Source organism: Pseudophryne corroboree, chromosome 6 (genome assembly GCF_028390025.1).
Source record: "Pseudophryne corroboree isolate aPseCor3 chromosome 6, aPseCor3.hap2, whole genome shotgun sequence".
Lineage (NCBI taxonomy): Eukaryota > Metazoa > Chordata > Amphibia > Anura > Myobatrachidae > Pseudophryne > Pseudophryne corroboree.
In genome coordinates, this window is record NC_086449.1 from 121,070,636 (window position 1) to 121,142,724 (window position 72,089).

At 45.8% G+C, this 72,089-nt stretch overlaps 1 protein-coding gene across 2 annotated transcripts; it reads left to right on the top strand.

The window, feature by feature from the left end:
- Window positions 1-1,778: 1,778 nt before the first annotated feature.
- Window positions 1,779-51,160, top strand: BIN3 (bridging integrator 3). 2 transcript variants are annotated; one of them, XM_063931783.1, is made up of 9 exons: window positions 1,779-1,966; window positions 42,280-42,325; window positions 45,160-45,200; window positions 45,406-45,467; window positions 45,551-45,687; window positions 46,226-46,266; window positions 46,819-46,960; window positions 48,252-48,386; window positions 48,495-51,160. In XM_063931783.1, exons 4-9 carry the CDS (start codon window positions 45,440-45,442, stop codon window positions 48,639-48,641), a joined length of 630 nt encoding a protein of 209 aa, XP_063787853.1. In that variant the 5' UTR covers window positions 1,779-1,966; window positions 42,280-42,325; window positions 45,160-45,200; window positions 45,406-45,439; the 3' UTR covers window positions 48,642-51,160. The 2 variants fall into 2 exon arrangements, with proteins under 2 accessions (XP_063787853.1, XP_063787852.1); XM_063931782.1 differs by lacking the exon at window positions 1,779-1,966 and adding an exon at window positions 2,163-2,354.
- The last annotated feature ends 20,929 nt before the right edge of the window (window positions 51,161-72,089 follow it).

Consider the following 72,089-nt stretch of genomic DNA (forward strand, 5'->3'; position numbering starts at 1 on the left):
CTGTTCTGTATTAAATGCTGGGCCAAGTTCAATGAGTTGAACACCGCCCGCAATTCCAGCATGTTTATCGGGAGGAGAGACTTCTCCTTGGTCCACCGACACTGAAGGGAGTGTTGCGCCAACACCACGCCCCAACCTCTCAGACTGGCATCCGTCATCAGAAGGACCCAGTTGGAGATCCAGAAGGGACGACCCCTGCTCAACCGATGGTCCTGAAGCCACCAGCTCAGTGAGGGATGGACCTCCGGAGACAAGGAGATCATGTGAGACCTGATCCGGTGAGGCAGGCCGTCCCACTTGGCAAGAATCAATTTCTGTAGATGGCGGGAATGAAATTGAGCGTACTTCACCATGTCGAAAGCCGACACTATGAGACCTAGCACTTACATTGCCGAGTGTATCGACACTTGCGAACGAGATAGGAAGCATCGAATCCTGTCCTGAAGCTTCAGGACTTTCTCCTGAGACAAGAAAAACCGCTGGTTGTGAGTGTCCAACAACGCCCGGACCAGGGAAGATTTCTTCCAGCTGATGAGCCACCCGTGGGCTTGCAGTAACTGGATAGTCAGATCCAGATGAGAGAAAACCGACCTGTGCCCATGCCCTGGTGATCTAGTGGGGTCCCTGTACTACCACAGTGTCCACGCCAGTGCATGAGGCCCGCCTCCCACCGGCCACGTGGGATCGCGATTTACAGCGGGTCCCGCCGGGGGGACCCACTTACCTCCTCCCTGAGTGCGGTCACTTGATCCATGAGAACAGCGGTCGTGTGTGTGACTTACATGAAGAAAACCGGAGCCTCCGCTGTAGGTACCCGGCAACCAGGGTGCGGGAGTGTACAGCACCGCTGGGGGAGGTGATGGAGCTGCAGCAGGAGATGTCTGACTGAAATATAGCACTTACAGTGCCTCTGCTGCAGCCCTTGAAGTCTTCATTTTTCTTGTAAAAGCTTCTTCTCAGGGTTGCTCGCAGCCCCCCTGTTGTATGCCTGCTTACTGCATGGCACCAACTACAAAACTGAGCTCCTGTGCGCGGAGGCGGGGTTATAGAGGAGGCGGCGCTATGCATCTTGGGAAGAAGGTCAAAGCTTTGAGCCTGTTGGTACCTTGGATCAAGATCCTACTCTACACCCCGATGTTATTCCCTTTGGAGCCCAGTTACCCCGTAGCAGAAAGTAATTTACATATTACCGTAGTTCCCCCATGTTCTACAGCCAACACCAACCATGCCCTCCCTTTGTCACACAGGCCACTGGTGGGTATAATACCAGGTATGTGTATGGCTCATACATGCTGGGGCATACTTGCCTACTTTTGAAAAAGTATTTCAGGGAGATGTGAAAGTAACACCTATCAGTGTGGACGAACTGCTACATCTGGGAGGCGTGTAATAAAAATGACTTACATTCAAATGTAAATGAGCTCCAAAGTTAGAAAGATCTAATTGTTGAAGACTTATATTTTGCAGATTTTTTTGTGTATTGTGCTTTACAAAAGGTTCCATATACTGTAAGTGGCCATGAGAAACTTTTTTTAAACTGCATGTAGCCATAGGGATCATTGGGGCAGATGTATTAACCTGGAGATGGCATAAGGAAGTGATAAACCAGTGATATGTGCAAGATGATAAAGGCACCAGCCAATCAGATCCTAACTGCTAATTTACATATTGTAGCTGATTGGCTGGTGCCTTTATCACCTTGCACATATCACTGGTTTATCACTTCCTTATGCCTTCTCCAGGTTAATACATCTGCCCCATTGTGCCTTACAGCCAATGCAGGGAAATGGCACTGATGTTCCCATTTGAATGTATGTAGCTGTGATTTATCCCCCCTCCCCAGAAGAATGTAACAGCTGCATAATGGGGTTAAGGCGCAATCAGGGAGATTGCTGGACTATTCAGGGAGACAGGGAGGTTGCTTCTATTTGAGGAAGTCTCCTGCAGAATGAGGGAGCCTAGGCAAGTAAGTACTGTGGGGCAATCGCAATGAGGTGACTGCTATTAGAGGCATGAGACCGGGACATGAAGGGTAACACGTGTATGACGTCACTGCGCAGTAATCCAGGCTGTGACCCTGTCACCTGAAGTCCAACAAACTGACACCTGTCAGCATCCGCCAGCGCGCAGGCGCAGTAAATTGGTCACTATGGAGACACCGACGCCGCCTTTCTCCAGTAGCCGCATGTGTGTTGGAGCCGTGATACCACGCCCACTCGTGACGTCACTTCCGACCAGAGCGACGCTGTTTGGGATGTAAACTTCCCGGCCGCTGACACAGACCCGGAAACTGCAGGAGGGAAGCACCGGGAGGTAACGGGAGCGTCCGCCGGGCCGGGGGGGAAGATGAGCTGGTGAGTTACAGTCAGCTGTTACCGACTCCTGTAGGGCCTCGTCCTGCTGCGCTTCTTGCTGGTATAATGTAGTCAGGGCATGCTGGGACTTCTGGTTCCTCAGCAGCTGTAGATAGCACAGGTCGCCCACACCCGGGCATGTCATGGTGTGTGTGGTGATATGTGATAGTACATATGAATGTGTCTGTACAGCCAGACCACATACACCTGCAGCATCATTTCATCTTGTTTATTATGGTATTTGTGCTCCTTACACGGCCCATGCTTCCCCAGTGCTGTTTAAAGGAGAAGTACAATGTATAATACACCTTCCCTGTTCCATTGTTTCTACGTGGGATGTACTATGCATCGCATATTGGATGTGATACATCCCGCCACGTAGCGGGTACATACCACCATTAATAACATCGGTATGTACCTAGAATTGTGTTTAGAATTACAAAAGACAGCTCTCCCGATAAGAACTGACCATTGCGATGACTGGACTTCTGACCCGGGAGTCCTTATACGCTGCCTCTAAAGACACGCGTCGCAGGATATACTCTGAGGGATTCAACTCTTAAGGCCCATACACACTTGCCGATAAAAAAATGTTCCCCCTGCCTGAGCGACGTAGCTCATTTTATCGGCAAGTGTGTATGCCGCCAGCGACCACCGATGGTCGGCAACGATCGTCGCTGTCACCAGTGCATGCATGCAGGATCTGGACTGTTGTCCACGACCTGCATGCAGGGCTGGCGGAGGCATGACGTCACTGAGCGGTCATATCCGTATCACTCAGTGTAATTGTAAGGAGAAATTTACCCAAAGGTAATTTCACTCCTGGCGCTAGATGAGGGGGTTCACCACAGCTGCTATTATACACAAAGGGGTTGGTCAGACCCCGAACAGCAATTAAAACACCAAAAAAAGAAAGTATTAGCGCTTGTAGGTCACAAATGAGAAAATAGGTCACAATAAATCACAATTTAATAAAACATGTTAAAAACTGCGTGCTAAGCACATATAAATGAAAAAACAATAATACATAAAGTGAGTAGTGCTCCTCCCGATTGTAAGGTTTTTATGGAAGAAAAGCTCAGAAAACCTGTTCCGATAATTAGTCTCCTTGGATTCTGAGAGCCCATGCAAATCACAACTGTGAATAATAGTTACCACCAGCGTCTCTCAAGGTTTTTAAGTGGAACTGCGTCCACATGTGGCTTTTCCTCGATTGGGGATGAAATGGAGCTTCCACAGTGTGAAAGGAACTCTCTTTATAAAAAGTCCAAATGCTGTTACTTGGTCCAGGTGAAGGTCTTCCAGTAGACAGGGAGTGGGCACAAAGCGGCAGGACTCACCAACGGTGAAAAAAGTTGCTCAAACGCAACGAAACGCGTGCTAAGCAGTTTTTAACATGTTTTTTTTTTTATCATGTTTTATTAAATTGTGATTCATTGTGACCTATCTTCTCATTTGTGACCTACAAGCGCTAATACTTTCTTTTTTTTGGTGTTTTATATCGCTCAGTGTGTACAGTCGGCCGCCGACCTGCCGGCCCGGGAGGGGAAACATTAGACGACGTCGCTCACAGAGCGACATCTTCTAATGTGTACGGACCTTTAGAGTAGAATGCGGAAAAAAGTCCCTAGGCTCCAAATTCCGGAGCTTAGTACATAAAGGAATGCAGCCTTATTTTCATTTTAGTACATCACACCCTTAAGGGCCCCATACACTAGAACGATAATGCCCGATTTCATCCAATTTCGGGCATTCGGGACAATATATCGTGTGAATTCGGGCATTTTGGATGTGTTTCCAATCCGATACGTGTTCCCGTGAGGGTCGGATCGGCTCCCCTAGATCGTTAGTGCTGCACTCGTGATATGTCTGTTCCCGCAGGCATGGCTGGGATCGCATAAGATACATTGCATGCAAATGTACCAAATCGTATGGAACCAGTCCCAGGAAGCTCCCGGGAGAGTTCAAGGGAAATCTATTATATTTGGCTTTATTAAACTGTGTTAATAAGAATGTATATAAACACAGGAGTGGCACCATCCCTTTTTGAGAAAATATGGTGCTTGTTTTTTAGCAAGCATTTATATACGTGTAACCGATGCCCTCCATGCTGAACTGTAGTCCAGTGCTGCAAATAAAGTATCATGGCAGCACTTAGTCCACAAGATTTTATATAAATATATTGACCACCGGACGGGATCCCGGCGGTCAATTTGCTGACGCCGTAATCCCGACACCATCTGCAATGGACTCCAACCGTCGGCTCATTTCACCACTTGGGTGGTGGTCCACGCCACCACCTGAGGGGGAATAGGACCCTGTGGCAACCAAAGAGTGGTGAGCGCAGCGAGCCTGCTAAGGGAACATGCTATGCTCGCTGCTGAGATCCCGGCATTGGTTTCCTGACCGCCGGGGTCTCATACTGATCCCACTGGGGGGAATTTTGCGCACTAAACGACACCCGATGGAGCAATTAAAGTGTTGCTCTGGGTATACACAGCCGCTAGTGCGACATTACTGTTATATTGTTCTGTCATTGTGATGAGCTGGTACCTAGTGTGATGCTGCTGGAGTTCCTACTCTCCCTGGTTGTCTTAGATCGGTGTTCATCACCTCTCAGGGATTCCTCTGTATGTTCCTTGTTTTTCTCCTGCTGATAACCCCATATGGATTGCTGATTATCCTTATGGACTTGTTGATGTCTGTATATCCAAAGATTTACTACCTGGATATATTATACGGCTTGTCTTGAAAACGATTGTATGTTTGAATCGAAACTGAATAAGCTACATTCTATACTAATGATCCAGTTGCTTTATTTATTAACGACTTATTTACTGGCGAGGTCACCTCCATCACCATGGACTGACCTTGTATTTGCCCAACCTTTTATCATTTGTCTGATGCGAGTGCGGGACCCTTTTGAATAGTGTGTGTATGTGTGAATGGATTTTATTAGTATGAGTGAAATATATGTTTTAATGAGTAAAGAGCTTTTTCGTAGAGTGTGAGAAGCAAACATTGTTCATGAGTGGTTGTACAGGACATTCCCAGGAGATTGAGCCCAGTTTTGGGATACACCCATCAGAGGATAACTACTTTGACTTGTGGATTTTTCCATTTCGGCGAGTCTGACTATTTTTAAAGCAGCAATTTAAAAGGCAAAATCAACCTGGGTTTGCCTTTTTATTGATTGCTGCTTTAAAAGTACAGGCTGCGTCACTGGAAATGCGCCCATGCCTGCATCTAGAAGGTTATTAGGCCCATAGTATTCAATTAAAATGGTTATGTGACAGGTGGCAGAGCGATATTGTCTTCTAGATTACTCTGGCCCTGTTAATTGTAACTATAAATCACATCTATAACTATCTGGCTTCTGATTAATGTAGATAAATGGTAATCAGCTGTAATTATGCCTGACAGACACATTCATGGGGAACCTGTATGGATGCTTCCAGGTGTTCTGTTGGGATGCAGTACGTGTCCGGTGACATTCCGTGGTGATCTGTATGACGACCAAATGCTCAACAGGTTTCACTGCAACTCAGTTTGTTTTGTGGTTTTCAAACATGTTTTGGCTACATAAATAAAATGACATAGTAATGGAAAGTTATACATTATTCTTAGTAACTTTATTTCCCCCTCATCTTCATACAATAGATTTAGAAGTGCATATATTGCGGGATCCTGGCAGTCGAAACACTCAGAATGCCGGCGCCAGGATCCAAACATTGATCACTATTCCAGCGCCGGGATCCCGAATGAGGATTTGGCAGGACTGCGGAGAGGTAAGCTGCGGGACTAGGGGTGCTCAGGTTTAGGCCATGAGGGGATGGTTAGGGTGGGGGAAGGGGTGGGGGTAGTGGTAGACTGCAGGGGGGAGGGGGGAGGTGAGGAAGCCTTGGGTTTAAGCACCCTCAGGGTGGGTTAGGCTTCAAGGGGGGGGGGGGGGGGGGGGGCAGGGTTAGGGTAAGGCTGCGAAAAAGGAGGGTTGGTGTTAGGGGGTTTGGAGATTAGGGATGGTATACTCGCCTACTAGTTGTTGGCATCCTGAGCGTCGGAATGCCAATGTCTGTATTATGAGTGCTGGCATCGCAAACGCAGGGATCCCGATACCATCCCATGTAAATGAAAACATAATTGTACACTGGGCTTTTTATTTTTAATATCCTGCTGAAACACAAAAAACTGCTATAGCAACCAATCATGTGACCGCTTATAGAAATGTAGCCTAGTTAGCCAGATGAAAGCTGACTTCTTATTCGTTACTGTGAGCTACATCCTCTGATTGCTATTTTTCCCTTGAAGTTTGATTTAAAAAAGAAAATACTACTTTTTGGGAGGTGATAATGTCTTGTAGTAGTAGCAATTGCGGTTTATACGAATCAGTCCCTGAAAACCAGGTGCTGCTGTTGTTACCATTGAGGAAGGCCTTATGTCGGCCATACATCTGCGCTGCGATTTCCTATTCTGCAGATCGGTCATCCGCAATCTGCTATCCATCAGGGAATTGTCAAAAACAACCTGTTAAATATCCCTGGTCACCGATCATTTCTTTTTTTTTTTTTACGGAATTGGCAAATCAAGGATTTACAACGTGTAAACATGTTTCCCAAATCCTCCAACCCAGTCATCGGCAAAGTGGGAATTTGCCTCAATACATGCCAGATATATGGGCTCCTTAACCCACCCCAAATAAAATAAAATATTGTTTGCATTTTGATTATCTAGCATCATTACCATATATCACTATATTGTTACTTCCCACTTAGGGGTATATTCAATTGAAGTCGAAAACTGCCGTCTGTCGAAAAGATGGCAGTTTTCGACTTTTCAAGGTCGAATCCTGATTTGACCTATTCAATATATTTTAAAAGAAAGAATACTCTGCACTTAAAACAATGTATCTAAAAAAATATGTGCAGTCTGTCACAGGAAAAGATTGACTCAGTGAGGCTTGGATATAAGTAAAACAATTTATATGGTATCTCTTAAGAACAACATTTATAACACACAATCAACATGCAATTAATAGCAATTAGCACGTTCTCACAGAGACTATAATAAATAGGATGTTAAATAGCATGCAACATGCAGTAAAACTGATTTATATGAGCTCTTTCAGGTGGTGGTAATAAAAGTCAGAACACTGGCGTCCCAGTGTGTTAATAAATATTTGTATCTCCCGCAATTGATTTGCACAGTCTCATTTTTATATATATAACCCTAAATTTTTACAGGGGAGATCAGCGCTACAGTAGCGCTGCAGCAGGATGTCACTCAGCCGCCCGACCTCACTGCAGCTTCCACCCGCCTCCAGCACGCTTGCTGGAGCCAGGTGGGCACTGCCGTGAGGTCGGGCTGCTGGGTGACATCCTGCTGCAGCGCTACTGTAGCGCTGATCTTCCCTGTATGCCTGCCGGCTGTCCCCCGCTAGTCTCCCCGCGGCTCGCCCCCCTTCTCCTCCTCTGTGTCCCATCTCAATTCGACTTTAAAAAGTCGAATTAAGATGGCATTGAATAGGGGTTGTCGGATCCATTCCTACAAATACATGTCGGAATGGATCCGACTTTAATTGAATATACCCCTTAAAGTAAAGAACACAGTCATACAGCTTAAAGGTTACATGCACAACTCAAGAATTGGAAACTGTTACTGCACTTTCTAATTAAATATATTCTTTACACAATTTTAGACGTTTACAAGAGACAAAGATCAAAAATATCATATTTTGTAATAACAAATAAATTCTAACCAAACGGGGAAAAAAAGTCAGAGTGCACAGCTGCCAATTTTTTTTTAACCAAAATATATTTCGCATGGATGGTTCGTTTGGCTGCGTTTTTTGTTCCTATTCTTCGGCACATAGAATATGTTATCATTTTGGTATAGGCCATGTCACTTTTTTAGATGTGCGCATAGGCCCTATAGTTTTATGTTGGATCAGTGATATATTAAGAAAGTTAAACCATGATCCCCAGTTTCAGCAAGTTGAGAGTTCAAAGGACAATTGTCTTTCCTAATGAAATAAATATTTAGTAATTTTATAATGCCAGTTTCAAGCCTAATGGTGCTACAGCTCGGTGGGCATGTAATGCAATTAATGCATTGTAATGTACTTGATGGTAAGTGAAGTGGGTGCTATAAAAAGAGGGGCATGGTGGTATGTAGAGGGAGCTCTGTCTTTGTGAATACTAAGGCAATTTTTCCTACATTGGCAGGGCTATTTCAATTGTAATTTTGTCTTGTCTACAGAAATAATTGTTAATTTAACTATCCCCATTCAGGAAGATAGTCTCACTTGCCCATGCTTATAGATATGCGTGTCTTGGCGACAGAAGGGTTACACAGCTTTCATAGCACAGAGCTCTCTGCAAAGCTCATTCTTGGGTATTTCTGGCCAATATCCAGCTCCCAGAGAAAAATATCAAAAGCAGCCAAATATGCTCCGCAAACAAAATCCATGTGAAGTTCCCCCCTCCCATTCTCTTCTCCCTGACTCACCGCGTTCTGCATTCACTAGTGACAGCTCGGCTCCAGTGTCATTCAGGAGGGGACAAGTTCTCAGAGAGGTAACCAAAGTTAAATGGCTGACAAATGAGACCGTACACACGCATAATACACCCATCATCTAGGACAGAACAGCATTACCTGAATAATACATCTTTATTTGGCTGGTTGGCCTTGATTAAAACATCAGTCTTTTGAAAAGACCCAGAATTTTTCCTGCAACAACTCTCTGTGCACTCTGCTAGTGTCGTAGGACGTGCTAGGGACATATGTAGGATGAAGGCTTAATCGATGACACATTTATTAAGGAGTCCGACTGGTCATGCTATGCCTCTGACTTATGTTTTACCCAACAGGAAAATTTGAATGAAAGGTTCAAACACTGAACAACTATTTCAAGAATGAAGAAAGACGAGAGCGGAGGAGTGTCTCACACACACAATAGCCCTTGCAGTTTATATATTCTACGGTTTCAGTACAGACATTATAGAAAATATTGTTTCGGGAATGTCTTCAACCTATTTCCGCAATTGGCTCATCAGTTTTACATTTTAGCTTGGAAATTTGGCTTGTTTAAAGGTTGCAGTATGTGCCTGAAAATGTACAACCAGACGCATGCCAAGATGCATGTAGCATTTGTGCCAGGTGTAAGTCAGGAGGAGTAACACGTTTGTGATACTCACGGGCAGTGTTTTTTGCTACCAGTCCAATGTAGAAAAGGTGTCGGCACTCGCCTAAACGCTGAAGGTCCGTTGGCCAGCTTATGATCATCCTATAGCTAGAACGGAGGAGACTGGTGACACAACTTCCAAGCACGACTATTAAACTATATCGGCAATTCCAGAAGAGTTGACCATTTCCGGTCAACAAAGGTGCTGATACTCAGTGCTGTAGAGCCGCACCAAATAAAAAGCGCTGTTTGCGTGCCACAATACTGTATAGATGTGACCTGACAGTGTTCATAGTAAATGCTGAAGTTACATTACCCTATTGGTATACAATATAAAATGTAGTAAACAGTCACATACGCAAGTGCGAGTGTCTTTAAAGTGTTACTAAAAATGCACAGGACGTTTGTACTATATAATATCGTTAAATACCTTTGAAATAATGCAAATGCAATTTTACTTCTTTAAGAATCTTCTTTCAAGCAGTTATTCAAATGAAAACCCATTAAATAATGTGAATAGACAGCTCAAATTTCATATACTATAGCAGCCACACTAATGATAAGTAAGATAAGCTGGAGGGGACAATCTGCAACAAGCAAATCAGACGGCTGGCTAGTGCAGAACCCGCAAGAGATCTGCATCAGGTGTAATTGAGTCCTGTTTATGTAAATGTGCTTGGTACTACCTGCCTGTTCTCTCCCACCACTTCTCTTCTACATTCTCCTGCAGTCAGTGTAAGATGCGACATCATCTGCATGTCAAACGTAGGTGCATGTATATGCGGTAGTAGGAATGCATATATCACACTAATAAAACAGACATACGGGAGCCCCAGGATGTAAGAGCTAAATGTAGGACATTGGTGCTAGAGAACTTCCTACCAATCTCCTGTAGAGGTTCAGATTCTGGATGTTGGGTGCCCAAAAACAACTGAATTCCCCCCTTTATTGGCTAAATAATGCATGGCTGCAATTGCTTACAGATTGACAAGTGGAAAATATGTCCGCTTCAGCATTCTTCTTGGGTACGTCCGTGCGCCGGACCGAGCAAACCCTGCAATGCCCATTTCTCTAACGTCCTAAGTGGATGCTGGGGACTCCGTAAGGACCATGGGGAATAGCGGCTCCGCTGGAGACTGGGCACATCTAAAGAAAGCTTTAGGACTATCTGATGTGCACTGGCTCCTCCCCCTATGACCCTCCTCCAAGCCTCAGTTAGATCTCTGTGCCCGAACGAGAAGGGTGCACACTAGGGGCTCTCCTGAGCTTCTTAGTGAAAGTTTTAGATTAGGTTTTTTATTTTCAGTGAGACCTGCTGGCAACAGGCTCACTGCATCGAGGGACTAAGGGGAGAAGAAGCGAACTCACCTGCGGGCAGAGTGGATTGGGCTTCTTAGGCTACTGGACATTAGCTCCAGAGGGACGATCACAGGCCCAGCTTGGATGGGTCCCAGAGCCGCGCCGCCGGCCCCCTTACAGAGCCAGAAGGCAGAAGAGGTCCGGAAAATCGGCGGCAGAAGACGTCCTGTCTTCAACAAGGTAGCGCACAGCACTGCAGCTGTGCGCCATTGCTCTCAGCACACTTCACACTTCGGTCACTGAGGGTGCAGGGCACTGGGTGGGGGCGCCCTGAGACGCAATAAAAACACCTTGGATGGCAAAAAAATGCATCACATATAGCTCCTGGGCTATATGGATGCATTTAACCCCTGCCAGAATCCATAAAAAAGCAGGAGAAAAGTCCGCGAAAAGGGGGCGGAGCCTATCTCCTCAGCACACTGGCGCCATTTTCCCTCACAGCTCCGTTGGAGGGAAGCTCCCTGTCTCTCCCCTGCAGTCACTACACTACAGAAAGGGTTAAAAAAAAAGAGAGGAGGGCACTAATTAGGTGCAGTATTAACTATACAGCAGCTATAAGGGGAAAAACACTTATATAAGGTTATCCCTGTATATATATAGCGCTCTGGTGTGTGCTGGCAAACTCTCCCTCTGTCTCCCCAAAGGTACTTTTGTGTCGACATGTATGAGGAGAAAAATGATGTGGAGACGGAGCAGATTGCCTGTAATAGTGATGTCACCCCCTAGGGGGTCGACACCTGAGTGGATGAACTGTTGGAAGGAATTACGTGACAGTGTCAGCTCTGTATAAAAGACAGTGGTTGACATGAGACAGCCGGCTACTCAGCTTGTGCCTGTCCAGACGTCTCATAGGCCGTCAGGGGCTCTAAAGCGCCCGTTACCTCAGATGGCAGATATAGACGCCGACACGGATACTGACTCCAGTGTCGACGGTGAAGAGACGAATGTGACTTCCAGTAGGGCCACACGTTACATGATTGAGGCAATGAAAAATGTTTTACACATTTCTGATAATACGAGTACCACCAAAAAAGGGGTATTATGTTCGGTGAGGAAAAACTACCTGTAGTTTTCCTGAATCTGAGAAATTAAATGAGGTGTGTGATGATGCGTGGGTTTCCCCCGATAACAACGGATAATTTCTAAAATGTTATTGGCATTATATCCTTTCCCGCCAGAGGTTAGGGTGCATTGGGAAACACCCCCTAGGGGGGATAAAGCGCTCACACGCTTGTAAGGGCTCTACCTTCGCCTGAGATGGCCGCCCTTAAGGATCCTGCTGATAGAAAGCAGGAGGGTATCCTAAAAGGTATTTACACACATACTGGTGTTATACTGCGACCAGCAATCGCCTCAGCCTGGATGTGCAGTGCTGGGTTGGCGTGGTCGGATTCCCTGACTGAAAATATTGATACCCTAGATAGGGACAGTATATTTTTGCCTATAGAGCATTTAAAAGATGCATTTTTATATATGCGTGATGCACAGCGGAATATTTGCCGACTGGCATCAAGTCTAAGCGCGTTGTCCATTTCTACCAGTAGAGGGTTATGGACACGTCAGTGGTCAGGTGATGCGTATTCCAAACGGCATTTGGAAGTATTGCTTTATTAAGGGAGGAGTTATTTGGGGTCGGTCTTTCAGACCTGGTGGCCACGGCAACAGCTGGGAATTCCACGTTTGTACCCCAGGTCGCCTCTCAACATGAGAAGATGCCGTATTATCAGGCGCAGTCTTTTCGTGGACAAGCGGGCAAAAGGTTCCTCATTTCTGCCCCGTGACAGAGGGAGAGGAAAAAGGCTGCAGAAATCAGCCAGTTCCCAGGAACAGAAACCCTCTGCCAAGCCCTCAGTATACGCTGGGGCTTTACAAGCAGAATCAGGCACGGTGGGGGCCCCGTCTCAATGAATTTCAGCGCGCAGTGGGCTCACTCGCAAGTAGACCCCTGGATCCTTCAGGTGATATCTCAGGGGTACAAATTAGAATTCGAGACGTCTCCCCCTCGCCGTTTCCTAAAGTCGGCTTTACCGATGTCTCCTTCTGACAGGGAGACAGTTTTGGAAGCCATTCACAAGCTGTATTCCCAGCAGGTGATAATCAAGATACCCCTCCTGCAACAGGGAACGGGGTATTATTCCACACTGTTGTGGTACCGAAGCCGGACGGCTCGGTGAGACCGATTCTAAATCTAAAATCTTTGAACACTTACGTACAGAGGTTCAAATTCAAGATTGAGTCACTCAGAGCAGTGATTGCGAACCTGGAAGAAGGGGACTACATGATGTCTCGGGACATCAAGGATGCTTACCTTCATGTCAAAATTTACCCTTCTCACCAAGGGTACCTCAGGTTTATGGTACAGAACTGTCACTATCCGTTCAGACGCTGCCGTATGGATGGTACACGGCACCCCGGGTCTTTACCAAGGTAATGGCCGAAATGATGATATTCCTTCGAAGGAAGTGAATTTTAGTTATCCCTTCCTTGGACAATTCCCTGATAAGGGTAAGATCCAGGGAACAGTTGGAGGTCGGTGTAGCACTATCTCAGGTAGTGTTGCGGCAGCACGATTGGATTCTCAATATTCCAAAATCGCACCTGGTTCCGACGACGTGTGTGTGTTGAGCAATAGATGTATAGGCGCTAACTCTAAAAGACAAATGTATGATGGGGAACTTCCCTTAATTAATTAGTATCAAGGCGATGTATAGTTCCTCCGAGGTCCTGTTTCCAAACTATCTTCTGCCAAATTCAACTCGAATAATCCCCGAGTTCATATGGAGAGGAAAGAAAAACCATATAGCATAGTACGTACAGATAATCAATGATATATATGCTCTATGTAATCTCCTCCCTGAATGACACTTATAGGTGGTGTACGGGACAGAGACACTAATCCAATTACCAGACCGGGGAGTGAGGAGGGTACACAGCTGAGTGTAGTTATTGGGGATAGTGAAGGCCCCCTATTGGATGAAGGGAATTCAAATACAGGACAAGGAGGGGACATGCTCATCACCTTGAGAAAGACCCGAGTGCGGGTTGAAACGCGTTGGTAGAGGGCGGCTACGGTGGCACGGTGTTTGTTTCTAACAACCAGGATAGGTGAGGAGTCCAGAGAGCGATCCGGAACGCGAACTGGGAGGACACCTTTCTCCACACCATCCAGAGTATACACGCCTATATACTCGTGATTTCTGGTAATTGATTCAATCCTATTGTCACCTATGTCACCTGATGAGCTTGGGATAAGGAGCAGAGGATACAGTTTTTTAATTGTTCGATTTGTACATTTCATTTGGTAATTGTGCATACTGTACATTTGGATTCCAGGAGGGAATCAGTCCAGCAGTTGTTTTAAAATTTTTAAAAATAAAAAAACGTATTATGCTATGCGTTTTTTTTTTTTTTTATATTTTTTTATATGTGAATTGATGCTGGATCCAGGTCGGTTTATGTGTCCATGAACATCACAAAGGACGTTGTTACATGCTGAACGTACATCTGAGTCTGGTAATTGAGCCAATTTTATATCAGTGGGCCACTGCGTATAGAGTCATTTGGGGAAGAAGTCTGAAATTCTGAGAAACACTGTGTTCAGGGTCTGTGGAGGCAACATTTGGTTTGATTGAAAGGGATACTGTTATACGTCTGATTGAATTTACAGATCTGGTAATTGGATTAGTGTCTCTGTCCCGTACACCACCTATAAGTGTCATTCAGGGAGGAGATTGCATAGAGCATATATATCATTGATTATCTGTACGTACTATGCTATATGGTTTTTCTTTCCTCTCCATATGAACTCGGGGATTAATCGAGTTGAATTTGGCAGAAGATAGTTTGGAAACAGGACCTCGGAGGAACTATACATCGCCTTGATACTAATTAATTAAGGGAAGTTCCCCATCATACATTTGTCTTTTAGAGTTGGCGCCTATACATCTATTGCTCAACACACACACAAATCTAGAACCAGGGGTTTTGGAGGGATTCCCCTATTTGCTAATAGAGACGGGCTGCCAACAATAAGCGCACATTAGGACAACCCAACATTTCTTAACATATACTAAAATGGTTCCGACGACGTGTCTTCTGTTCCTAGGGATGATCCTGGACACAGTCCAGAAAAAGGTGTTTCTCCCGGAGGAGAAAGCCAGGGAGTTATCCGAGCTAGTCAGGAACCTCCTAAAACCGAGCCAAGTCTCAGTGCATCAATGCACAAGGGTTCTGGGTAAAATGGTGGCTTCCTACGAAGCAATCCCATTCGGCAGATTCCACGCAAGAACTTTCCAGTGGGACCTGCTGGACAAATGGTCCGGATCGCATCTTCCGATGCATCAGCGGATAACCCTGTCACCAAGGACAAGGGTGTCCCTCCTGTGGTGGTTGCAGAGTGCTCATCTTCTAGAGGGCCGCAGATTAGGCATTCAGGACTGGGTCCTGGTGACCACGGATGCCAGCCTGCGAGGTTGGGGAGCAGTCACACAGGGAAGGAATATCCAGGGCTTATGGTCAAGCCTGGAGACCTCACTTCACATAAATATCCTGAAGCTAAGGGACATTTACAATGCTCTAAGCTTAGCAAGACCTCTGCTTCAAGGTCAGCCGGTGTTGATCCAGTCGGACAACATCACGGCAGTCACCAACGTAAACAGACAGGGTGGCACAAGAAGCAGGAGGGCAATGGCAGAAGCTGCAAGGATTCTTCGCTGGGCGGAAAATCATGTGATAGCACTGTCAGCAGTATTCATTCCGGGAGTGGACAACTGGGAAGCAGACTTCCTCAGCACGACCTCCACCCGGGAGAGTGGGGACTTCACCCAGAAGTCTTCCACATGATTAAAAACTCGACAGGTATTGCGCCAGGTCCAGGGACCCTCAGGCAATAAGCTGTAGACGCTCTGGTAACACCGTGGGTGTACCAGTCAGGGTATGTGTTCCCTCCTCTGCCTCTCATACCCAAGGTACTGAGATTGATAAGATGGAGAGGAGTAAGCACTATATTCGTGGTTCCGGATTGGCCAAGAAGGACTTGGTAACCGGAACTTCAGGAGATGCTCACGGAGGATCCGTGGCCTCTACCTCTAAGAAGGGACCTGCTCCAGCAAGGACCCTGTCTGTTCCAAGACTTACCGCGGCTGCGTTTCACGGCATGGCGGTTGAACGCCGGATCCTGAAGGAAAAAAGGCATTCCAGATGAAGTCATCCCTATCCTGATCAAAGCCAGGAAGGATGTAACCGCAAAAACATTATCACCGCAATTGGCGAAAATATGTTGCGTGGTGCGAGGCCAGTAAGGCCCGACGGAGGAAATTCAACTGGGTCGATTCCTACATTTCCTGCAAACAGGAGTGTCTATGGGCCTGAAATTGGGGTCCATTAAGGTTCAAATTTCGGCCCTGTCAATTTTCTTCCAAAAAGAACTAGCTTCAGTCCCTGAAGTTCAGACGTTTGTAAAAGGGGTATTGCATATACAGCCTCCTTTTGTGCCTCCAGTGGCACTTTGGGATCTCAATGTAGTTTTGGGTTCCAAAAGTCACATTGGTTTGAACCACTTAAATCTGTGAAGTTAAAATATCTCACATGGAAAGTGGTCATGCTGTTGGCCCTGGCCTGGGCCAGGCGCGTGTCAGAATTGGCGGCTTTATCCTGAAAAAGCCCTTATCTGATTTTCCATTCGGTCAGGGCGGAATTGAGGACTCGTCCTCAGTTTCTCCCCAAGGTGGTTTCAGCGTCTCACCTGAACCAACCTATTGGTGGTGCCTGCGGCTACTAGGGACTTGGAGGCCTCCAAGTTGCTAGACGTTGTCAGTGCCCTGAAAATATGTTTCCAGGACGGCTGGAGTCAGGAAATCTGACTCGCTGTTTATCCTGTGTGCACCCAACAAGCTGGGTGCTCCTGCTTCTAAGCAGACTATTGCTCGTTGGATTTGTAGTACAATTCAGCTTGCACATTCTGTGGCAGGCCTGCCACAGCCAAAAATCTGTAAATGCCCACTCCACAAGGAAGGTGGGCTCATCTTGGGCGGCTGCCCGAGGGGTATCGGCTTTACAACTTTGCCGAGCAGCTACTTGGTCAGGAGCAAATACGTTTGTAAAATTCTACAAAATTGATATCCTGGCTGAGGAGGACCTGGAGTTCTCTCATTTGGTGCTGCAGAGTCATCCGCACTCTCCCGCCCGTTTGGGAGCTTTGGTATAATCCCCATGGTCCTTACGGAGTCCCCAGCATCCACTTAGGACGTTAGAGAAAATAAGAATTTACTTACCGATAATTCTATTTCTCATAGTCCGTAGTGGATGCTGGGCGCCCATCCCAAGTGCGGATTGTCTGCAATACTTGTACATAGTTATTGTTACAAAAATCGGGTTATTATTGTTGTGAGCCATCTTTCAGAGGCTCCTCTGTTATCATGCTGTTAACTGGGTTCAGATCACAGGTTATACGGTGTGATTGGTGTGGCTGGTATGAGTCTTACCCGGGATTCAAAATCCTTCCTTATTGTGTACGCTCGTCCGGGCACAGTATCCTAACTGAGGCTTGGAGGAGGGTCATAGGGGGAGGAGCCAGTGCACACCAGATAGTCCTAAAGCTTTCTTTAGATGTGCCCAGTCTCCTGCGGAGCCGCTATTCCCCATGGTCCTTACGGAGTCCCCAGCATCCACTACGGACTATGAGAAATAGAATTATCGGTAAGTAAATTCTTATTTTTGCATATCGGAGCAATGCTCACCTGCGCGGGTGCGACTCCGAGCAGTCCCTGCGCTGGCACAGAGCCTCTCTTGTAACTCTCTCTCAAAATATGACCACTGTAGCTATGGTGCTAGAACAGAAATCTCAGCCGCATACCGAAACACGCTCACCACATTCCCATTGCACACCCATGACAGTCTTTTCCACAAATATCGGCAGTGATTTATTTCCTGGTGATGTGCGCTCACAATCTTTGTCTGTGGACATCACCAGAATTATGGTACAGCAACATCATACATCTTCTCATGCATCCCTATGGGGAACTTGGACAAATTGGTGATGTTGTTAGCGAGATGCTGCTGTGCCATTGGGACTTCATGGATAGTGCCAAGAATGTTGTTGAGTTTGCCATTAATAAGATCATGCTGACTCTATATTGGAACATGTCCGGGTCTAAATTTGTTTGAAGACGTTCTCCCATCAGTTTACCTGAGCTCTCTTGTGCGTGCCATGGCCGCAGTTCAATGAAGCGTGTGGTTCCACCTGAACCTCGTGCGATGACACTTTGCAGACTATTGCAATGAGAAACATTGTGCCCCAAAGAAGTGTGAGCAAAAATAAGCGACATTTACTTCCCGTTATTTTCTTAGAAGTGTGCAGGTTCCTGTGGGAGCGATCGGCTGATTGAATCTGCCACCTAACCTGTAATAGCTGATGTGTGAGCCTCCCAAGGAACCACTACCATGGGGTAGTTCTCTTCATACCTTTGACATTTATGGCTGTCCTCCTTATTTCTAATAAGCTTACAGCTGTATGTAACATATGTGCCTTTAAATGTCCACTAGACACTTAAAATGACCTTGTAGTAATGGTATGGTGGGTAGGGATGGTATGGATGTGAGTGGCACGGCCCTCGTGTAGAGAACGATAGTGTTGAGAAATGCTTAGGCTAATGGAGGCACTGACTGGTCCCATTGTGGGGACACTCTGAGGTGCATAATCACATGACCTAAAGTGTTTCTAAGGCAGTATGTCCCAAAGCTGGTCCTCATAGCAGACTTACAGTCCAGGCACAAAGAATATCCATGCATGAGCACAGGCGGCTTAATTTTTACCTGATTTACCTACCTGTGCTTATATCCCTAATGACTGGACTGTGAGTGGACCGTGAGGACCGGGTTTGGGAAACACTGTCCTAATGTGTAGTATATTACATAGCACATAATCCTATAAAATGTATAACTGCACACTCTAAGCATTTGAGAGGAACAGCTTAAGAAGGCCAGTGTGGATTCCATAGCACATCTGCCACTTTTTATAGATTTTATTCTTTCTCACAGTTGTCTGCAAGGCCGCCATTACTCCATGGCCCCAGTTCACTTCCTGCATCTGACTGTAAAGTGCTCCGTCCAGCCCCATGCTGCAACCTAAGAGACACATGATTGTACCTAGTCCTGGCTGAGACTGAAGACTCTCTACTTGACGCAGCGCCCAGTGGGAAGGCCAAGCTTCTCCTACTGAGTGTAATAGTGAGGGAACTTTTCCCAGTCTCCCTTCAGTCTTCATCTTGTAGTAAGTGAGACACTAACTATATTAGGTTTTTACCACCGCAGGGGGGTAAGGGTGCTTTAGGGGGTAGGGGAGAGCTGAGAATATCCCTTACTCACCCCTGTCGGAAATTTCATTCATCGGGATCCCAGTGTCTGTGTTACGACCAACATGATCCCAACTGCCGGCAAATCATACTGATGCCTGAGAGACAGGAGTGTTCCTTGTATCACATACTTGGTGAAGATTGGACATTTGGAGGGACAACCAGTATCTGTCTTCCTAAATGATCTACCTTATACACTCCTCAGTGGTGATCTACCTTATACTCACCTCAGTGGTGATCTACCTTATACTCACCTCAGTGGTGATTTACCTTATACTCACCTCAGTGGTGATTTACCTTATACTCACCTCAGTGGTGATCTTCCTTATACTCACCTCAGTGGTGATTTACCTTATACTCACCTCAGTGGTGATCTTCCTTATACTCACCTCAGTGGTGATCTTCCTTATACTCACCTCAGTGGTGATCTACGTTATACTCACCTCAGTGGTGATCTCACTTATACAAACATCAGTTATGCTTTCAGTAAGGCGCTGTCTACAGTCTGGGTGCATTATATGTGAGGATATCGAACACAGGAACTGGCAACCAATGTCCCCTGACTCCCACAACTTACTGAAGACACAAATGAGGTTCCTAGGATAAGCTTTTTAGGAGAGCTGCATTCTAGGACTTTACAGTTGGAACAGCAGGGATGGTGCAGGGTGACAGCAGGTAGTACTGTAAGGGAGTGAGTGTAAGCGAGCTGCAAGTAGAGGGGGTCATTCCGACCTGTTCGCACGCTGCCGTTTCTCTTACGTCCTAGAGGCTACTGGGGCCCATTTAGTACCATGGGGTATGGACGGGTCCACTAGGAGCCATGGGCACTTTAAGAATTTGATAGTGTGGGCTGGCTCCTCAACATATGCTCCTCCTACCAGACTCAGTTTAGAAAATGTGCCCGGAGCAGCCGGTCACGCTGAAGGAAGCTCCTGAAGAGTTTTCTGCATTTATTTTATATGTTTGTTATTTTCAGGCAGGACTGGATGGCACCAGCCTGCCTGCTTCATGGGACTTAGGGGGAAAACGGCCCAACCTCTTGAAGGCTTAATGGTCCCGTTCCCCCACTGACAGGACACTAAGCTCCTGGGGGACCTATTCGCAAGCCCATCACGGCGAGCATACAGTCCCGCAGCATGCCGCCACCCCTAACAGAGCCAGAAGAATGAAGAGTGGTGAGTACTGAGCCAGCATCCCGGCTAGCAGGGCGCCGGCCATTATGGCGGCATGAGGGTACAGAGATGCACGGCTTCTAAACGGGGCGGAATGCGTCTCCGCACACAGTACACAACTGCGTCCCCGTACACTGTACACAGTACCCATACTAGTACAACAGCCTTAAAACGGCTTTCTCCATTTTAAGCACCAGATTCCTCAGCCAGTATTAAAAAAAAAAAAAAAAAAAAAAAAAAGTGGGAAGACCGCATGCCATTGAAGGGGCGGAGCTTCACTATGAGAGGATCCAGCAGCTCACCAGCGCCATTTCCCCCCCGCAGAGGACACAGACCCTGACAGGACAGGGACGCGCAGCTCCTCCAGTGTGACTCCAAATTACCTCAGCGATACCAGGGGGTAATAGCAGGGGGCAGTGATTACTAGTGTACTAGGTCCCCTATCAGGGTACTTAGTCTGCGACCCGGCTAAGCTTGGCATTAGCGATAAGGGCGCGGTGGGGACTGGCTCCAAATATCTCTGTGTCTCCCTGAAAGGCTCTTTGTGGGTTAATTGTGCTTAACCTTTCCTGTGTGTGTGTGTGCGCGCTGTCACATTACATTATGTCAGGCAAAGTTGGGGGGAGGGGGAGGAGGCTATCAGAGATGTTCCGCATATTCCTGTTAAGGTGTCACAGGAGTGTGAGGAATCTTATTTTAATGTAAAAAAAAAAGACCTCAGTCACTTTTCCTGCGTCAAAGAAATTGAATACCCTGTTCGAAGAACCTTGGGTTAATCCTGATAGGAAGTTTTACAGATCCCTAAAAGGTTACTCTCATCTTTTCCTTTTCCTCTGGAGGATAAGAAGAAATGGGAAAATCCACCGATAGTGGACGCATCAGTCTCTAGGCTGTCACAAAAAATTGTATTGTCTGTTCCTGGTGCAGCCTCCCTAAAAGACATGGCTGATCGTAATCTTACTCCTGCAGCATATACAGGACTCTGCAAACTTTATGGTGGAAGCCGTAAAGGAAATAGGCGTGCTTAACGCACGCACCTCCGCTATGGCAGTGTCGGCACGCAGAGGCTTGTGGCTATGCCAGTGGACTGCTGACGCGAATTCCCGGAAAGGCGTGGAATGCCTACCATTCACAGGAGAGGCCTTGTTCAGAGATGAATTAGACAAATAGATCTACACAGCTACTGCGGGTAAGTCTACGTATCTTCATTCCGCAGCCCCCTCAACCAAGAAGACTTATTCAACTTCTAAGTTATAGTCCTTTCGGACGGCCAAGTTTAAGGATAAATCCAGAGGTGCTTCTACGTCCTCCAGCGGCACAAGAGGTAAACCACGCAAACCAGCAACAGCAGGTGCTCAGGAACAGAGCTCAGGCTCTGGTCCCTCAAAGACTTCAGCATGACGGTGGACCGCAATGCCTGGAAGGCTGTAAGGTGGGAGCTCGCCTACAATTCTTCAGTCAAATCTGGTCAAATTCGTGCCAGGATACCTGGGTCATAAATCTTATTTCCCAGGGCTACAGACTGGAGTTCCCAGAGCTCCCACCTCACAGATTCTTCAAATCAGGCTTGCCAGTTTCACAAGAGGCAAGTATAACTTTACAGTATGCTATCCAAAAACTGGTACAGACTCAAGTCATTGTTCCAGTTCCAACTCATCTGCAAAACATGGTTTACTATTTGAACTTGTTTATAGTATTGAAACCGGACGGTTCGGTAAGACCAATTTTGAACCTCAAGTCGTTGAACCCGTACTTACGTGTGTTCAAATTCAAGATGGAGTCTCTGAGAGCGGTGATCTCGGGTCTAGAGGTGGGGGGGGATTCCTAGTGTCTCCGGATATCAAGGATGCGTAACTTCACATTCCGATCTGGCCGCCTCATCAGGCTTACCTACGGTTTGCACTGCAGGACTGACACTACTAGTTCCGGGCCGTGCCATTTGGCCTCTCCATGGCACCGAGGGTGTTCACCAAGGCGATGGCAGTTTCTACTCCGCAAACAGTGAGTGAACATAATTCCGTACCTGGAAGATCTACTGATAAAAGTACCGTCCAGGGAAAGGTTGCTGGACCGCATTGCTCTCTCAAACAAACTTCTCCAGGATCACGGGTGGATTCTGAACCTTCTGAAATCTCACCTAGAGCCAACACGGAGGCTCCCATTCCTGGGAATGATACTGGATACGGAGTCGCAGAAGGTGTTCCTTCCGTTGGAAAAGGCATTAGTGATCCAGTCGATGGTTCGTGATGTCCTGAAGCCATCCCGGATATCTGTGCATTCGCCTTCTGGGGACAATGGTGGCTTCTTACAAGGCTCTTCAATACGGAAGGTTTCAAGCAAGACCCTTCCAGCTCGATCTGTTGGACAAATGGTCCGGATTGCATCTTCACATGCACCAGAGGATCCGTCTGTCACCAAAAGCCAGGATCTCCCTTCTGTGATGGCTACAGACTTCTCATCTCGTCGACGGTCGGAGGTTCAGAAATCAGATTTGATTGTTAACCACAGACGCAAGCCTCAGAGGTTGGGGAGCAGTCACTCAGGGAGTGCAGTTTCAAGGAAGATGGTCCAGTCAGTAAGTCGTCCTTCCAATCAACATTCTGGAACTCGGGGCCATTTACAACGCCCTTCTGCAGGCCTCACATCTTCTTCAAGATCTGGCCATTCAGGTCCAGTCGAACAATATGATGGCAGTAATGTGCATAAACCGACGGGGCGGAACGAAAAGCAGAGCAGCAATGTCAGAGGTGTCAAGAATTCTCTTCTGGAAGAGAAACACTGTGGCATTGTCAGTGGTCTTCATTCCGGGAGTAGACAACTGGGAAGCAGACTTCCTCAGCAGATAAAACCTGCACCCGGGGGAGTGGGGCCTTCACCCGGAAGTGTCCAGGTGCTTGACAAGTCGATGGGGATATCCACAGATCGACATGATGGCCTCTCATCTCAACAAGAAGCTCAAGCGGTATTGTTCCAGGTCGAGAAACCCACAGGCAGTGGCGGTAGACGCCCTGACGACTCCATGGGTCTATCAGAGGGTGTACGTGTTTCCTCCACTTCCTTTGATCCCAAGAATTCTAAAAAGAATATAAAGGGAAAAGGTTTAAGCAATTCTAATTGCTCTGGACTGGCCAAGAAGGGCTTGGTACGCGGACCTTCTGGAGATGATCCTCGAAGATCCGTGGCCTCTTCGCGCGGATCTTCTGCAACAGGGCCCATTCATCTATCAGGACTTACCGCGGCTACGTTTGACGTCATGGAAGTTGAACGGCAGATTCTAGCCAGGAGATCCCTAACAAGGTTATCACTACTATTATCCAAGCCAGGAATGGGATAACGTCTAAACATTACCATTGTATTTTCTGCGGTGGAATTCCATCTGGGACGTTTCCTGCTTTTTTCTACAAGCAGAAGTGGATGTGGGCCTACGTCTGGGTTCCATAAAAGTCCAGATTTCGGCCTTGTCCATTTTCTTTCAGAAACACTTGGCTTCTCGCCCTGAGGTTCAGGCGTTCTTGAAAGGTGTTCTGCACCTTGGGATCATGATGTGGTGCTGCATTTCCTCCAATCGGACTGGTTTGAACCGTTACAGGAGGTGGACGTAATAGATCTTACATGGAAGACCGTCACACTGTTGGCCTTGGCTTCAGCAAGACATGTCGGAGCTGGGTGCTTTGTCTCACAAAAGTCCCTATTTAATTTTCCATGAGGATAGAGCTGAACTCTGAACTCGTCAGCAATTTCTTCCTATGGTGGTGTCTGCGTTTCACATCAACCAACCTATTGTGGTTCTGGGGGTCACCGACACCTCTGCTACTTCAAAGTCTTTGGATGTCATGAGTGCTTTGAAGGTGTATGTGAATAGAACACCTCGTCACAGAATGATGGACTCGCTGTTTGTTCTTTATGGTCCCAATAAGATTGGGTGTCCTGCTTCAAAGCTGACAATTGCACGCTGGATCAGACTTACTATCCAGCATGCTTATTCTACGGCAAGTTTGCCATGTACATAATCTGTACAGGCCCACTGTACTAGGTCGGTGGGTTCTTGGGCGGCTGCTCGGGGTGTCTCTACTTTACAGCACTGCCGAGCAGCTACTTGGTCAGGTTCAAACACGTTTGCAAAGTTTTACAAGTTCGATACTTTGACCAAACTGAAGGTCCTCAGAGGCCAATCAGTTCTGCAGGAACCTCAGCACTCTCCCATCCGGTTTGGAATCTTTGGTACATCCCCATGGTACTAAGGACGTAAGAGAAAATATGATTTTAATTACCTACCGGTAAATCCTTTTTTCGTAGTCCGTAGAGGATACTGGGCGCTCGCCTAGTGCTTCACTCTTCCTGCACTGTTGCTTGGTTAAGTAATGTTGGTTCAGCCGTTGGTGTTCCTGTTTCAAGTTTGTTTAGCTGGGCTTTCCTCTTGTTTGTTTGTGTGTGTGTGTGTGTGTGTGTGTGTGTGTGTGTGTGTGTGTGTGTGTGTGTGCTGGTTTGGAATCTCACCATTAGCCTTCTCTCGAAGTATGTCCATCTCCTCGGGTACAGTTTCCTAGACTGAGTCTGGTAGGAGGGGCATAGAGGCAGGAGCCAGCCCACACTATCAAATTCTTAAAGTGCCCGTGGCTCCTAGTGTACCCATCTATACCCCATTGTACTAAGTGGACCCCAGTATCCTCTACGGACTACGAGAAAAGGATTTACCGGTAGGTAATTAAAATCCAATTTTTTTCGCAGCGATCAGGTCACTACTGCGCATGCGTATGCAACACAATATGCAGGCGCGTCGTACGGGTACAAAGCGGATCATTGATGGGCGGTGGATTTAACGAAGAATCCATTCACACAGCCGATTGCAAGGAAATTGACAGGAAGAAGGCGTTTATGGGTGTCAAGTGACCGTTTTCTGTGAGTCTTTTTGGGAAAACACAGGCATGTCCAAGCGTTTGCAGGGCAGGTGTCTGACGTCAATTCCGGGACCAGACAGGCTGAAGTGATCGCAAGGGCTGAATAAGTTCAGACATACTCATAAACTGCACAAAATGTTTTTGCAGAGCTCGGCTGCACAGGCGTTCGCACACTTGCAAAGCGGAAATACACTCCCCTATAGGCAGCGACCATCTGATCGCAGCAGTGCAAAAAGTAGATAGCGAGCGATGAACTCGGAATGACCCCCAGAGACCTCATATCATACTAACCTTTTACACTTGGGGCACAAGGAAGTGGGCATGTGCCCTTGTTTACTCGGGGATAAATACGGACATTTACTTAATGCGTTGTGTTTCCCTGTATTCTGCTGTTGGTCAATGGCGTACAGGTGAAGCCGGTGCTTGCCTTGTTTTCTCTGCCCTCTGTTCAGGGCAGAATTACTATAATTCTGCTGATATACTGATTTCTCGATGCTTCTTATACTTTTCCACTTTAATAAAGATACAGACGGGGAGGCGGGGGGCTGTAAAACGCTCAGATTATCTATATCTTGATTAGTTCTAGAACCTGGTATAATATTCTCTCTACCATGAACAGATTGCACTACTTCATAATGCCAAGAATCTCTGTTGGGGAACTGTGCGGGTCCACTTATTATCATTAAACTGTTGCAGTCTGTGTTTGCTGTGAGTCAGGGGGTGTTTATTGGGAATCTGTATGGGTTCAAAGCCCTTTATCACGGCATAGGTGACCAGCAAGAGACGGACAGATGGTGAGCAGTGACTGGCTCGGCCACACGAAATTGGTGGCTGACCGCAGTTACATCCAGGGTATGCCAAGCCCTTGGCTAGCTGGGCTTGTGGCATGGTCTGAGGATACAACTAAGCGCATAAAGCCCAGTTGATTGTGTACAGATTTGTGTAGTTGCGGCATTAACACTGAAAAGCACTTGGTCGATACTTATTGGGTGCATGAGAAAGCAGGGGGTTAACTGAGCCTTCCTCTTGAGATGTTAAAAAGCAGTTATATATCTGTATATTTTCCCTGCAGTGGATTGTGCTTTCCACGAGTCCATCTGGAGATCTGTACTGTAAACAAGCTGTGAGTCAGGGCTTCTAAATATACCAATGCATAGCCAGCCTCCAAAAACCGGTCCAGCCACTGCTGCCACCCCATTGGCTGTTGGAGGGATGGTTGCCATGTGCAGCTCTACTTTTTTTTTTTTTCTCTTTCTCTCTTTTTAATAATTATTTTTTCTTTTTAATTATCCTCTGCTGCCAGAGAACTCCCGGTGCCAGAACTCTGGCACATCCCGATTTGTAGGGACATAAAGTTTGGTGAGAGAGGATGAGAGCGGAGATGGTTATAAGGAGAGAGGGGGTATAATGATCGGGTGTAACCTGGTCTCATTGTGGGTAGTGTGAGCCTGGCACTCTGCTGCCAGATCTGTACTTGGGCATCTATAGCTCTGTGTATCGGACAAGGGTCATCCGGTATCATGCACTCCCCTAAAGTAATGGACAATTTAACCCCCTGTCATCAGTAACATATTAATGATTGTGCTGAACTATATAATGATACCATTTATTTCAACACGAAAATAAATGATACCATCGCTGAAAAAATGGTACGGAGTATCTCTATACATGTACTGAGCATGCTGTACTGTATATTGATGCTGAGTAAATCTATACATGTACTGAGCATGCTGCACTGTATAAGAGTGCTGAGTATCTCTATACATATACTGAGCATGCTGTACTGTATAATGATGCTGAGTAAATTTATACATGTACTGAGCATGCTGTACTGTATAATGATGCTGAGTATCTCTATACATGTACTGAGCATGCTGTACTGTATAATGATGCTGAGTATCTCTATACATGTACTGAGCATGCTGTACTGTATAATGATGCTGAGTAAATCTATACATGTACTGAGCATGCTGTACTGTATAATGATGCTGAGTAAATCTATACATATACTGAGCATGCTGTACTGTATAATGATGCTGAGTAAATCTATACATGTACTGAGCATGCTGCACTGTATAAGAGTGCTGAGTATCTCTATACATATACTGAGCATGCTGTACTGTATAATGATGCTGAGTATCTATACATATACTGAGCATGCTGTACTGTATAATGATGCTGAGTATCTATACATGTACTGAGCATACTGTACTGTATAATGATGCTGAGTATCTATACATATACTGAGCATGCTGTACTGTATAATGATGCTGAGTAAATTTATACATGTACTGAGCATGCTGTACTGTATAATGATGCTGAGTATCTATACATATACTGAGCATGCTGTACTGTATAATGCTGAGTATCTATAAATGTACTGAGCATGCTGTACTGTATAATGATGCTGGGTATCTATACATGTACTAAGCATACTGTACTGTATAATGATGCTGAGTATCTCTATACATATACTGAGCATGCTGTACTGTATAATGATGCTGAGTATCTCTATACATATACTGAGCATGCTGTACTGTATAAGGGTGCTGAGTATCTATACATATACTGAGCATACTGTACTGTATATGGGTGCTGAGTATCGCTATACATTTACTGAGCATACTGTACTGTATAATGATGGTGAGTATCTCTATACATATACTGAGCATGCTGTACTGTATAATGATGCTGAGTATCTCTACATATACTGAGCATGCTGTACTGTATAAGGGTGCTGAGTATCTATACATATACTGAGCATGCTGTACTGTATACGGGTGCTGAGTATCGCTATACATTTCTCTGACGTCCTAGTGGATGCTGGGTACTCCGTAAGGACCATGGGGTATAGACGGGCTCCGCAGGAGACTGGGCACTCTTAAAAGAAAGATTAGGTACTATATCTGGTGTGCACTGGCTCCTCCCTCTATGCCCCTCCTCCAGACCTCAGTTAGTATCTGTGCCCGGCCAGAGCTGGATGCACCCTAGGGGCTCTCCTGAGCTTCCTAGAAAAGAAAGTATTTATTTGTTAGGTTTTTTATTTTCAGTGAGATCTGCTGGCAACAGACTCACTGCTACGTGGGACTGAGGGGAGAGAAGCGAACCTACCTGCTTGCAGCTAGCTTGGGCTTCTAAGGCTACTGGACACCATTAGCTCCAGAGGGATCGAACACAGGCCCAGGCCTCGGTCGTCCGGTCCCGGAGCCGCGCCGCCGTCCCCCTTGCAGAGCCAGAAGAACGAAGAGAAGTTGAAAATCGGCGGCTGAAGACTCCGGTCTTCATTAAGGTAGCGCACAGCACTGCAGCTGTGCGCCATTGCTCCCTTAGCACACCACACACTCCGGTCACTGATGGGTGCAGGACGCTGGGGGGGGGGCGCCCTGGGCAGCAATTAGATTACCTTACTTGGCGAAAAGCACATAATACAGTCTGATAAACTGTATATGTGCATTAACCCCCGCCATTAAAGTACATAAAAGGACAGAAGCCCGCCGCTGAGGGGGCCGGGCCTTCTTCCTCAGCACACCGGCGCCATTTTCTCTTCACAGCTCAGCTGGAAGGAAGCTCCCCAGGCTCTCCCCTGCAGTATCCTGGTACACAAAGGGTAAAAAAGAGAGGGGGGGCACATCAATTTAGGCGCAAAACTGTGTATATAAGCTGCTATAGGGGAAAAATCACTCAGTATAGTGTACATCCCTGTATTATATAGCGCTGTGGTGTGTGCTGGCATACTCTCTCTCTGTCTCTCCAAAGGGCCTGGTGGGGGAACTGTCTTCAAATAGAGCATCCCCTGTGTGTGTGGTGTGTCGGTACGCGTGTGTCGACATGTCTGAGGTAAAGGCTCCTCTAAGGAGGTGATAGAGCGGATAAGTGTGTGGGAGGGTGTCTCCGTCAACAACGCCGACACCTGTTTGGATATGTGTAAGTGCTGAGGTAAAATTATTGCACAAAAGGTTAGGGAACAGAAAGGAAATCTACCCTGGTCTATCCCTATGTCACAGAGTCCTTCAGAGTCTCTCTATGCTCACTATCCAAAATAACAAAGTATCGACACGGAGTTTAACTCCACTGTCGACTACGATAATGCAAAGTTACAGCCAAGAGGGCTAAAATATATTCAATATATGATTATTGGAATGAAAGATGATTTGCATATCACTGATGACTCATCTGTCCCTGACACGAGAGTACACATGTTTAAGGGGAAGAATGCTGAGGTAAATTTCCCTCCTCTCATGAGGAAAAAGAGCGGGAATCTCCAGACAAGAGACGGCAGCTTCCCACAAGAGAATTCTCAGGCTGGATCCTTTCCCCACTAGGGCCAGGATGTGTTGAGAATCTTCCCCTTGGGTGTCCTGTTTGCACTAGCTATTCTCAGGGATCCTGCAGATAGTGTGCACATTCTAGTATACTACCCAGACCGGCGATTGTGTCGGCATGGGTTTATAGCGCTGTGGCAGCGTGGACAGGTACCTTATCAGCAGAGATTGAGACCCTAGTATGCATATAAATATTTTAAGATGCTGTCTTAAGTGATAGATATATAATTATAAAGCATGCCCAAAGGGACATGAGTATACTGGGTCCTAGAGACAAAAGCTATGTCGTTTTCTGCTTGACGTGTCCTGTAGAATATACATTGGACAGATGATGCCGACTTAAGAGGCATATGGAAGGCTGAGGATTGTGTGGAGAAAGGTTCTCGGGCCTGGTCTCCACAGCTATAGCTGGTAATTCTGATATTTTGCCTTATATTCCTGCACAGCCTAGGAAAGCACAACATTATTAAATGCAGCTTTTCGAATAAAGAAACAAGAAAGTCTGAGGTGCGTCCTTTCTTGTCAGAGCCGGGGGCAGAGGAAAGAAGCTGTACAACACAACTAGTCCCCAGGAACAGAAGTCCTCCCCGGTCTCTACAAAAATCCACCGCATGTCGCTGGGGCTCCACAGGCGGAGCTAGGCCCGGTGGGGACACGCCTTCGTAAGTTCAGCCACAAGTGGGTTCACTCCCTGTTAGATCCCTGGGCAATAGAAATTGTATTGCAGGGATACAGGCTGGACCGTGAGAAGATGCCCCCTCACCGAGGACCCGGCGGGCTTCCCCCCAAGAGAGGGAGCCAGTGTTAACTGCAATTCGTAAATTGTATCTTCAACAGGTGGTGGTCAAGGGTCCCCTCCTTCAACAAGAGGGTGTTATTATTCGACCATATTATAATCCCGAAACCAGACGGTTCGGTTAGACCCATATTGAATTAAAATCCCTGAACATATACCTGAAAAGGTTCAGGTTCAAGATGAAATCGCTAAGAGCGGTCATTGCAAGCCTGAAATGAATCGGGACATAAGGGATGCATACCTTCGTGTCCCCATTTATCCACCTCATCAGGCGTACCTCAGAATTGCGGTACGGGATTGTCATTACCAATTTCACCAAGGTAATGGCGGATATGATGGTGCTCCTGCGGAAGCAAAGTGTCACTATTATCACATACTTGGATGATCTCATAAAAGCGAGATCAAGAGAGCAGTTGCTGGACAGCGTATCACCTTCTCTGGAAGTGAAACGGCAACACGACTGCATTCTATATATTCCGAAGTCGCAGTTGGTTCCTACAGCTCATCTGCCTCGCCTAGGCTTGATCCTAGACACAGACCAGAAGGGGGTTTATCTCCTGATAGAGAGAGCTCAGGAGCTCATGACACTAGTCAGGAATCCATTGAAAACCAAAACAGGTGTCAGTGCATCACTGCACTCGAGTCCTGGGAAGGATGATGGCATCATACGAGGCCATCCCCTTCGGCTGGTTCCATGCAAGGACAATGGAACTTACTGGACAAGTGGTCCGGATCACATCTTCAGATGCATCAGTTAATCACCCTATCCCCCAGGGCCAGGGTGTCTCTCCTGTGGTGGCTGCGGAGTGCTCACCTTCTCGAGGGCCGCAGATTTGGCATTCAGGACTTGGTCCTGGTGACCACGGATGCAAGCCTCTGAGGGTGGGGGGCAGTTACACAGGGAAGAAAATTCCAAGGTTTGTGATCAAGCCAACAGACTTGCCTTCACATCAATATCCTGGAACTAAGGGCCATATACAACGCCCTAAGTCAAGCGGAGTTACTGCTTCGCGACCAACCGGTTCTGATCCAGTCAGACCGCAGGGGCTCATGTAAACCACCAGGGCGGCACAAGGAGCAGGGTGGCGAGGGTAGAAGCCACCAGAATTCTTCGCTGGGCGGAGAATCAAGTAAGCGCACTGTCAGCAGTGTTCATTCCGGGAGTGGACACGACCTCCACCCGGGAAAGTGGTGACTTCATCAGGAAGTCTTCACGCAGTTTTGCAAATTGATGGAAACTGCCTCAGGTGGACTACATGGCGTCCCACCTCAATAAAAAGATAAAAAAGGTTTTACGCTGGGTCAAGGGACTCTCAGGCGATAGCTGTGGTCGCACTAGTAACACCGTGGGTGTTCCAGTCGGTCTATATATTCCCTCCTCTTCCTCTCAGACCCAAGGGCTGAGAATTGTAATAAAGGGAGGAGTGTGAACAATATTCTTTGCTCCGGATTGGCCAAGAAGGACTCGGTACCCGGAACTGCAAGAAATGCTCTCAGAGGACCCATGGCCTCTGCCTCTCAGTCAGGACATGTTGCAACAGGGACCCTGTCTGATCCAAGACTTACCGCGGCTGCATTGGACGGCATGGCGGTTGAACGCCGGATCCTAGCGGAAAAGGGCATTCTGGATGCAGTTATTCCTACGCTGATAAAGGCTAGGAAAGACGTGACAGCAAGACTTTTTCACTGTATATGGCGAAAATAGGTTGCTTGGTGTGTGGCTGGGAAGGCCCTACAGAGGAATTCCAGGGGGGTCGATTCCTGCACTTCCTACAGTCAGGAGTGACTATGGGCCTAAAATTAGGATCCATAAAGGCCAAGATTTCGGCCCTATCCCTTTTTCTCTCAAAAAGAACTGGCTTCACTGCCTGAAGTTCGGACGTTGTTACAGGGGTGCTGCATATTCAGCCCCTTTTGTGCCTCCAGTGGCACCTTGGGATCTTAACGTGTGTTGGATTCCTAAAATCCCACTGGTTTGAGCCACTTAAGACCGTGGAGCTAAAATATCTCACGTGGAAAGTGGTCATGCTTTTGGCCTTGGCTTGGACTAGGCGTGTGTCAGAATTGGCGGCTTTGTCATGTAAAAGCCCATATCTGATCTTCCATATGGAAAGGGCAGAATGGAGGACTCGTCCCCAATTTCTCCCTAAGGTGGTATCGTTTCATTTGAACCTACCTATTGTGGTGCCTGCGGCTACTAGGGACTTGGAGGATTCCAAGTTGCTGGACGTAGTCCGGGCCCTGAAACTTTGTTTCCAGGACGGCTAGAGTCAGAAAAACTGACTCGCTATTTAACCTGCATGCACCCAACAAGCTGGGTGCTCCTGCTTCAAAGCAGACTATTGCTCGCTGGATCTGTAGCACGATTCAGCTTGCACATTCTGCGGCTGGACTGCCGCATCCTAAATCAGTAAAAGCCCATTCCACGAGGAAGGTGGGCTCTTCTTGGGCGGCTGCCCGAGGGGTCTCGGCTTTACAACTTTGCTGAGCTGCTACTTGGTCGGGTTCAAACACTTTTGCAAAATTCTACAAGTTTGATACCCTGGCTGAGGAGGACCTTGAGTTTGTGCATTCGGTGCTGCAGAGTCATCCGCACTCTCCCGCCCGTTTGGTAGCTTTGGTATAATCCCCATGGTCCTTACGTAGTACCCAGCATCCACTAGGACGTCAGAGAAAATAAGATTTTACTCACCGGTAATTCTATTTCTCGTAGTCCGTAGTGGATGCTGGGAGCCCGTCCCAAGTGCGGACTCTCTGCAATACATGTATATAGTTATTGCTTAACTAAAGGGTTATTGTATGAGCCATCTGATGAGAGAGGCTCAGTTATTGTTCATACTGTTAACTGGGTATAGTTATCACGAGTTGTACAGTGTGATTGGTGTGGCTGGTATGAGTCTTACCCTGGATTCCAAATCCTTTCCTAGTAATGTCAGCTCTTCCGGGCACAGTTTCCCTAACTGAGGTCTGGAGGAGGGGCATAGAGGGAGGAGCCAGTGCACACCAGATATAGTACCTAATCTTTCTTTTAAGAGTGCCCAGTCTCCTGCGGAGCCCGTCTATACCCCATGGTCCTTACGGAGTACCCAGCATCCACTACGGACTACGAGAAATAGAATTACCGGTGAGTAAATTCTTATTTTACTAAGCATGCTGTACTTTATAATGATGCTGAGTATCTCTATACATATACTGAGCATGCTGTACTGTATAATGATGCTGAGTATCTCAATACATATACTGAGCATGCTGTATATGTATAAGGGTGCTGAGTATATCTATACATATACTGAGTATGCTGTACTGTATAATGGTGCTTAGTATCTCTATACATATACTGAGCATACTGTACTGTATAATGGTGCTGAGTATCTCTATACATATACTGAGCATGCTGTACTGTATAATGATGCTGAGTATCTCTATACATGTACTGAGCATGCTGTACTGTATAATGATGCTGAGTATCTACACATATACTGAGCATGCTGTACTGTATAAAGGTGCTGAGTATCTATACATATACTGAGCATGCTGTACTGTATAAGGGTGCTAAGTATCTATACATGTACTGAGCATGCTGTACTGTATGATGATGCTGAGTATATCTATACATATACTGAGCATGCTGTACTGTATAATAATGCTGAGTATATCTATACATATACTGAGTATGCTGTACTGTATAAGGGTGTTGAGTATCTCTATACATATACTGAGCATGCTGTACTGTATGATGATGCTGAGTATCTATACATATACTGAGCATACTGTACTGTATAAGGGTGCTGAGTATCGCTATACATTTACTGAGCATGCTGTACTTTATAATGATGCTAAGTATCTCTACACATATACTGAGCATGCTGCACTGTATAATGATGCTGAGTATCTCTATACATATACTGAGCATGCTGTACTGTATAATGATGCTGAGTATCTCTATACATATACTGAGCATGCTGTACTGTATAAGGGTGCTGAGTATCTCTATACATATACTGAGCATGCTGTACTGTATAATGATGCTGAGTATCTCTATACATATACTGAGCATGCTGTACTGTATAATGCTGAGTATACATGTACTGAGCATACTGTACTGTATAATAATGCTGAGTATCTCTATACATATACTGAGCATGCTGCACTGTATAATGATGCTGAGTATCTATGCATTTACTGAGCATGCTGTACTGTATGATGATGCTGAGTATCTCTATACATATACTGAGCATGCTGTACTGTATAATGATGCTGAGTATCTCTATACATATACTGAGCATGCTGTACTGTATAATGATGCTGAGTATATCTATACATATACTGAGTATGCTGTACTGTATGATGATGCTGAGTATCTTTATACATATACTGAGTATGCTGTACTGTATAAGGGTGCTGAGTATCTCTATACATATACTGAGCATACTGTACTGTATAATGATGCTGAGTATCTCTATACATATACTGAGCATACTGTACTGTATAATAATGCCGAGTATCTCTATACATATACTGAGCATGCTGTACTGTATGATGATGTTGAGTATCTCTATACATATACTGAGCATGCTGTACTGTATAATGATGCTGAGTATCTCTATACATGTACTGAGAATACTGTACTGTATAATAATGCTGAGTGTATCTATACATATACTGAGCATGCTGCACTGTATGATGATGCTGAGTATCTCTATACATGTACTGAGCATGCTGTACTGTATAAGGGTGCTGAGTATCTCTATACATATACTGAGCATACTGTACTGTATAATAATGCTGAGTATATCTATACATATACTGAGCATGCTGCACTGTATGATGATGCTGAGTATCTCTATACATGTACTGAGCATACTGTACTGTATAAGGGTGCTGAGTATCTCTATACATATACTGAGCATGCTGTACTGTATAAGGGTGCTGAGTATCTCTATACATATACTGAGCATGCTGTACTGTATAAGGGTGCTGAGTATCTCTATACATGTACTGAGCATGCTGTACTGTATGATGATGCTGAGTATCTCTATACATATACTGAGCATGCTGTATTGTATAATAATGCCGAGTATCTCTATACATATACTGAGCATGCTGTACTGTATAAGGGTGCTGAGTATCTCTATACATATACTGGGCATGCTGTACTGTATAAGGGTGCTGAGTATCTCTATACATAATCTGAGCATGCTGTACTGTATAATAATGCAGAGTATCGCTATACATACACTGAGCATACTGTACTGTATAATGATGCTGAGTATCTCTATACATATACTGAGCATGCTGTACTGTATAATAATGCTAAGTATCTCTATACATATACTGAGCATGCTGCACTGTATAATAATGCCGAGTATCTCTATACATATACTGAGCATGCTGTATTGTATAATAATGCTGAGTATCTCTATACATATACTGAGCATGCTGCACTGTATAATAATGCCGAGTATCTCTATACATATACTGAGCATGCTGTATTGTATAATAATGCCGAGTATCTCTATACATATACTGAGCATGCTGTACTGTATAATGATGCTGAGTATCTCTATACATATACTGAGCATGCTGTACTGTATAATAATGCAGAGTATCTCTATACATATACTGAGCATGCTGTACTGTATAAGGGTGCGGAGTATCTCTATACATATACTGAGCATGCTGTATTGTATAATAATGCCGAGTATCTCTATACATATACTGAGCATGCTGTACTGTATAAGGGTGCTGAGTATCTCTATACATATACTGAGCATGCTGTACTGTATAAGGGTGCTGAGTATCTCTATACATATACTGAGCATACTGTACTGTATAATGATGCTGAGTATCTCTATACATATACTGAGCATGCTGCACTGTATAATAATGCCGAGTATCTCTATACATATACTGAGCATGCTGTATTGTATAATAATGCCGAGTATCTCTATACATATACCGAGCATGCTGCACTGTATAATGATGCTGAGTATCGCTATGCACTGATCATGAACACAATGCACTATGTATTATATTGCCTTTTATAGATAGATTTACATTACTTGTGTTTTATACGCTGATGATGAATCTGCACCATTGTACAATGCAGAGTATCTGTATGTGCTACTAATGAGCTGACTGCTGCGTAGAACTGTTCCATGTGATCTGATAGCCGGGAGCTTGTCTAGCCTGCAGCATCCATCCACCTTAATATCCAGTCTAATGTCATTATTAAAGCACCATAACCAAGTAGTATAGTGCTGACCTGCCGGTGGCTCGCACCATATTCTGTTGTGGCATAGTGGCTGCGTCTGGCTGAGGGCTGTAGCTGCTCATTAGTGGTTAGACCTCAGTCTGTTCCTGGCAGCCACACGTCTTCCTGTTCTGCTCCTGCTTTTCCCACTGCCCCTTCCTGCTGCTATAACTGTAACTTGTTGCCCAAGGTGAGCAAATCCGATGTTTATAGAAAATGTATTTGCAGGTGGAGGTGCTACACACGTATGCATGTCAGTGACCACGGATCGCCAGTGACATGGGTATTGTGGATCATACATTCACCTTGTTGGGATCAATTTAATGTCTACATTTAACATGTCTACACTGACATAATGTTGGCATTGTGAATTTTGACTGCCATGGTTGGGGTTAGTTGGAAAAACGCATTATCGGCATACCGACTTTCAATGTTATGTCAACATTATGAATGAGAAATGTTGACATTCTATGTGGGCGATTCAGTTGTTTCTGCTGCCCGCAGCAGTATTGCCCGGTGACGGCTATTTAGCTACTGCTGCTGACGGACGCAATAGCATGATTTTCTGAGGTGCCGAGCAGAAATCGGCAGAAATTCAAACTTTGTGCGCCCAAACTGTTAACCAGGACTTTAGGCGGGTGTAGCCACCATGCGTAGCTAAACTCGCCATTTAAGTGTGGCATGTGCAAACCCCCCACTCCCATTTGAACATCGCCCCTTCAGGTTAGGAAGGGGATAAAGCCCGATCCGGCCCACAAAAGCAATTGAGTTTCTCCATGAATGGCGGTCGACTTTTTGTACCAAACCCAGATGATAATGTTAAAATACAGTGATTTTTTTTTTCTAGGTAAACTTCCTGTTACAATCAGTGGGGCTCTACGATGAGTCCCAACCAGGGCCCTGTATGTGTGCAGTTTGTATGTTCTCCCCATGTTTGCAAGTGGTTTTTCCCAGGAGCTCACATTTCCTTCCAGAAACAACAAACTTGTATGTTAACTGTCTGATGACTTAAAATGTACCCCAATGTATATGTGTCAGGGAATTCAGATGGGACGCTCCTATACTCCAGGGACTGATGTGAATGACAAATATTCTGTCTGTACAGCTGTGCATTATTGGAGGCACTATATAAATAAATGATGATATTCATGTTGGCTGGAGCCCTGCAGTTTGGTATACCTTGCTCCGGTGAAATTCGGTTTGCAGCATGACAAGACACAAACGCTGTCGTCACGGAGTGTAAGCTACCCACGCAGACGCTAGTGGTTTACATGACACTGACAGAAACGCAATAAAATGGTGCAATATTTTTAAATATTTTTTTTTATTTTTATAAATATGATGTTTTCATTTTTGAACAATGTTGCTGTAAGCCTTCTAGTTGCTGTGACTCCATTACATTCCATCTGCAAGGACACAGGAACAGCGAACGCTGAAATGTCAAATAATGGCATTTCTATCAGGGTCTTCTGATCATAAAGTCCAGGTGCAGAAAAACGTTTGTAGTAACAGTAATGTAGCATTATGGTGAAATGTGCACACTGTTGACATTAGTGGACAAGAATAGATTTTTTTTTTTTTTTAAACGCATTAGTAAATCTAGCCCTAAATTATAATGCAGCGTGTCTGATGAGACAGGACTGAGGAATGAGTCAGCACCAGGCTGAACGCTGGTAACACATGGGAGTGCATCCAGATGTGTGTGACTTGGAAGTCCCACCATCTTTCCCCCCCATATCTGGCATCTCGGCACTGAACGGGTATTAGAGCTCGCTGGCTCAGTGCCAGGTATGCGGCAGGACACGAGTTAATGGACGCTAATAGGTGTTCCTGTGTTTTTGGCAGCTAAGGGGTGCAAGGAAGGATCCAGAGTGAAGGAAAGTGGGGGCTATTTATGACTCTTCCGTGAGTGACGCGGTTTGTGTCCTCCTGTCTTGTAAGAATAAACAGGAAGGAGTCCAGGCCACAGCCAGTGATTACCTGCCCATAATTGTGTGGCTTGTGGGCACAGGCGGAAGGAGGGGGAGAGCGAGCCAGGAATAAAGTGATCGGAAGTGTTTGGCCTGCCTGCAGCCTCATGTACACAGGCGTAGTGAGACCTGTGACTCTCCTGCCGCTGCCAGCCTGTAATACATTCCTTCACCTGCTCTGCAGACTGTACCCCAGCAGCGCAGACATATGCACCAGGAATCTAGAGAATACATGATATACATCGGATGGCATATATTAAGGGTGAACAGTACTGCTTGGTATTTTCTTAGTGACAGAAATTCCCCATTTACTCCAGAAAATCAATCAGAAGTTGCTGAGTGCTTGCTGCTAGGTTTTGTGACTGTCCTCCACAGAACAGATGAAGAATGAAAGGGTTATAGTAGGCGACTTATGTGAAGTATCAAAATGTCACTTGTGTGCCCGCTGGGTACCGTGGGCCTGATTCCAGGTGCTAGGCAGGTCTGTATGTGGCCACATGTAGAGATTATTAGACTGCGCAGTAGGGAACATGCGCTTCTCTTCGTATTTCCTTCCGGGTCAGACCGATCTCGGCCGGATCTCTCTGTACGTGAAATGGTTGTTTTCAGGGGGACACCTAGACATGCGCACAGAGGAGAGTGGTTTTATGGGATTGGCATGTGCGAGCGGCCATATGTGGGTCCTGTTCTGCGGCGGGTTTCGTAAAGGGGAATCTTTCAGGTGGAACTCTTGCACCCAGCATAGAGTAGGGTGTAAGTGCTGATGACTGCAGCGCTGGTGTATGGAAAACATTGGGGCGGAGAGATGCATACTGTACAAGTTGTATTAGTTGAGGGACTGATTTCTGTGTAATGTAATCTGAGGGGTGGGCAGGAAAAGTGAAAACTCTTGAATGTGCTGTTAGTCAATGCAGAGGGACAGCACACGCCTTACAGTCTTAATTATTGAAAAATTGGGATTAAAATGGGCAAATCCATAATCTGTTTACTATATAGTGAATCCCCAGCATTCCCACTGAGTGATCACATGACACTGGGCTCCTCCCACAATGGAACATTTTTTTATTTTTTATTGTAGTCATCTTCTTTACATACCTGTGCTGAGCTAGCCATCTGCTGGGCAGGTGTAATCAGGTGTTAGTGTTCATCAGCATTAGTGCTAGAGCAAGCAGTCCAGCACTGGGAGGGGCAGGCTCAGTGAGGCACTTTCTGCCACCTCTTCTGGTTAGAAGTGATCACATGATGACATTTGTCTCTTCTGGCCACACATCACCTCATTTACATAATGCCCCACTGTATTATGAAGTACAGGTTGAGTATCCCTTATCCAAAATGCTTGGGACCAGAAGTATTTTGGATATCGGATTTGTCCGTATTTTGGAATAATTGCATACCATAATGAAATATCATGGTGATGGGACCTAAATCTAAGCACAGAATGCATTTTATGTTTCATATACACCTTATACACAGAGCCTGAAGGTAATTTTAGCCAATATTTTTTATAACTTTGTGTATTAAACAAAGTGTGTGTACATTCACACAATTCATTTATGTTTCATATACACCTTATACACACAGCCTGAAGGTCATTTAATACAATATTTTTAATAATTTTGTGTATTAAACAAAGTTTGTGTACATTGAGCCATCAAAAAACAAAGGTTTCACTATCTCAGTCTCACTCGAAAAAGTCCGTATTTTGGAATATTTGGATATGGGATACTCAACCTGTATTAGTATTGTTATATTATTAACGTTAACTTATATGGCGCCACAAGGAATCCACAGCGTCATACAATGAAAACAAAATGACATACATATAGTAATATAAAAAGAGTAAGAGAGTAGAGGAGATTCTGAGCAAAGTGAGAGCTTTATACAGTCGGGTTTTTTTTCTCAAATTGTATTTGTTAAAGCTGTGTACTGTATTGTTTGTGTAGGAGTTTACAGAGCTGTGTGATTGGTGCTTTAAGAGGCATTGCCTGATCACAAATGAATGTCTCTCTTTGTGGGGCAAGTTTAGAAGCCAGAGTATTTAAGCTAGTAGGTACACACCTATACAGTTATCAGGGAGATCTTCCAATATCAGCTGATCTGCCTGATAATTGTATAGCTGTGCATGCAGGAGCTTTAGCGATAAACTGCTTTAAACACTCCTGCAATTGGTCTGGTCAGGAGGTCGCATCTTATGAGCAGTTTAATATTGAAGTTTCCCGACCTCCCGATCCATTGAAGAACAGACGCACTGATCTAGATATGAGGTACGCAGTGATTGGATAATCGCTCTGCATTTATCTGATCTGTGTAGTGTGTATATGGCTTAACATGTAGTTTCAGTACATGTGATCATTGTATTGTGTTTATTTTCATTTTAAGAATCTTTCCACCTGTTTCCAAGGAGTATTACTTGTTGTTTTACGTTACATCTCTGACATGCAAATCTGTAGGTAATCCGACGCGAGCTCAGGGAAACCCAACCTCATCTGTTCCACTGGAAATCTACAATACAAATAAAAAAAAAAGTGTGTGGTTTAATTATAGCCTATCAGTCTGTATTTATCTTCCTCTTTTTACCCTTTGTTGCTTGCCTTGATGTTCCACTCTCCATTTTACTTATTTAAATATGAAAGTGTCTGCGTGCATACAGTGAGACTCAACAGCATTTAAATGCTATGGGGGGAATTCAATTGCCCATGGTAAAAGTACCATGGGCTAATTGTTCCCCTAAGGCTATCCAATTAGCCCTAAAATCAGCCCAGCGCTGGCCCTTATCTGGGATTATTGTAAAGGGGGAACCTGCCCTGGTTTTGTGATCATGGCCGCGAAAACACATAGGTCCATGAACTTATCACGGATACCTTGGGCGGTATCCAATTAGGTGCGATAAAACAACGGCAGCAAAAAACAGAAATTTTATTTAAAAAAAATAAAAAATAGAAAAAAGAAATTCTTGCAAAAACGCACAGGTTCAGTGAGACCTGTGTGTTTTCGCCGCTGTAGCCCCGAAAAGCAGATGCTTATCGGGGATTTTGTTTTTTGCCTGCCTGAGGCAGGTGAAACAAAATCCCTGATAAGCTGTGGTGACCCCTCCATTCAGTGTTCTATGCCCGCAGCAGCCGGGTACTGCAGGGAGGGCACCTGTAAGCCAGCACTCAGTCCTGTGACCGGCCAGGCGTGGTTCATGTTATGGTGGGATGCTGGAAATGTTGAACGGAGCACGGGAGCTGCCAGGGCAGCCGATGCCCGGTGCACATATGCTCCGATTCAGGTTACACAATGCCTAATAGGATAACCCTGGGTGATATCATTACCCGCAATAATGTACCGTGGGTAATAGGATATCCCCCTATGTGTTTTCACCTGAAAACAGGTAATTTTTTCGGGCAATTTAAAAATGAGTTCTAATTGGATTGCCCGGGAAAAAAGTCAGAAAAATTACCGTGTGCAATTGAATTCCTCCGTGTGTGTGTGTGTGTGTGTGTGTGTGTGTGTGTGTGTGTGTGTGTGTGTTTACACATATTGTATATACAAATTCTGTTTAGCTCTCTATATAGGCACGTATGCAACATTTTGTATACTTTTATAGGTTGTAGATTCAAGGTTTTTTCTTTTCTCTTCCAGGAACCCCTTCAAAGGTGGGCCAAAAAAGCAGATAGTCTCAAAAACAGTAAGTACATTGTATACAAATTGCTGGACAGGGCTGTAGCATGTTATGCCGGTGGTCGGGCTCCCGGCGGCCAGCATACCGGCGCCAGAATCCCGACTGACTGCATACCAACAGCTGGGCGAGTGCAAATGAGCCCCTTGCGGGCTCGGTGGCGCACTATGTGTGCCACACTATCTATTCTCCCTCCATGGGGGTCGTGGACCCCCAAGAGGGAGAAAAGCTGTCTGTATGCCGGCGGTCAGGATTCCGGTATGCTGGTCGTCTGGAGCCCGGCCGCCGGCAAACTAAAGACCACCCGCTGGACAGAGATACTGTCTGTTTTCAAGGGTTCAGTTTTGTTATCTTCTGTTAAAGTAGCCTGCCAGTAATACCCTTCATACACTGTGTTGGGTGCGAAGTGTACTGTTACGTTTTATATTTACTGATGTTAGAACTGTCAGATGTAATACGTTCGTGTTTGAAATCTGACATATTGGGGGTAATTCCAAGTTGATCGCAGCAGGAATTTTGTTAGCAGTTGGGCAAAACCATGTGCACTGCAGGGGAGGCAGATTTAACATGTGCAGAGAGAGTTAGATTTGGGTGTGGTGAGTTCAATCTGCAATCTAATTTGCAGTGTTAAAATAAAGCAGCCAGTATTTACCCTGCACAGAAATAAAATAACCCACCCAAGTCTAACTCTTTCTGCACATGTTATATCTGCCTCCCCTGCAGTGCACATGGTTTTGCCCAACTGCAAACAAAATTCCTGCTGCGATCAACTTGGAATTACCCCCATTTTTCTGTCCCTTGTCCCAAGTTGCTGCAATCTGTCTTACAGCACACTTTCAAAGGGCGGTATCCTATTAGCCGTGGTAAAACATCAGGTTTTTCCCAATGTATCACTGTTTTGTATTGTTTTTTTGTTTTGTTTATTTTATACAGGTTATCCTATTAGATCGCCCGTAAAATACACATGCTCAGTGAGACCTGTGTATTTGTGAGAAACAGCCCCCGTCTTCGCTTGAAAATGTGGCTGTTTTGGGGGATTTTTTTTTTTTGTCTGCCCGGGGCAAGTGAAACAAAATCCCTGATAAGCCACGGCTCACGCCGGCAGCTAATAGGATAGCCCCCCGGCTAGCCCTTTACCCACGGTAATTTACCGTGGCTAATAGGATACCGCCCTTTAAGTTTACATCTGTTTGTGGTGTTTTTATATAGACAATTTGAATGTATTTTTTAAGTGACTATACAATGAATTGCAAGATAGTAAATGCCCATAGCTGTGACTGCATTTCTGATAAGAGAAACAAGGTTTAAAGGACCATTAAACTTATATAATAATACAAGTTGCTATATACAGGTATATGAGGGATATTAATAACGCCATTCATCTGTGTGTAAGATTGGCAGGCACTTATCGAAATTGCGGAGACGAGGGTGTGATGGGGGCTTATAGTTTCCTAGGCACAGCAGGCTTCCTTCCTGTCATCCCAATAATGGATGCCGCTACCAGGCTTCTTCTGTACGCCGGCCACATGGTGCAGGGTCACAGTCTCTCGCTTGTACATCAGCTTCAGCTCTGGTGTGAGTGTGTCCTGCGTGCCACCCTCTGCTATGCAGTGTGGGCAGCCGATGATGTCTGTGTTTTGGGATTTCTGGGCCATATTTCACAGAGCCCCCATTGTGTGTGACTGTACAACTCTGCACCCACGTGTTTAGCATAAAATTCCCCTTTTCTTATGCCGGAGAGAGGGCGGGAGCAGCTGTGACATCACGGAGCCTGGAGAATAGGTCTGAAACCACTTCCATGTGTGCTTATCACTAACGTCTTCTGCTTTCCACTAGTGTCAGCGGCTGGCAGAGGTAGAGGAAGCATAGGGTCATGGAAAATGCTTATTTACCATTCGCCCTGTTAGTACACAGAGGATCTGAGGGTGACATAACTGCTGAGCACACATATAAGCGGGCATAGCTGGGACTGACGTTTAGATACATAATGGCCCCTAAGCCTAAAAATAAAGGCTTCTGATAATATCCAAAAATATACATATAATAGGTATGATTCCTGGTTCAGAGCTGAAGATGTTCTGGACGTTGTATTTGCTTTTGCTGAGCAGCTGAGTGTAAGCTTTGCGGTGTCATATTTTCTGTGCAGTAAAGCCTGCAGTATCCTTAGTAAGATAACAGACAGGAAGTCAGCTGGGTGTTGTGGTTCTCCTCCAGCCCCCTTCCCCTGAGATCACACCTTTATCCCAGCTGTATATAAGAGGTCAGTTCTGTCACCTGTGGTGGTGGTGGTTCCGGTATGAATGGTCGACCAGGTTATGGTCGACAGTCATTAGGTCGACCACTATTGGTCGACATTGACATGGTCGACATGGACACATGGTCGACACATGAAAAGGTCGACATGAGTTTTTTTTTTTTCTTTTTTGGGTGTCGTTTTTTGCGTAAAGTGACCGGGAACCCCAATTAGTGCACCGCGTCCCCTCGCATGGCTCGCTTCGCTCGCCATGCTTCGGGCATGGTGCCTTTGCTCCGCTACCGCTTCGCTCTGCACAGATTACCGTTCCAATCGTAGTCCACGTGGATCGTAAAGTATGGAAAAGTTCCCCAAAAGAAAAAAAAGTTAAAAAACTCATGTCGACCTTTTCATGTGTCGACCTTTTCATGTGTCGACCATGTGTCCATGTCGACCATGTCAATGTCGACCAATAGTGGTCGACCTAATGACTGTCGACCATAACATGATCGACCATCTGAACGGATACCGGTGGTGGTGGGGGCTATGATCGAGTTCTGTATCCCTGTGTCACCACAATGAGGCGCTTATGAGTCTTCTCTGTTTTCAGGTAGAGAGAGACTTTGAGCGAGAGTATGGCAAGCTGCAACAGTAAGTTACTTCTACACCGGCGTGGCCGCTATTCTTTCTATTTACCCCCCAGCTAATCCTTATACTGTAATATCGTGCCAATGGTCAGCAGCCTAATCCTCTGTATGGTCTATGTCATTGTTCTTTTCTCCCTGGTCCCCCCCTGTGGCTTCCTGTGTGTCACCATCTCATCAGCCCCATGACCTCTGTCTCTTCTCTTTCACAGGTTGGAAGAACAAACCAAAAAGCTTCAAAAAGACATGAAGAAAAGTATAGAGGCAGATTTAGGTATCCTGGGTAGGGGAGAGGGCTGAAGGGGGGGCATTTACCTTACTCTCCACGACTTATAATTTATTGTACCTCCCCACCAGCCATGTCTAAGTCTGCTGTCAGGATCTCCTCAGACCTGCTAGGGAATCCCCTGTGTGAGCCAGATCCAGATTTCCTGTCCATGGTGACTGCACTGGACACAGCCATGAAGCGAATGGACGCCTTCAACCAGGAGAAGGTACAAGTAGCACAGTTCACAATCTATTGGGGGCTGGTGGAGTATGAGGTGGTTGCGTTGACCATTTATCTAGGTTGCATTGGAACGTGTGGTGTTCTCTGCATTGGAGACATGATCTGAACCTTTCACGCTCATCCAATTGTCATGACATCATTGAGTTTCCGCTGTCACTGAGGGCAGAAGTGTCCAATAATTCCTCACTGTTTAAGTAGCATATCAGGATTACTGATAACAGAGTATGCTCTGGTGTGCATAGGCGGAAACACCTCCCCATCTGAATTCCTGTCTGTAAAAGGACATTGAAAGCTGCCTGCATAACATGGTGGCCACAGGAGACAGTACGAGATAGTGCAGTAGGAAAATGCCCTACCATGGTGTGGAAACACATTGTTACAATATGGCTGTTCAGATTGTATAACATTGTGCCCCAGGTTATATTTTGTATTTTCAGTATATTCTGGTGTTGCTGGGTGGTGTATATGAGAATTGTCCTGTAACACTTAGGCTGCTTATACTGTATGTGTGTCTTTATTTCCAGGTGAACCAAATTCAGAAAACAGTGATGGAGCCCCTGAAAAGGTGAGGAATACATGTGTGTGACCTTTGTGGCCATGTATTTGTATAAATATAATAATAATCATCACTTCTTTGGTGTGTGTGTGTGTGTGTGTGTGTGTGTGTGTGTGTGTGTGTGTGTGTGTGTGTAGTGTGTGTGTTTAGTGTGAGCTTTTAGGTCTGATACCACCACAGACATTGTACATGAATTCTACCCCACACAGGATATATCGGGTATAGCATGTTCCCCTCTCTGTACGTTGCAGTGAAGCGCAGGGTGCAGTCTCTGTAATGTTATACAATGTGTAGTATATCAGGGGTTCTCAACACTGATCCTCAAATACCATCAACAGGTCATGTTTTCTGGATTTATTTTTCCACCTGCTTCTTCACACAAATCCACAAAACGTGTCCTGTTCTTGGTACTTGAGGATTGAGGTCGAGAACCCCTGTTGTATACGGTATTAATCACACACATATATAACAACGTGTTCCCCTCTCTGATCATAGTGGTGAAGCATAGAGAGTGGTCACTGTAATGTTATACATTGTGTATAAGGTATTTGTCACACACAGGTATAGCAGCGTGTTTCCCTCTCTGAACATGGCGGTGAAGCGCAGGGAGCAGGCTCTGCAGGATTACAAGAGGCTTCAGTCAAAGGTGGAGAAATACGAGGAGAAGGAGAGAACCGGTGCAGCGATCGCTAAATTGCACCAGGTGAGAGTTGGTGTTTGGCAGTGTGGTAATAAGTAAATGGGCACTGAGGATGGTGACCAGCTATACCTCTGTATGGTGGTGTCTGTGTTATAGAACTGATATGTAGCGGTAGATAAAGACCAGCAGATACTAATTGTGTTTTAGTTTCACTGTGTCATACCTTACGAATTCTTCTCTTCAGCCTTTTCTTAGTTTCTCTTTCTGCCACTTCTGCTTCAAGTCTATTTCAAGCAGCTACTTCCTTTTCCGTTCCTAAAATATCATCTTCAAAGTATCAGTGAGCTTGTGACAGGTGCCGTGCTTTCCAGGGGCTGAGCCTGCCATACACCTGGAATGTGTGCTATGCACACTGGTTCACCCAATTTAGTTGCCAGCCTGAGGCACCTAGCATGAAACGCGTTTCTCCTATACAGCTCCGAGCCTGTCAGTCACTACACGATCCCATTATTTGCATATTCCACCCCCACCCCAGTCTCATCCGCTCTCCTCCCTCACACTGCCAGCGGCACACGGGTTAACCAACATGGATTCCATCCTCTCCTTTAGCGACATTTCCATATGCTACAAAATGATATGTGCATTTCTGCATACATCTATGTACAACAAGCCGCTGCTTACACAGACATCTGTAGCTGACCAGAAAATAAAAGATTGCAGCAGTGACACTAAACCCTAAAGGTCTGACTCCATTCTCTGCAGTGTGTCTCTGCCGCAGTGTCTGGCTGTGCATATTACCGCTTCCTGCAGTAACCAATATTTGCTAAATTTCTCTTACACCCCTATCGGGCACTAGGAAAATGTAGTGACTACATATAGCCGGGAAGAGTCCTCGCCTCCATTGAATGGAATTTGCCCCCACAGACCTATACAGCCACACCACCCGACCCCCTTGCTTCCTTGGTCAGCTCTGTGATGGCAGGTGACCTGTGTCTGATGCAGTCCGTAGAGCAGGGGGGAGAGCAGGAAATCGGCCTCGTCAGCCCCTTGCTCTGCTGATTGGCTGGACTCTGGCTGTCATGGCCCATTTTTGTGCATCACACTTGACATTACATTGCAGCATACTACAGTGTTGCGACACACTCTTTGAGAACTGCTGGTCTGAATGTTGGTTCTATAGGTTGAGGTGTCTTAACATCTCCCTTTGAGATCCAGGTGCTCAATCCTGGAGCACAACAGCCAGTTAAACGCTGCCATCTAGTGTTTTGATACTGAACTGTCTCCAGTCACCCGATGAACTGTGCACGCCACACGCCGATGTGTTTTTAACACTTTGATGTTTCCTTTGCTCCAGGCCAGAGAAGAGTTACGTCCTGTTCGGGAGGACTTTGATGTGAAAAACCGACAGCTGTTAGATGAGATGCCGAAATTTTACAACAGTCGCATTGATTTCTTCAAGCCCAGCTTCCAGTCATTAATCCGAGCAGAGGTTTGTTCTCTTTTGCACCACTACACCTTCAGCCATATCCGTGTATAGATAATACCCCTAGCCGTACACAGGTCCTGCACTGAGTGCACGCAATCTTCTCCTCTCCAGGTGGTCTATTATACAGAGATGTCCAGGGTGTTTGGAGAGCTGGCCCAGCAAGTGGATGAGGTGCCGCTAACTGACGCTGAGAGAGAGAAGGAAAACGAGGCCAAGCTGGCAGAACTGCGAGCCTTGTCTATCGTGGCCGATGACTGATGCCAGTCGACTGAGGGACAGAAAACGGTTATATTAGACTGAGATGTTGGTACACCAGGCAACGGCTGCACAAGTGTTATCTGGGTCCAAGTTAGTTCAGTAAAGCAGTCCCAGTCGGGTTTCCCATGGCCATGTGTCTCCTCAGGTATCCTCCACAAAAACTCTGTGGCCCCCACTGACTGGACAACACACTACTTATATGGACAGGGCTGTGACCTAACGTGCTGTACCCAGTCCTATTCCGTATTGCTCTAACAGCTTCCCCGCATGGCTGTAATGTATTATATGGGACAAAAAGCTGGGCGACGAGCAGTCTGACTGGGGCTGGGTATGTTTGTTATGCATTATGTAGACCTATTCATGCTATGTCGATATACTGTTTTTCCTGTCATTTTGTTCCTAACTACAACCATAACCCTTCTGGAAATGTAGACCTTGCCGATATCAACACTTCTGTCAGTGTCAACACTTTGCAAGTGTCAACATAAATTATCAATGTCGACATTCTGTTGTCAGCATTGTGAACGGTGACATCCCGGCTGATTACCGTTTGTGTGTGGGGTAACAGACTGACCACCTCTTAAAGTGCCTTTTACAAGCTTTTTTTTTTTTTTTTAAACGTTGTTCTTTTTATAGTTGTGTGTAATTCTCCTGAATTAGTTTGTAGCATATTTGGGTCCACAGAATGTCCATCCCTAGCTATACTTCTCTCCAGTCTTTGTTTTTCTGTCTCCCTTTAATTGACAACAGCATGTCACACAGGATTCCTGTCTCGCGCGGCACCCCCCATACACAGGAAGCGGCTGTATTATGTGACCGCAGGCAGCTGTTTTGTTTATGGCTATTGATAAGTTGTTCTACGTCCATAACATATTGTACCTGAGGTCGCTAAGAATTCTAAGGACACAATACCTCATCTATAGTAAGACAGATGTGTCTGGCACTCTGCTTATCAGTTAAAGGTGTCCGCATACAGTAAGTACCTATTCTCAAGTGAAGTATGTTGTCCTTTTTTTATTTTTTATTTAATTCATGAGAAAATGCTACGTTATAGTAAGGTCTGTAATATCTTAGCAAGGATATCTGTTAGAGATGTAGTGACACCAGATGCCTCTACAGGTGCTGGTCCAGTGGTTCCCAAACTTGTCTGAAACACGCCACCCAGGAGTATCAGAATAATTTTCACGGCACCCCTAGGCCAAAACTTTTCTTAATGACAAATTTAAAAAGAAATATTAAATATAAGTAAATTGTGTTTGTCATCCTTAGAAGCATATTGTGTCCCTCACCACACAATTACACCTGGCTGCCCACATATTTTATGATGCAAAGCCACCAGCACTGATTTTGCCTATTATATTGACCGTAAATAATTTGATTTGGTCCTGGACCACCAATCCAAGGCACCCCTGCAAGTGCCCCGTGGCACCCTAGGGTGCCATGGCACACAGTTTGAGAACCTCTGGGCTAGTCTATGTTTCTGCCCACACACAAAGTAATGATTACTCAGAGTTGGGGGAACAAAGGAAGTGTATGTACTAATAATGCTGGTTATTAATGTGGTCATATACCCAGAGTTTACTTAGATTAATAGTTGCCCTAATGAGTAATGAAAGGTGACATAATACAGTTGCTTTACATAAGCTGAATGCCCCCATTCCCCCCTCATCCTGGTGTTCGTTACCAGCATCAGGTTTCCTGTTCTATTAGCCCGCCCTAGGATGCCTCCTCGCAGCACTGAGGGGGATGTAAGGTGCTCTGAATGTGAAAATCCCTGCAGCATACTTGAGTCACTATATGCTACCTCTCCTTTTTGTCCCTGTACCAAAGACATAGTCCTATGCCACTATCCGTCCATTAACACTACTTCTTACAGTATATCACCTAATGATTTATACCTTAGTATTTGTGATCCTGTGTCGCACTACTGAAGCGTCAATATACATTGCATTATTCTCATTTGGAGATATTTACTTACCAGTCATATTGGTTCCACAATCCCCATTCCAGCCACAATATCTCTGTCCCCGTCCTGACTTCTGTCAGAGGCACGTAACTAGGGGTCTGCTATTAAGCTGCTTACGGTATAGCAAGATGGGAGTTCATGTTGCATTTTGAAATGGAAGCACTATCTAAACCCTGAGCTGCTTAACTCTGGGCTGAGCTTTGTGCTGCTAACCTCTTTTTACCCACCTCTACAACAATGGTTCCCTTGCTCCATTCCATCTGATCCTCCAGCATGGCAGGTTTTCTGGATAACTGTACACACACTATTGTAGCAGAGCAGAATCTGTAACATTTCTCCTTGACTCGTGTGAGGTGATCCTATAAGCTGGCTCTGCTGGGAAGGATAGAAGCTGACATCATTGTGCTACAATTTTAAAACCTGTTCTAGTTTTAAGCCTGTATTTATATTTGTCTATGTAATTAATCTGAGAAATGGCTTATTTTAATACCGTGTAACTGTAACATGGGCGGGATTGTAGGGTTTTGTTTTTTAAATAAAAATCAGAAAAATGTGTTGTCCTGTTCTCTTCTATATAAGCTGGATTTATTCTGTCATCCTTCTCTATGTCAGTAGGACAGCGAGGACAGAATTCAGTTAGCCGCAGGACTTAACCTGGGAGCTATAAGTCCGAGGTGTGTATGTATGTATGTATGTATATATATTCTAGAAACAAGAAGAATGCGCTCATAGTGCAGATAAGTTTGATTTTATTTACACACAGGTAGGTCTATGCAGTTCGCAATGATTAAAGAGACTCATACCCTGTTTTCCCACTCTATGGGCTGATTACCACATGGTGTAATAAATTGCAACCCAGGCAAAACCTGCACACCGCCGTCCAAAGACCAGGACCTGAAAACCGCACCGCCGGCTGAGGATATCAGCCGTGACTCGTCCGGACACCACGTCGAGGAAGCAGTCGGAGATGCAGTGCACACGGGTGGATCGAGCGTCTGGTAGGCCTGCATCTCCGACTGCTTCCTCGACGTGGTGTCCGGACGAGTCACTGTTGATATCCTCAGCCAGCGGCGCGGTTTTCAGGTCCTGGTCTTTGGACGGCGGTGTGCAGGTTTTGCCTGGGTTGCAATTTATTACACCATGTGGTAATCAGCCCACAGAGTGGGAAAACAGGGTACGAGTCTCTAATCATTGCGAACTGCATAGACCTACCTGTGTGTAAATAAAATCAAACTTATCTGCACTATGAGCGCATTCTTCTTTTGTTTCTAGAAAAAAAATTTTGGCTCCAGGAGACCGGAGTCCCCTGTTTGAAGTTTGCTGCGGCACCTACCAGTGCCTGTTCTTCAGCCCGGAGCTAGATGCCTGTGGACTGATTATCTATAACCAGCGCACCTGTATTGCTGCTGTTTTGGATATATATATATAGGCAGCAGCTCAGTTCTTCGGAAGTGACATGGGTACATTTAGCCACAAATTTCTGCAAAAGTAGAGGAGAAGAACTCGGGAAGCCCAGATAGGGCGAAACGCGTTGAGACTGATCTACTTACCTGCATGCTACCTGTACCATAAGGCTAAGCTTTATTTTACTATTCTATTTTTCTCTAACGTCCTAGTGGATGCTGGGGACTCCGAAAGGACCATGGGGAATAGCGGCTCCGCAGGAGACTGGGCACAAAGTAAAAGCTTTAGGACTAGCTGGTGTGCACTGGCTCCTCCCCCCATGACCCTCCTCCAAGCCTCAGTTAGATTTTGTGCCCGAACGAGAAGGGTGCAATCTAGGTGGCTCTCCTGAGCTGCTTAGAGTAAAAGTTTAAATAGGTTTTTTATTTTCAGTGAGACCTGCTGGCAACAGGCTCACTGCATCGAGGGATTTAGGGGAGAGAAACGAACTCACCTGCGTGCAGAGTGGATTGGGTTTCTTAGGCTACTGGACATTAGCTCCAGAGGGACGATCACAGGCCCAGCCATGGATGGGTCCCGGAGCCGCGCCGCCGGCCCCCTTACAGATGCTGAAGCAAGAAGAGGTCCATAAATCGGCGGCAGAAGACTTTCCTGTCTTCATAAGGTAGCGCACAGCACTGCAGCTGTGCGCCATTGCTCTCAGCACACTTCACACTCCGGTCACTGAGGGTGCAGGACGCTGGGGGGGGGCGTCCTGGGAAGCAATGAATTTACCTTAGTTGGCGAAAAATACATCACATATAGCTCCTGGGCTATATGGATGTATTTAACCCCTGCCAGTTTTCCAGTAAAAAGCGGGAGAAGAGCCCGCCGTGAAGGGGGCGGGGCCTATCTCCTCAGCACACAGCGCCATTTTTCCCACACAGCTCCGCTGGTAGGAAGGCTCCCAGAATCTCCCCTGCATCCTGCAACTACAGAAACAGGGTAAAAAAGAGAGGGGGGCACTTATTTGGCAAAATAACAGATATAAGCAGCTATAAGGGATAGACACTTATTGTAAGGTTGTCCCTATACATATATAGCGCTCTGGTGTGTGCTGGCAAACTCTCCCTCTGTCTCCCCAAAGGGCTAAGTGGGTCCTGTCCTCTATCAGAGCATTCCCTGTGTGTGTGCTGGGTGTCGGTACGTGTGTGTCGACATGTATGAGGAGGAAAATGATGTGGAGGCGGAGCAGAGTGTCTGTAACAGTGATGTCACCCCCTAGGGGGTCGACACCTGAGTGGATGTACTGTTGAAAATTACGTGACAGTGTCAGCTCTATATAAAAAAACAGTGGTTGACATGAGACAGCCGGCTACTCAGCTTGTGCCTGTCCAGACGTCTCATAGGCCGTCAGGCAGATACAGACGCCGACACGGATACTAACTCCTGTGTCGACGGTGAAGAGACAACCGTGATTTCCAGTAGGGCCACACGTTACATGATTGAGACAATGGAAAATGTTTTATACATTTCTGATAATACGAGTACCACCAAAAAAAAGGGGTATTATGTTCGGTGAGGGAAAAACTACCTGTAGTTTTCCTGAATCTGAGAAATAAAATGTGTGATGATGCGTGGGTTTCCCCCCGATAACAATTAATAATTTCTTAAAAAGTATTGGCTGCATACCCTTTCCCGCCAGAGGTTAGGATGCATTGGGAAACACCCCCTAGGGGGGATAAGGCGCTCACACGCTTGTAAGAACAAGGGCTCTACCCTCTCATGAGATGGCCGCCCTTAAGGATCCTGCTGATAGAAAGCAGGAGGGTATCCAAAAAAAGGTATTTACACACATACTGGTGTTATACTGCGACCAGCTATCGCCTCAGCCTGGAGGTGCAGTGCTGGGTTGGCATGGTCGGATTCCCTGACTGAAAATATTGATATCCTAGATAAGGATAGTATATTATTGCCTATAGAGCATTTAAAAGATGCATTTCTATATATGCATGATGCACAGCGGAATAATTGCCGACTGGCATCAAGTATAAGTGCGTTGTCCAATTCTACCAGTAAAATGGTCAGGTGATGCGGATTCCAAACATCATTTGGAAGTATTGCCTTTGAAAGGGGACATTTGGGGTCGGTCTTTTAGACCTGGTGGCCACGGCAACAGCTGGGAAATCCACGTTTGTACCCCAGGTCGCCTCTCAAAATAAGACGCCGTATTATCAGGCGCAGTCCTTTGTTGGCAAGCGGACAAAGGGTTCCTCTTTTCTGCTTGTGACAGAGGGAGAGGAAAAAGGCTGCAGAGATCAGCCAGTTCCCAGGAACAGAAACCCTTTCCAGCCTCTGCCAAGCCCTCAGTATGACGCTAGGGCTTTACAAGCTCAGGCACGGTGGGGGCCCGTTCTCAATGAATTTCAGTGCGCAGTGGGCTCACTCGCAATTAGACCCCTGGATCCTTCAGGTAATATCTCAGGGGTACATATTGGAATTCGAGACGTCTCCCACTCGCCGTTTCCAAAAGTCGACTTTACCGACGTCTCCCTCGGACAGGGAGGCAGTTTTGGAAGCCATTCACAAGCTGTATTCCCAGCAGGTGATAATCAAGGTACCCCTCCTGCAACAGGGAACGGGGTATTATTCCACACTATTGTGGTACCGAAGCCAGACGGCTCGGTGAGACCGATTCTAAAATCTTTGAACACTTACATACAGAGGTTCAAATTCAAGATTGAGTCACTCAGAGCAGTGATTGCGAACCTGGAAGAAGGGGACTACATGATGTCTCGGGACATCAAGGATGCTTACCTTCATGTCAAAATTTACCCTTCTCACCAAGGGTACCTCAGGTTTATGGTACAGAACTGTCACTATCAGTTCAGACGCTGCCGTAGGGATGGTCCCACGGCACCCCGGGTCTTTACCAAGGTAATGGCCGAAATGATGATGTTCCTTCGAAGGAAGGGAATTTTAGTTATCCCTTACTTGGACGATTCCCTGATAAGGGTAAGATCCATGGAACAGTTGGAGGTCGGTGTAGCACTATCTCAGATAGTGTTGCGGCAGCACGATTGGATTCTCAATATTCCAAAATCGCAGCTGGTTCCGTCGACGTGTCTTCTGTTCCTAGGGATGATCCTGGACACAGTCCAGAAAAAGGTGTTTCTCCCGGAGGAGAAAGCCAGGGAGTTATCCGAGCTAGTCAGGAACCTCCTCAAACCGAGCCAAGTCTCAGTGCATCAATGCACAAGGGTTCTGGGTAAAATGGGGGCTTCCTACGAAGCAATCCCATTTGGCAGATTCCACGCAAGAACTTTCCAGTGGGACCTGCTGGACAAATAGTCCGGGTCGCATTTTCAGATGCATCAGCGGATAACCCTGTCACCAAGGACAAGGGTGTCCCTCCTGTGGTGGTTGCAGAGTGCTCATCTTCTAGAGGGCCGCAGATTCGGCATTCAGGACTGGGTCCTGGTAACCACGGATGCCAGCCTGCGAGGCTGGGGAGCAGTCACACAGGGAAGGAATATCCAGGACTTATGGTCAAGCCTGGAGACATCACTTCACATAAATATCCTGAAGCTAAGGGACATTTACAATGCTCTAAGCTTAGCAAGACCTTTGCTTCAAGGACAGCCGGTGTTGATCCAGTCGGACAACATCACGGCAGTCACCCACGTAAACAGACAGGGTGGCACAAGAAGCAGAAGGGCAATGACAGAAGCTGCAAGGATTCTTCGCTGGGCGGAAAATCATGGGATAGCACTGTCAGCAGTATTCATTCCGGGAGTGGACAACTGGGAAGCAGACTTCCTCAGCACGACCTCCACCCGGGGAGAGTGGGGACTTCACCCAGAAGTCTTCCACAGGATTATAAACCGTTGGGAAAAACTCGACAGGTATTGCGCCAGGTCCAGGGACCCTCAGGCAATAGCTGTAGACGCTCTGGTATGTGTTTCCTCCTCTGCCTCTCATACCCAAGGTACTGAGATTGATAAGATGGTGAGGAGTAAGCACTATATTCGTGGCTCCGGATTGGCCAAGAAGGACTTGGTAACCGGAACTTCAAGAGATGCTCACGGAGGATCCGTGGCCTCTACCTCTAAGAAGGGACCTGCTCCAGCAAGGACCCTGTCTGTTCCAAGACTTACCGCGGCTGCGTTTGACGGCATGGCGGTTGAACGCCGGATCCTGAAGGAAAAAGGGCATTCCGGATGAAGTCATCCCTATCCTGATCAAAGCCAGGAAGGATGTAACCGCAAAAACATTATCACCGCAATTGGCGAAAATATGTTGCGTGGTGCGAGGCCAGTAAGGCCCGACGGTGAAAATTCGACTAGGTCGATTCCTACATTTCCTGCAAACAGGAGTGTCTATGGGCCTGAAATTGGGGTCCATTAAGGTTCAAATTTCGGCCCTGTCAATTTTCTTCCAAAAAGAACTAGCTTCAGTCCCTGAAGTTCAGACGTTTGTAAAAGGGGTACTGCATATACAGCCTCCTTTTGTGCCTCCAGTGGCACTTAGGATCTCAATGTAGTTTTTTTTTTGGATTCCAAAAGTCACATTGGTTTGAACCACTTAAATCTGTGGAGTTAAAATATCTCACATGGAAAGTGGTCATGCTGTTGGCCCTGGCCTGGGCCAGGCGCGTGTCAGAATTGGCGGCTTTATCCTGTAAAAGCCCTTATCTGATTTTCCATTCGGACAGGGCGGAATTGAGGACTCGTCCTCAATTTCTCCCTAAGGTGTTTTCAGCATTTCACTTAAACCAACCTATTGTGGTGCCTGCGGCTACTAGGGACTTGGAGGATTCCAAGTTGCTGGACGTAGTCAGGGCCCTGAAAATATATGTTTCCAGGACGGCTGGAGTCAGAAAATCTGACTCGCTGTTTATCCTGTATGCACCCAACAAGCTGGGTGCTCCTGCTTCTAAGCAGACGATTGCTCGTTGGATTTGCAGTACAATTCAGCTTGCACATTCTGTGGCAGGCCTGCCACAGCCAAAATCTGTAAAAGCCCATTCCACACGGAAAGTGGGCTCATCTTGGGCGGCTGCCCGAGGGGTCTCGGCTTTACAACTTTGCCGAGCAGCTACTTGGTCAGGGGCAAACACGTTTGCTAAATTCTACAAATTTGATACCCTGGCTGAGGAGGACCTGGAGTTCTCTCATTCGGTGCTGCAGAGTCATCCGCACTCTCCCGCCCGTTTGGGAGCTTTGGTATAATCCCCATGGTCCTTTCGGAGTCCCCAGCATCCACTAGGACGTTAGAGAAAATAAGAATTTACTTACCGATAATTCTATTTCTCATAGTCCGTAGTGGATGCTGGGCGCCCATCCCAAGTGCGGATTGTCTGCATTACTTGTACATAGTTATTGTTACAAAAATCGGGTTATTGTTGTTGTGAGCCATCTTTTCAGAGGCTCCTTCTGTTATCATGCTGTTAACTGGGTTCAGATCACAAGTTGTACGGTGTGATTGGTGTGGCTGGTAATGAGTCTTACCCGGATTCAAAATCCTTCCTTATTGTGTACGCTCGTCCGGGCACAGTATCCTAACTGAGGCTTGGAGGAGGGTCATGGGGGGAGGAGCCAGTGCACACCAGCTAGTCCTAAAGCTTTTACTTTGTGCCCAGTCTCCTGCGGAGCCGCTATTCCCCATGGTCCTTTCGGAGTCCCCAGCATCCACTACGGACTATGAGAAATAGAATTATCGGTAAGTAAATTCTTATTTTCTTTGTTTATTAAATACGTTTGTTACTCTGATAAAAGGAGGTGTGACATTGTGTGAGTCGCTGAAACCACACGGGGCCTTATTTGGACACCTGGATAAAGACATCTGATGTGCACGGTGATATCATTGATTTGGTACGCGTGCTATGCAGGGTAGGGACCCTTAGCTGATGTATTGTACTACTACACTATGTGGCGATTATCTCTGTCTCCTGACATATAGGTGGTGAGAAACTACTGGAGAGGAGGTTGATAGGCCTGGATACAAGTTATTTTTTGGTACGCAATTTCTTGTATGCGTGTCTGCAGCATACCTGTTACTAACACCATAAGGTGCTTGTTCTTCATACACACACACACACACATACTGGTGAGTGCTGGGTTCTTTGTTTGTATTTATTAGAGCGATGTGGTCATGGGCTACATGCACCCCGCCCTGTGAGTGGTAAGTACAGCTGTGTACCCCGCTTTTGTGGTGGAGAGTGCTGTGTTACATGCACCCCACCCTGTGAGTGGTAAGTGCATAGCTGTGCCCCGCTTCTGGTGTGGTGAGTGCTGTGGTTTTTTCTGTGTGTATACGATGGGGTTAATCTATGGTTAGCTCTTATTAACCGTGGCCACTAGCTTTCTCATGCACCCCTGTGTGGACTTTATTATCCTGAACCTGTCTCAGCTGTTCCTTAGCAATCATCTTTGAGCCAGTGCAATAGGTGACTAGTGTGCCTTTTAAAAGCCATAAAGTCAGTGGCAGGTACACATTAAATCTAGCAGGCAGATGATGTGTGTAACAGCAGTGAAGTAGTCAGGTTTTAAGACTCTGTGATAGTGTAGGACCTGCATGAAGGTGGGGGTACCTTGAAAATCGGTATGCAGGCTTCCGTGCATTGGCCAATCCACCAACTAAACCCCCATAATTTATTTATTGAATTGTTGAGGATAAGTGAGTTTACTTTGGTGAGTGCTGGGTTCTTTGTTTGTATTTATTAGAGCGATGTGGTCATGGGCTACATGCACCCCGCCCTGTGAGTGGTAAGTACAGCTGTGTACCCCGCTTTTGTGGTGGAGAGTGCTGTTACATGCACCCCACCCTGTGAGTGGTAAGTGCATAGCTGTGCCCCGCTTCTGGTGTGGTGAGTGCTGTGGTTTTTTGTGTGTGTGTATATATATATATATATATATATATATATATATATATATATATATATATATATATATATATATATATATATATATAGTGTGTGTGTGTATGTATATATATATATATATATATATATATATATATATATATATATATTTGTGTAGTGGAGAAAATAAGCGCTAATGAGTGTAGTGACAATTATAACGGAAATACTCAGGTGGGTTAAAAATTATTATGGCCTTGGACACTTATCTGGTAAGTAAGAACTTCCAGCCGGTGTTCATCATTTTAGGATTAACATGTAAAAAGAAGAAACAGCAAACATAGTGTGTATCGTTCATGGATTAAAATGATGCCATTTGCAATATAGGGCACGAGCTTAGGGAACTAGCTTATTCCCAATAAAATGTAATCTGTAACTTCACAACATAAAATACAGATTTAATGAACAATCACATAAAAAACGGCTAGACAACACACGTACAAGATTTAAAATCATAAAAGCTTATCTGTACATTATGGGAATAGGGAGGTCAGCAACAAACTATCCCAGGGACACAAGATAGCCAAAGGTTATGCGTACAGGATAAAAAAGTTCAAACGCTTATCTGTCCATCAAGGGGAGTTCAGCAGCAAACAGTTCCAACGCGTTTCGTCCGTCAAGGTGTGGACTTCTTCAAGGGGATCAAGAAAGTGAGCTCAAACAGCTCCATTTATACCGTCCAGCAGGAAGCTGCACATGTCAGTTCTTAGTGACATCACTTCCTGTATTATTATTGATGTCAAATTTATTTAAAGACAAAAAGACTTAAAGAATACCTAATTAGTTTAGAGAAATGAAGTGGGATAACTGGCCAATCATGAAAGGGATGTAAAAGTGGTTAAGTGATGTAGACGGCGGTGGAACGCTGTGTGGAACGCACCGCCGTCTAATAATATAGGTGGAACGCACCGACATCTTGCGGACGTCACTTCCGCCAATACAGTGATTAGGTGATGTAGACGGCGGTGGAGCGCTGTGTTGAACGCACCGCCGTCTAGAGTATAGGTGGAACGCACCGCCATCTTGCGGACGTCCCTTCCGCCAATGCAGACGGCGGTGGAACGCACCGCCGCCCAAAAATACTGTGGAATGCACCGCCATCTTAGGTGCGTCACTTCCGCCACTAGTGCAATGGCTAGGTGAAACGCACCGCCATTTTAGGTGTATTACTTACAAAATATGGAGCGCACCGCCATTTTGGGCGCCGTATCTGGCGGGGGGGCGATTTATATTCACGGGAAACAGCTTATAATAAAAATAGTTGAGAAAAACATGATTAGTGAGGAAGATTGTGGTTTGTGCTTCCTAATTTAAGTGCAAGTGACGTCATAGTGCTGTGGAACGCACCGCCATTTGAAAAAACGGGCCGTGGAACGCACCGCCATTAATTTGAGTGACAGCTTCAATTGATGCTTGAAATTAGTGAATATGGAGAGTAGATGTAGCTAACCTAAAATAAATATACATATATAGAGATCCAACTAGAATTACGTGAGGCAGTGCAATAAGTGTTGTGAACACTAATGGTGATATGGTGTAAAGATTTTAAAAAAAAATTAAAGAAAATTTTTTTTTTTTTTTAATTAAAATGATTAGAAAATGAATTGTAAAATGAATTCTCTTTGTGTCGCATAAAAACAGCCAAATATCCTTAGATATATCCGGAGAATCCCATTTTTTGAAGAGATGATTCTTATTTACATTTTTGATGGGAGAAAATAGCTGAAATGGGAACACACAAGAACAAAAATGGGCGAAAGGAACTTTCATATTTGTAGCATAAAATGTCATAAAAAACAGTATCATAAGTGAAAGAATGAGTGTAAAATACAGATCGTTGTTAAAGGAAAGGGGCAATTTCAAAGGCTTCATTTAATCCTTGTGGTGATAATGTTTGGAGCTCGTAAATCCAAAACATTTCACGTTTGGAGAGTTTGTTCAATATATCTCCTCCTCTGTCTCCAAGTTTGACCCATTCAATGGCTTTAAATGTGATCTCCTCTGGATTCGATCTGTGTTTATCTATAAAATGTTTGGATACTGTATGATTATCAACTTTATTTTTGATATTTCTAATGTGTTCCTGTATCCGCAGTTTTAGAATCCTCTTTGTTTTGCCCACATATTTTAGTCCGCAAGTACATTCCAATAGGTATATGATCATTGTGGAATTACAATTAAGGAAATCTTTGATAAAATATTCCTTTGTGTTATTATGGTTGAAGAATTTTTTTCTATTGGGATGAAGAAATTTGCAGATATTACAGTTGCCGCATTTGTAGCAGTCCTTGCAGGTTCCGATGGTATTTCTTGTGTTAATGGTTTTGGTTGGCAAGTGACTGGGAGCCAGAATATCCTTTAAATTACTCGTTTTCCGAAAGACTATGGGGTATATGCAATTGCGGTCGAATTCCCGAAAATGTCGAATTTCGGGACATTATCGCCAAAAAAAAAATTCGTCAATGCAATTCAGTACTTTCCGTCAAAAAAACGGACTTTCAAAATTCGACTTTTTGAAATTCGACTTTTTGCAAATTCGACTTTTCTGCAATGATACAAGTGCTGCAATTCGACCAAAGTGTATTCAATTCAAGTTTGGAAATTCGACAACAGTGCTTTTAGACAGCAAATTCGTCATTTTCAATCCGCCACACTTTGGAGGGTGAAACCAATAAAAAAAATTTAAAACATGTTTTTTTTGTGTTTTTTTTTTTTCTTGGTAATATCAGATCTATTTATATTAGAAGGGATTAGGTACTTGGTTTGTCTTTTTTGGAGGCACAAGTATTATTTATATATTTTTAAAAATAATGTATTTTTTTATTTTTTTATAGATGGAATGGTAAAATCCCGGGAAAAAATGGCGTGGGGTCCCCCCTCCAAAGCATAACCAGCCTCGGGCTCTTCAAGCTGGTCCTGGTTCTAAAAATGCGGGGGGAAATTTGACAGAGGATCCCCCGTATTTTTAAAACCAGCACCGGGCTCTGCGCCTGGTGCAAAAAATACGGGGGACAAAAAGAGTAGGGGTCCCCCGTATTTTTCACACCAGCATCGGGCTCCACTAGCTGGACAGATAATGCCACAGCCGGGGGTCACTTTTATACAGTGCCCTGCGGCCGTGGCATTAAATATCCAACTAGTCACCCCTGGCCGGGGTACCCTGGGGGAGTGGGGACCCCTTCAATCAAGGGGTCCCGTCCCCCCCCAGCCACCCAAGGGCCAGGGGTGAAGCCCGAGGCTGTCCCCCCCCATCCAATGACTGCGGATGGGAGGCTGATAGCCTTGAGAAAAATGACAAGAATATTGTTTTTTCCAGTAGTACTACAAGTCCCAGCAAGCCTCCCCTGCAAGCTGGTACTTGGAGAACCACAAGTACCAGCATGCGGGAGAAAAACGGGCCCGCTGGTACCTGTAGTACTACTGGGAAAAAAATACCCAAATAAAAACAGGACACACACACCGTGACTTGTACAACTTTATTACATACTGCCGACACACACATACTTACCTAGAATCCTCGGATACCTGAAAATAAAAGATAATTATACTCACCTTCCAGCGTCCAGAGATACATCCACGTCCAGAAAATAATCCAGGTACTTGGCAAAAAAACAAAACGCAAATACCCGTGCCAGCGGACTGAAAGGGGTCCCATATTCACACACGAGACCCCTTTCTCCGAATGCAGAGACCTCTATGTGACAGCTGTCACAGAAAGGTCTCTTCAGCCAATCAGCGAGTGCAACGTCCTTGCACTCTGCTGATTGGCTCTGTGCACGTCTGAGCTGACAGCGCATCGCAAAGCCTCTCCATTACTTTCAATGGTGGATACTTTGCGGCTAGCGGTGGGGTCACCCGCCGGTCAGCGGCTGACCGCGGGTAACCCCCCCCCCGCTGACGGCAAAGTTCCCACCATTGAATATAATGGAGAGGCTTTGCGATGCGCTGTCACAGCACAGACAGCGCACAGCCAATCAGGTGAGCGCCACGTACTAGCGCTTCCTGATTGGCTGAAGGGACCTCAGTGACAGGAGTCACGTGGTGTCCCGGCACATTCGGAGAAAGGGGTCTCGTGTGAATATGGGACCCCTTTCAGTCCGCTGGCACGGGTATTTGCGTTTTGTTTTTTTGCCAAGTACCTGGATTATTTTCTGGACGTGGATGTATCTCTGGACGCTGGAAGGTGAGTATAATTATCTTTTATTTTCAGGTATCCGTGGATTCTACTTGGAGAAGAGGACCGACTGCTTCGTGTCAACATAGGTAAGTATGTGTGTGTCGGCAGTATGTAATAAAGTTGTACTTGTCAAGGTGTGTGTGCCCTGTTTTTATTTGGGTATTTTTTTTCCAGTAGTACTACAGGTACCAGCGGGCCCGTTTTTCTCCCGCATGCTGGTACTTGTGGTTCTCCAAGTACCAGCTTGCAGGGGAGGCTTGCTGGGACTTGTAGTACTACTGGAAAAAACAATATTCTTGTCATTTTTCTCAAGGCTATCAGCCTCCCATCCGCAGCCATTGGATGGGGGGGACAGCCTCGGGCTTCACCCCTGGCCCTTGGGTGGCTGGGGGTGGGGACCCCTTGATTGAAGGGGTCTCCACTCCCCCAGGGTACCCCGGCCAGGGGTGACTAGTTGGATATTTAATGCCACGGCCGCAGGGCACTGTATAAAAGTGACCCCCGGCTGTGGCATTATCTGTCCAGCTAGTGGAGCCCGATGCTGGTGTGAAAAATACGGGGGACCCCTACTCTTTTTGTCCCCCGTATTTTTTGCACCAGCACCAGGCGCAGAGCCCGGTGCTGGTTTTAAAAATACGGGGGATCCTCTGTCAAATTTTTCCCCGCATTTTTAGAACCAGGACCAGCTCGAAGAGCCCAAGGCTGGTTATGCTTTGGAGGGGGGACCCCACGCCATTTTTTCCCGTTTTTTTAAATCGCGGCAAAATCCGGCAAATCGGCCGTTGTTCGCCCGCGGGAATGTCGAATCCGTTTTTCATTGAATATGGTGAATTCCGGCAGCCACCTGCCGGAATTCACCTGTCGAATTAAAAAACGGCGATAATTTGCCGCGATTCGCCGTGAATTGCATATACCCCTATATCTGGTCTGGAAGGAAGTATTTCTTTAAGGATGGGATCAAGCAAAAGGAGATCCCAATGTTTTTTAATGGATTGCCTGATTTGGTGTTCTTGATTGCTGAAAGTGGTAATAAAGGGGGTGAAATTTTTGTCTTTTTCTTTGATGTTCTTGCTGAATAGGTCCCAATAGGTAAAATTGGGAGTAGGGGATGTTTGTTTTCCAGTTTTTTGCATAACCGCTTTTGAAGTGAAGGTAACTATTGGTATCAACGTTTTTAATGTGATTGCTGGTGACGATCTGTGTTCCACTATTTGACAGGGTTAGATCCAGAAAATTAATTTGTTTTTTATTGATTTCATGTGTGAATTTTAGGTTATAGTTGTTGGATTCCAATGTACCTAAAAAGGCTTTAAACAGGTCAAGGTCTCCTTTCCAAATGATCAAGATATCATCTCTATATCTCTTGTAGATGATCAAATTATCAAGGTATGGATTGTTGTTGTAGATGCATTATTCCTCCTATACTCTAGACGGCGGTGCGTTCCACACAGCGCTCCACCGTCGTCTACATCACCTAATCACTGTATTGGCGGAAGTGACGTCCGCAAGATGTCGGTGCGTTCCACCTATATTATTAGACGGCGGTGCGTTCCACACAGCGTTCCACCGCCGTCTACATCACTTAACCACTTTTATAGTCACTTTTACATCCCTATCATGATTGGCCAGTTATCCCACTTAATTTCTCTAAACTAATTAGGTATTCTTTAAGTCTTTTTGTCTTTAAATAAATTTGACATCAATAATAATACAGGAAGTGATGTCACTAAGAACTGACATGTGCAGCTTCCTGCTGGACGGTATAAATGGAGCTGTTTGAGCTCACTTTCTTGATCCCCTTGAAGAAGTCCACACCTTGACGGACGAAACGCGTTGGGACTGTTTGCTGCTGAACTCCCCTTGATGGACAGATAAGCGTTTGAACTTTTTTATCCTGTACGCATAACCTTTGGCTATCTTGTGTCCCTGGGATAGTTTGTTGCTGACCTCCCTATTCCCATAATGGACAGATAAGCTTTTATGATTTTAAATCTTGTACGTGTGTTGTCTAGCCGTTTTTTATGTGATTGTTCATTAAATCTGTTATTTTATGTTGTGAAGTTACAGATTACATTTTATTGGGAATAAGCTAGTTCCCTAAGCTCGTGCCCTATATTGCAAATGGCATCATTTTAATCCATGAACGATACACACTATGTTTGCTTTTTCTTCTTTTTACATGTTAATCCTAAAATGATGAACATCGGCTGGAAGTTCTTACTTACCAGATAAGTGTCCAAGGCCATAATAATTTTTAACCCACCTGAGTATTTCCGTTATAATTGTCACTACACTCATTAGCGCTTATTTCTCTAACGTCCTAAGTGGATGCTGGGGACTCCGTAAGGACCATGGGGAATAGCGGCTCCGCAGGAGACTGGGCACATCTAAAAGCTTTAGGACTAACTGGTGTGCACTGGCTCCTCCCCCTATGACCCTCCTCCAAGCCTCAGTTAGATTTCTGTGCCCGACGAGAAGGGTGCACACTAGGGGCTCTCCTGAGCTTCTTAGTGAAAGTTTTAGTTTAGGTTTGTTATTTTCAGTGAGACCTGCTGGCAACAGGCTCACTGCATCGAGGGACTAAGGGGAGAAGAAGCGAACTCACCTGCGTGCAGAGTGGATTGGGCTTCTTGGCTACTGGACATTAGCTCCAGAGGGACGATCACAGGCCCAGCCTGGATGGGTCCCGGAGCCGCGCCGCCGGCCCCCTTACAGAGCCAGAAGAGCGAAGAGGTCCGGAAAAATCGGCGGCAGAAGACGTTCCTGTCTTCAATAAGGTAGCGCACAGCACTGCAGCCGTGCGCCATTGCTCTCAGCACACTTCATACTCCGGTCACTGAGGGTGCAGGGCGCTGGGGGGGGCGCCCTGAGACGCAATAAAACATGATAAAAATACCTTACATGGCAAAAAATACATCACATATAGCTCCTGGGCTATATGGATGCATTTAACCCCTGCCAGAATATACAGAAAAACGGGAGATAAGGCTGCCGAAAAGGGGGCGGAGCCTATCTCAGCACACTGGCGCCATTTTCCCTCACAGCTCAGTTGGAGGGAAGCTCCCTGGCTCTTCCCTGCAGTCACTACACTACAGAAAGGGTTAAAAAAAGAGAGGGGGGCACTAATTAGGCGCAGTATTAAAACATACAGCAGCTATAAGGGGAAAAACACTTATATAAGGTTATCCCTGTATATATATATATATATATATATAGCGCTCTGGTGTGTGCTGGCATACTCTCCCTCTGTCTCCCCAAAGGGCTAGTGGGGTCCTGTCCTCTATCAGAGCATTCCCTGTGTGTGTGCTGTGTCGGTACGTTTGTGTCGACATGTATGAGGAGAAAAATGATGTGGAGACGGAGCAGAGTGTCTGTAACAGTGATGTCACCACCTAGGGGGTCGACACCTGAGTGGATGTACTGTTGAAAATTACGTGACAGTGTCAGCTCTGTATAAAAAAACAGTGGTTGACATGAGACAGCCGGCTACTCAGCTTGTGCCTGTCCAGACGTCTCATAGGCCGTCAGGGGCTCTAAAGCGCCCGTTACCTCAGATGGCAGATACAGACGCCGACACGAATACTGACTCCTGTGTCGACGGTGAAGAGACAACCGTGATTTCCAGTAGGGCCACACGTTACATGATTGAGACAATGGAAAATGTTTTATACATTTCTGATAATACGAGTACCACCAAAAAGGGGTATTATGTTCGGTGAGGGAAAAACTACCTGTAGTTTTCCTGAATCTGAGAAATAAAATGAGGTGTGTGATGATGCGTGGGTTTCCCCCCGATAACAATTGATAATTTCTTAAAAAGTATTGGCTGTATACCCTTTCCCGCCAGAGGTTAGGGTGCGTTGGGAAACACCCCCTAGGGGGGATAAGGCGCTCACACGCTTGTAAAAACAAGGGCTCTACCCTCTCATGAGATGGCCGCCCTTAAGGATCCTGCTGATAGAAAGCAGGAGGGTATCCAAAAATGTATTCACACACATACTGGTGTTATACTGCGACCAGCAATCACCTCAGCCTGGAGGTGCAGTGCTGGGTTGGCATGGTCGGATTCCCTGACTGGAAATATTGATATCCTAGATAAGGATAGTATATTATTGCCTATAGAGCATTTAAAAGATGCATTTCTATGTATGCAGGATGCACAGCGGAATAATTGCCGACTGGCATCAAGTATAAGTGCGTTGTCCAATTCTACCAGTAAAATGGTCAGGTGATGCGGATTCCAAACGGCATTTGGAAGTATTGCCTTTGAAAGGGGACATTTGGGGTCGGTCTTTTAGACCTGGTGGCCACGGCAACAACTGGGAAATCCACGTTTGTACCCCAGGTCGCCTCTCAAAATAAGACGCCGTATTATCAGGCGCAGTCCTTTGTTGGCAAGCGGACAAAAGGTTCCTCTTTTCTGCTCGTGACAGAGGGAGAGGAAAAAGGCTGAAGAGATTACCCAGTTCCCAGGAACAGAAATCCTTTCCCGCCTCTGCAAAGCCCTCAGTATGACGCTAGGGCCTTACAAGCTCAGGCACGGTGGGGGCCCGTTCTCAATGAATTTCAGTGCGCAGTGGGCTCACTCGCAAGTAGACCCCTGGATCCTTCAGGTAATATCTCAAGGGTACATATTGAAATTCGAGACGTCTCCCCCTCGCCGTTTCCAAAAGTCGGCTTTACCGACGTCTCCCTCGGACAGGGAGGCAGTTTTGGAAGCCATTCACAAGCTGTATTCCCAGCAGGTGATAATCAAGGTACCCCTCCTGCAACAGGGAACGGGGTATTATTCCACACTATTGTGGTACCGAAGCCAGACGGCTCGGTGAGACCGATTCTAAATCTAAAATCTAAAATCTTTGAACACTTACATACAGAGGTTCAAATTCAAGATTGAGTCACTCAGAGCAGTGATTGCGAACCTGGAAGAAGGGGACTACATGATGTCTCGGGACATCAAGGATGCTTACCTTCATGTCAAAATTTACCCTTCTCACCAAGGGTACCTCAGGTTATGGTACAGAACTGTCACTATCAGTTCAGATGCTGCCGTAGGGATGGTCCACGACACCCCGGGTCTTTACCAAGGTAATGGCCGAAATGATATCCCTTCGAAGGAAGGGAATTTTAGTTATCCCTTACTTGGACGATTCCCTGATAAGGGTAAGATCCAGGGAACAGTTGGAAGTCGGTGTAGCACTATCTCAGGTAGTGTTGCGGCAGCACGATTGGATTCTCAATATTCCAAAATCGCAGCTGGTTCCGACGACTTGTCTTCTGTTCCTAGGGATGTACCTGGACACAGTCCAGAAAAAAGGTGTTTCTCCCAGAAGAGAAAGCCAGGGAGTTATCCGAGCTAGTCAGGAACCTCTTAAAACCGAACCAAGTCTCAGTGCATCAATGCACAAGGGTTCTGAGTAAAAATGGTGGCTTCCTACGAAGCAATCCCATTCGTTAGATTCCACGCAAGAACTTTCCAGTGGAACCTACTGGACAAATGGTCCGGGTCGCATTTTCAGATGCATCAGCGGATAACCCTGTCACCAAGGACAAGGGTATCCATCCTGTGGTGGTTGCAGAGTGCTCATCTTCTAGAGCAGGCTTTCCCAACCACGGTCCTCAAGGCACACCAACAGTGCAGGTTTTAGTGATATCCAGGCTTCAGCACAGGTGACTTAATTAGTAGCTTAGTTATTTTGATTTAACCATCTGTGCTGCAGCCTGGATATCACTAAAACCTGCACTGTTGGTGTGCCTTGAGGACCGTGGTTGGGAATGACTGTTCTAGAGGGCCGCAGATTCGGCATTCAGGACTGGGTCCTGGTGACCACGGATGCCAGCCTGCGAGGCTGGGGAGCAGTCACACAGGGAAGGAATATCCAGGGCTTAGGGTCAAGCCTGGATACATCACTTCACATAAATATCCTGAAGCTAAGGGCCATTTACAATGCTCTAAGCTTAGCAAGACCTCTGCTTCAAGGTCAGCCGGTGTTGATCCAGTCGGACAACATCATGGCAGTCACCCACGTAAACAGACAGGGTGGCACAAGAAGCAGGAGGGCAATGGCAGAAGCTGCAGGGATTCTTCGCGGGGCGGAAAATCATGTGATAGCACTGTCAACAGTATTCATTCCGGGAGTGGACAACTGGGAAGCAGACTTCCTCAGCACGACCTCCACCCGGGAGAGTGGGGACTTCACCCAGAAGTCGTCCACATGATTATAAAACTCGACAGGTATTGCGCCAGGTCAAGAGACCCTCAGGCAATAGTTGTAGACGCTCTGGTAACACCGTGGGTGTACCAGTCAGTGTATGTGTTCCCTCCTCTGCCTCTCATACTCAAGGTACTGAGATTGATAAGATGGAGAGGAGAAAGCACTATATTCGTGGCTCCGGATTGGCCAAGAAGGACTTGGTAACCGGAACTTCAAGAGATGCTCACGGAGGATCCGTGGCCTCTACCTCTAAGAAGGGACCTGCTCCAGCAAGGACCCTGTCTGTTCCAAGACTTACCGCGGCTGCGTTTGACGGCATGGCGGTTGAACGCCGGATCCTGAAGGAAAAAAGGCATTCCGGATGAAGTCATCCATATCCGGATCAAAGCCAGGAAGGATGTAACCGCAAAAACATTATCACCGCAATTGGCGAAAATATGTTGCGTGGTGCGAGGCCAGTAAGGCCCGACGGAGGAAATTCAACTGGGTCGATTCCTACATTTCCTGCAAACAGGAGTGTCTATGGGCCTGAAATTGGGGTCCATTAAGGTTAAAATTTCGGCCCTGTCAATTTTCTTCCAAAAAGAACTAGCTTCAGTCCCTGAAGTTCAGACGTTTGTAAAAGGGGTACTGCATATACAGCCTCCTTTTGTGCCTCCAGTGGCACTTTGGGATCTCAATGTAGTTTTGGGTTCCAAAAGTCACATTGGTTTGAACCACTTAAATCTGTGGAGTTAAAATATCTCACATGGAAAGTGGTCATGCTGTTGGCCCTGGCCTGGGCCAGGCGCGTGTCAGAATTGGCGGCTTTATCCTGAAAAAGCCCTTATCTGATTTTCCATTCGGACAGGGCGGAATTGAGGACTCGTCCTCAGTTTCTCCCCAAGGTGGTTTCAGCGTCTCACCTGAACCAACCTATTGGTGGTGCCTGCGGCTACTAGGGACTTGGAGGCCTCCAAGTTGCTAGACGTTGTCAGTGCCCTGAAAATATATGTTTCCAGGACGGCTGGAGTCAGGAAATCTGACTCGCTGTTTATCCTGTGTGCACCCAACAAGCTGGGTGCTCCTGCTTCTAAGCAGACTATTGCTCGTTGGATTTGTAGTACAATTCAGCTTGCACATTCTGTGGCAGGCCTGCCACAGCCAAAAATCTGTAAATGCCCACTCCACAAGGAAGGTGGGCTCATCTTGGGCGGCTGCCCGAGGGGTCTCGGCTTTACAACTTTGCCGAGCAGCTACTTGGTCAGGAGCAAATACGTTTGTAAAATTCTACAAAATTGATATCCTGGCTGAGGAGGACCTGGAGTTCTCTCATTCGGTGCTGCAGAGTCATCCGCACTCTCCCGCCCGTTTGGGAGCTTTGGTATAATCCCCATGGTGCTTACGGAGTCCCCAGCATCCACTTAGGACGTTAGAGAAAATAAGAATTTACTTACCGATAATTCTATTTCTCATAGTCCGTAGTGGATGCTGGGCGCCCATCCCAAGTGCGGATTGTCTGCAATACTTGTACATAGTTATTGTTACAAAAATCGGGTTATTATTGTTGTGAGCCATCTTTCAGAGGCTCCTCTGTTATCATGCTGTTAACTGGGTTCAGATCACAGGTTATACGGTGTGATTGGTGTGGCTGGTATGAGTCTTACCCGGGATTCAAAATCCTTCCTTATTTTGTACGCTCGTCCGGGCACAGTATCCTAACTGAGGCTTGGAGGAGGGTCATAGGGGGAGGAGCCAGTGCACACCAGTTAGTCCTAAAGCTTTCTTTAGATGTGCCCAGTCTCCTGCGGAGCCGCTATTCCCCATGGTCCTTACGGAGTCCCCAGCATCCACTACGGACTATGAGAAATAGAATTATCGGTAAGTAAATTCTTATTTTTCTCCACTACCTATTTTTATTTATGTGTATACCATACACTAATCTTGTATTATGAGCTGCTACTCTTAAAAGGGTTAAAAGAGTGTTCTTTATTATTTTCTCCACCGCACGTCTGTACTATAGCGCCTAGGTCTCTGCTTCTATATATATATATATATATATATATATATATATATATATATATAATTTATTTTTTAATAGATATATATTACAAACAAATATAAAACCACAGCACTCGCCACCCCAGAAGCGGGGTGCAATGTCTGCACTCTCCACTCATAGGGTGGGGTGCATGTAGCCCATGGCCACCTACTTAAATATATACAAACAGATAATCAGCACTCACCATAGCAAGCTCACTTATCCTTATATATATATATATATATATATATATATATATATATATATATATATAATTTCTCTTACGTCCTAGAGGATGCTGGGGTCCATTTTAGTACCATGGGGTATAGACGGTTCCGCAGGAGCCTCTGGCACTTTAAGACTTTTTAACAGTGTGAACTGGCTCCTCCCTCTATGCCCCTCCTCCAGACCTCAGTTTAGAAAATGTGCCCGGGAGACTGGCTGCACATCCGTGAAGCTCTACTGAGTTTTGCTGAAAAAGACTTTGTTAGGTTTTTTATTTTATAGGGAAGCTGCTGGCAACAGCTTCCCTGCTTCGTGGGACTTAGGGGGGGAAGTAGGAAGTAACTACTTCATTAGTTCAATGGCTCTGCTTCCGCTGACAGGACACTATTAGCTCTTGAAGGATACTGAACACATCCCTTGCCTGGCTGCTGCTCACTCCCACAGCACTGCCGCCACCCCCTAACAGAGCCAGAAGTCAGAAGGCTGGTGAGTATTTACCGGAGACCTGCAGAGAGGGGTTCCCCAGTCATCATGGCGGCATAA

Bases quoted from the DNA above. Each gene is read 5' to 3' on its own strand.
- BIN3 (XM_063931782.1), top strand. The intron at 45,201-45,405 runs GTAAGTTACTTC...TCTCTTTCACAG, and splicing joins GAGTATGGCAAGCTGCAACA to GTTGGAAGAACAAACCAAAA. The intron at 46,267-46,818 runs GTGAGGAATACA...TGTCACACACAG, and splicing joins GTGATGGAGCCCCTGAAAAG to GTATAGCAGCGTGTTTCCCT.